The sequence below is a fragment of the Rhipicephalus microplus genome, chromosome 6, assembly GCF_043290135.1.
Source record: "Rhipicephalus microplus isolate Deutch F79 chromosome 6, USDA_Rmic, whole genome shotgun sequence".
NCBI lineage: Eukaryota > Metazoa > Arthropoda > Arachnida > Ixodida > Ixodidae > Rhipicephalus > Rhipicephalus microplus.
Genome location: NC_134705.1, coordinates 116083369 through 116150053, shown reverse-complemented (window position 1 = coordinate 116150053; position 66685 = coordinate 116083369). Strand labels below are relative to the sequence as shown.

Here is a 66685-nt window from a genome sequence, read left to right as displayed (position 1 = left end):
ATGTATTATAGCTGACCATGCCTGCTGTGGTCCACGTACCGACTTTTGTGGGCTGTTACAGCTGGCTATTGGTAAACCTAAAACTGATTTGTCCGTTTTTCATTGTATAGTGTGTGATCCAATATGAAGCGAGATGCACGTTTTCTGGTTGGTGCGGTTCTTGGCGTTTATGCTTATAAGTTCTGTCTTATGTGGAGCCAGCTGCAGGCCTACTCTCTTAAGAGTGAACTCTAAACTAAGGAGGCCTGCCTGCAGCTTGGCCTATATTGATCCTTTTTCAGAATAATCTATTGCCTCTGTTCATATAGTACTATCATCGGCTGTCACAGAACGAGCGCTCAAAAAGGGCGCGCCGCCAAATTCTCGCAACGAAACGCGAGAGATACGCCGCAAGGTCAACAAAAAAAGAGAAAACAAGCATTCAAGGGCTCCCCGGGCGCGCGACCCTCCCCTCTCGGAAGCGTAGGTTCACCCATGAACCTCCTCACCTCACATGGGCGGCCGAGCAAGCACTCGAATGTTCTAGATGGAAAGGGGCGTGGTGATGCCGGGTTGAGTCATCCGTCACGGACAGCATCCGAACCGTCTCGCCCTCTCGCCAGTCTTCGCTGCGTATCGCGCCGACGAAACGACGAGAACTTTCTGGAATCTCGCGCGGAAGGTATTTATTGGAGCAGCCGAGGTGAGAGATGAGGAGAAGACGAAAGTTAGCGCCAGAGCGCGTAGGGATTCCGCCGCGTAGTCGGCGACGGTTTTGTCCGTAGGGACAAAGCAGGAGAAGACGAGGATTTCCACCTGAGGGGTGAAGGCTCGAGCTACAGGCTAGAGCGTGTGTTTACCGCTATCGAGCGAAGACGCGTGGCAACAGCTGTGTGTGCGAAGCCGGCGTGTTTCCGACAAAGAAGTTTGAAGCTTGGAGAGTGGCCAATTGAAGACGCGAGGTTTTCTGGAAGAGAAACTTCGGCGAGGTTTCCTGGAAGAGAAAATTCGGTGCAGCGGAACGACAACAACGCTGGACTTTGAGTGAGTGATTCTCGGAAGAGTATCATCCAGACCTTTTTTCCAAGAACTTCGAACTGTATAGGTTTTCTATCTCTTTAGTCTTCAAGTGTCTTGGTTGTTCAATGCATGCGACTGCATTGTAGTGCGTATTGTTGTCTGTGTCCGTTGTTTCGAGTGTGGCTGATTGTACTGTGTAGTACGTTGTTTGACTGGTGACATATTGTATGCAACTATTGTGGAGTGTGCATACTTGTGTATTGTTTTTTTATCTGTCTATATTGAGAATATAATTTTGTGTTGTTTATCAACTCTCCGCTCTGACTTGTTCTTTGGGCCACAGCCGGCGTCCGCTGGCGCGCCAAAAAGCACCACTTCTAAATTGTCCACGCTTTCGTGGTGCGGTTCGGGGGGCCGATACTTCGACCCCTGGAATTAGCCCAGCGATCACCTCCCAAATTAATGGGACCTGTGTGACATCGGCATAGATCGCGAATCTAGCCATGGTGTCCCGTTCAAGGTTTTCTTCTACACTTCTCATGGCCAGAATAAACAGCGTCGGTCCGAAAATAGATCCCTGTTGAACACCTCTCTCCATGTACTAAGTCTTCGGGCTCCATTCAGGTGATGCACCGCTTAAGCGAATGGGCCGAGTTGCAAGGAAATTTCGAATCCATGTCTGCGCATGCTGACTTGAGTAGCGCCTAGCTAGTTCTTCAAGAATGGCGTTATGGTGAACATTATCGAACGCTTTCTGCATGTCGACAGCCAGGAAGTAGTCAGGCAACATCTTTTTTGAGGTACCATTGATAACGCGCCGTAGCAGTCAAAGGCAGTCAAATGTGCGTAAGTTAGGGCGAAAACCCGCCTGGGCTGGATGATATCCAGGCCAGGTTATCTCAAGATGATGGGACATGCGCGCGTGAATCATGCATTCAATGAGCTTACATAACGTAGATGGTAAAGATATTGGCCGGAGGTTCTTGCAGAAGGTCTTCTCTTTGCCAGGTTTAAGAATAGGATAATTCAGAGACAGCTTAAGGTTCTCCGGAACATTTCCTTAGGCCTAGAGGTCATTATATACCGCCAAAAGTGCATCCTGGGCTTCATATTTGAAGTGGCAGAGTTCTTGCCATGTGATTTGGTCGTGGCCAGGCACCGATGGAGGACGCTCGTGTTTGTTAACTGCTAGCATTTCTCCCATGCTAAAAGGCTGATCGAGATTCAGATTAAGTTGCGTTATGATGCAGGCTTTAGGAGGTGCAGGCGGAGTGAGTGAAGCATGAGGAAAGAAAGTGGTAATAACTTTGTTTTCTACAACTGGCGGATCTGCTTTGAGGAACAGTTCGGCTAGGGGAAGGTTGCCCTTTCCTTTCCCGCTGAGGCTACAAAAAAATGCGCCCAAGTCCTTGGAGCCCCGGTACACAGCCAAGGCGCTCGTAGGTGGATTGCCAAGCTTCATTTTCAAGTTGGAGGGTATATTCTTTCATAAGCTTAAATTGGCGCTTAATTTTCATAATGTCCGAGTGTCGTTTGCCGTGCGAGTGGTATCTTCTGACTAAATTTTCTGTTGTTTTCCATGAATTGTCTAAATTGTTATCTATCTGTTGAGTTTGATCTTCGTATGGCACTGTTTCGCGTGCCACTTCACGGGCCTGTTGAAAAATGTCCAGAAGGCCCTCAACTCTCGAGAAGGATCCAGAAACACTACTAAAAATGTATTCCAATTAGTCATCGTTGTTGTTGTTTTGATCCGGAGGCATTTTCGGTGAAGGGCCACGAATATCGGGAGATGATCACTGCCCCATGGCTGGCTGGAGACTTTCCAGTGCCGTACAAGTTGGGGGCTGGCAAGGGTAAGATCTGGGGTTGTGTCATTCTGCGCTCTATGCAGTCCTATTCTTGTAGGGAAGTCGGGGGCGTTACAAATGTCTGCGGAAGAGAGTTAAATGGCGTCGTAAAGATATTTTCCGCGTTTATACGGCTTTTGGGCACCCCAAGGAAAGTGATAAGCATTAAAATCACCTCCAATGAGCAGAGAGAGGTTTTTAGATGCTTCATCGAGTGTCTCCAGTCTTATGTATTTTCCGACTGAAATATTTCCTGGGCGAAAATACGCAGACGCGGCCACGGAGAGCTTTTGGCCAGGAGGGCAAATTTTAACTGCTACTACTTCGCGAGCATTACAACTGAGATCAAGAATGTCCAATTGAGTGGCTGGGAAGTCTTTACGCACCAGAAGCACTGCCTGGTCTTTGGGAAGCTGCCGCTTATGTTTGATGGTTGTTGTCTGAAAAGCATGGTAACCAGGAAGCGAGCACGTGACGCGCGTCTCCTGGAGAAGGAGGGAAAAGGGGCGATGCCTTTGAACATAATTACGGATAGTGGAGCGCGTTTGGTTAAAAATACGACCATTCCACTGCACCCCCTGAGCAAAAGAACTCAAGAGGAAGGCCCTGTTTTGCGGCGCCTATTGTCATCGGCAAGGACATTGCGCTGCAGTTCATCAAACATATTTTGAAACCGAGTTTGCATGGTATTAATGGCTGTGTTACAGTGGTAACCATCTCTGACCGAATCACATTCTCCAGCTTACTAGACTCTTAAGCCCATTTTTTGTCGCAGGAGTCCAATATTGTGGCAGTAGGTGGAGGCCTTGTCCATGACCGGTTTAGAACGACGTGTCGGAGAACGGCTGTTTCTTTTATTTCGAGACTAACTGCGGCTTAGCATTGGGGAGCGATTCCCTTTCGGTTGGTCCAGCATGTGGTCGCGAAGTCTGTTATTTTCCTGCCGGAATTCCTGTACTCTTTCGCGAAGGCTGTTGATAAGCTGAGTCAGATCGAAAGAAGCGGCTGTTTGAGCCCAGGTTACTTTCTGAGGCGTCAGAGGAGTACACTGTGTGGCAGATGTCGTATATGATGAACCATTAGTATTGCGAGGAAGGGCTAATTCAGATATATTTTGTTCAGGATAATGAGGGCTGAGTGAGGCGTATGTGGACGCTCCACAAGACACGCAATGAGGAAACTGCTTACAGTTTGGGTCGACCTCATGCGGAGCGTTGCCACAGTCCCGGCGTACCGGCGGGAAGGAACAGTATTTGGCAACATGGCTCAAATGATGACAGTTGGAGCATGTCACTGGGCGAGGCCAATATTCTTGAACACGGATGACTTCATATTCAAACACAAAGCGTTTCGGTATGGAGTCTGTGTCAAATGTCAAAAGCAGCAGCTGCGTTTCACCAATAATGCTTACATCGGTGATTGTTGCCTGTTCACAGCGCAGGTATGTTTTGATGTACTCAATTGTTAGGCTGGGTCTGATTTTGATTACCCCACGAGAGCTGCCGACTACGTATGGCTGAAAAGGCAATGTGTTGACATCAATTACTCGCACGCTACCATTGACTGTTGCCACTAAGTGCGAAACTGTGCATAGTTTGCGAAAATTACCTTCGTCACGAAGTGTGATCCGTTCGCAGTTACAGGTTATGTCAAAGCGGACAATTGACATTTCTGCAATAAAAGTTCGCGGAGTGCTTTGATCTATGGCGTCTGTAAGTGCTTGTTTCGCAATGTATGTCACATGCACTCTGTTTAGCGGCCTGATCAAAACAGTATAGCGGGGCCGACTCACCCGTTCGGCATGCAGCCTGTTCGGTGACACTTGGCGTAGGTAGTACAAGGCGTTATTCTTTTGTACCCCGTTGTAGAGAAGTTCGTTGGTGTCGGTAGAAGAACCCGCTGCCATGTCGTTTACACGAGGTCCGGTAGACGATTGTGATGACAACGTAGACTGCGTTGCATCCATTGTCTCGTTTTCGTCAGATAGCGTTGTGAAATGGCTTGAGTTCACTGAAACGCTTGTGCATGCTGTGGTCGTTTTCATTGTAGGAGTCTTGAGATTCGGATTGAAACGCGCCGGGCGTAACAGGTTCACCAGCCACGGCATGGTCGCGCGGACGCACGGTGAACGCGGCCGCCGGCGCCTGTGCCATAGGCCAGTCCATGGTGTTAGAGTAGGTTAGGTGGAGCGACGCTCGGCCTCCACCGCGCCGCCTCCCCGCCGAACACGGAGGCGCGTTTCGCATTTTTTCCGAAAGGCAGCGCTGGGTGTATCAAGGCTTCAGGTCAGCCGCTTAAATGGGGGCCGCGTCACTTACAAAGCTGCATTTGCGAGAATTCTTCAACTGCTGGCCGTTCGTTTTTTATCAGGGTAACCACACATATCACTCTGATTTGAAAGTAAATTCACAACATCAAGAAAATTCAGTGGCGGTAGCCAACAGATGGAAACACATAGGAAATATAGATTCTGTGAACAGTGAATATGAGAGTGCAGGTGAACACGAATTTGAAAAATATTTTAGCTCGTGCACAAATAATTCCACCGTGGCAAATGGAGTGAGGCCGCCATGACGAACTGGCTTAGTAATCACTGGGTTAGCAGCCGAGCACCTTAGCTCACGACTCTAGAAGAGCATCTGCTCCTCTAGAGTCACGTCTGGAGGGACTGAAACAGAAACTAGACGGCTTAGTGGAAGAAGAAGCTGAGTGTGAGAATGTCTTTTCGGATATACCCTCGTCAGATAATGTGACCGAGTGTATAATTTATTATGTGGTAGGATTTTTGTGCAGGAAGATATTGAAGAACACGACTTGTCAACAATGCCGCAATGGCTTGGCAGCTACAAGTAAAGCAGTGTCGAAGCCTGAAGCTGCATTAGTAGCCTGCAAGATGCGAGGGGGACTGGTACACCCGAGCACTTGCCTGTTTATGTTCTTAAAGGAAGTTGAAGCAATATTTTGCAAAATGCTGGAGAAAAGCACGCACATGACAATAGACTATGTAGTAGAAAATTCCATGTTATCATTTTCCTGTCATGAGCACAAGGTGGATATTATGTCGAAAGTGCTTCATGATTATGTTAGAGTCAGGATGAGGCAATACTGTAAGAAACTGCGGAAGGTTGAAGCAGACAAGACGCAGAAGCTACGAAAGCTTTCGAAGCTTGTCCAGTGTGTTGTGACTTTTATCCTGTCAGTGCATGTTGTGCTGGTACAGATGATGCACTGTCGAATGACTAAAGTGTTTTTTTCTTTTTACTATCACCTTGTGTACTATCCTACATTCTTTCGTATCATTTAGCCGCACCACAGAGTACTCGAGCTAAAGCCGCTTTTTCAGGCAAAAATATGTAAATTTTGTAGATCGTGCCAATACTGTGATAAAATTCTTGGCGCACCAAAACGTATATATCTTGCAGTCTGTTTATTTTGAATATATTAAAGAGCGGCCATCGGTCACAAGCTGTCACCCACTTTATTGCATTCGCTTTCAATCCTGCATTTTCGACCTGGGAGCGGCGCGTCCCTTGCTACTGCACGCCTTGAAAGACCTAAATAGAGTTATTATATTCCATTGAAATAAAGAGTTCGTTTTCTCGCAGATGTTTACGGAATTTTCAAATTATCGGTTCGTAATAAAAGATTCTGTAGCGTCACTTTATCTCATATGCGAAATGCCCCTTACGCATGATACCTGCTTTTTATATGATCTGACCGCAAATACACCAATTATTCTGTCGAGGGCAAATGAAGGGTGAATTCAACACGTGCTACACAACTGCATATTTACTTTTGTAGACAAATGCGGGAACGATCGCCTAGCCCACGTTGTTTCCGAGGCCGAATGGGGTGTTTATGAGCTTCACGCTGCATGCCGAACCGTCAGGCGTCAAACACTACAAAGTCTTTATATTTAACATATGACATTACACTACCACATAATCCTCACAGGGCCTTGCGACATCGCTAAACACGCTAAAACAACGAATGTTAGAAGCGTCAGGTATGCGCTGGGTATAGCCAGGCGGCCTCCGTCCCGCGTGCGCCTCCTTCCGGCAAGATAGGAAAAGAGGTCCCCGATTTCTCCTCACTCCTATGCGCCGTCCTTCCACCTAAACTATTCTAACACCGTGGGCCAGTCCGAAGCTGCTCACCAGGCTTAGGGGTGTCAGTTCAAAAAACGCAGAAAAAAAGAAAAAAAAGGTTCTCAAAAAACACTGTCTGTGCGCAAGGGCTCACAGTGTAACTGGGATTCACTCCTGCAGCAACAAACCGGGGTGTATCAGCAGAAAAAAACTAGTCAAACTGACCAGAAAACAAGGAGCCGAGGTCAGGCATGTCTTCCATCGTTGGGCGCTCAGCATCGCCCCCGTCTCTCTATTACGGTAAAAAAAAATTTCTAGGTCTGTAACAGAAAAACACTATTTATTGCACGTATCAGTGTGTTGCATACACATAAGACAAATGTTTGTGCAGCGAAAACTATTCATTCACTTTTACGACAAAACATCTCATCTGTAAGGTCTTTGCTGCAGACTGAATCTTTTTTGCTGAGCGGACAGTCCTTCCTGAAAACCGCTTGAGAGCATGCTTTGAGGCATTCAGGATCAGAAGGAACATTGTATAATATTACATATTCTTGCAACGTTGAATAATGTGACCGGGAACCAATGACGAAGCACCTTCTTCCCATATTCACTCACTACGTGAACGAAATCTTTCCGAGGATTTCATTCATGGCTCCTCACCAGATCACAAGTTAATTTCGCAGACTGGAGTAATAAAACGCCACTTATTACTTCATAAAACGCGCCAAAAACACGCTAGCAACTGAAATGGCCAAATGACTCGTTTTTTTTTCTGTGAATTGAAAACGCTACGCTTTCAGAATGCCGGCTTTGCCACCAGCCTCACCGGTTGCTATAGCAACAGTGCGTGAACATTTTTTACTGTTTTCAAGCTGCACTGACTTGCGGATAGGTGCGCTGCCTGTAGCGGTTCGACGGACGCGCGTCTGTGTTACTTCATTTGGCCGATCGCGTATAATCAGAAAGCCCAGAAGCATAAAGTTTCATGCAATAGACGGATGGATGGAAGGATCGATACGGCTGTACCCTTTAAAACGGGTGGCGGCTAACGCCACCTAGTCGCAATGCTTAGTGAACGAAAACTAGATTTATCTTTTTTTTTCTTTAAATAGTGAAGTTGAGGACTGATACTCGTGCCTTGACTTTAGCCATCAATAAGATAACCTCCTTCTAGGTAACTCTAGCCGCTTAAAGTCAATTTTGCTTTCTCTGTCTCTAAACCGCAGTGCTTTGAAAAACTATGTGCCACCATCCTGAACTATAGGGTGAAGCCCTTTACAGAACATTATCAAGTGTACGACAGTTTTCTCTTTCTCTCCACATGCACTGCATACCGTGTCTACCCCTTTGTATTTAGTCTGATTTTCTTTGTTCGCAATAATCCCGTCCTGGCTTAAAACAGTAAAGAACTACCCCGAGTATTATCATAGATCCATTCCTTGGCAATTTCTTGCTTAAACGTTCAATAGATCTCTTGTGCGGACTTCCTAATCATGCCAATTCTCCACATATCGGTCTCCGTTTCCTTCACCTTCTTCTTAAGTGATAGTTCTTTTTGGTTTGGCCTTCTGCTGTTTATTTAGTATTTACCTGTATATTTCTGGTTCATTTCCACCATTTTGTATCGACATTCTTCATGTACAAGTAGCTGAAAACCTTTTTTTTAATAAATGTATGTAAGGAGAGGTTGGTGCCAATGCGTGGCGCCGGAGCTGAATATCTTCCTAGCCCAACGCTCCTTCACCATTTCTCTTAATAGCTTCTCAAATTTTATCTTGCTGCTAGCTTCCCTGCCTTAAATGATGTCAATCCCTTATCACAATGTACTCCCTGATTTGGTGTATTCCCGTGAGCTCCTAAAGCAAGCCTACCTATTCCACGTTGATTAATTTCTAATCTTGCTTCAACTTCTGATCTCATGCACAAGACGGCATTGCCGAACGTCAGACGAGGAACCATGACCGCTTTCTATATACCTCTCACAACATCATACCTATTGTGATTCCACAGTGCCCTGTTTTTATCACTGCTGCATTCTTGTTACCTTTAGTCGTCACGTATATTTCGAATTCCCTTAAATACTCGGTTATATTGCTTACTCATACGTCCAGATATTTGTATTTATCTGTTATCTATAGCGTGACCGTCTGTATTCTATGCTCACTATCATCATTATCTATAAAAATCATGACTGCTAATTTTTCCTTACTGAATCATAAATCTAACCTATCTCTCTAATTACCGCACATGTACGTCAATCTCTGCAAATCTGATTTGTTGGCCGACATTAGCACTATATCATCTGCATACATCAATGCTGGTAGTGCCTGTTCAATGAACTTTCTTTGTTTGACGAAAGAGAGTTTGAATCCAAGTCCACTTACCTCTAATTTCGCCTCTAATTCCTGTAGGTTACATTATGAGTAACCAGGGTGACAGAAGACACCCGTGCTTAAGACCTGTTTTACCTCTGCGGGCTTGGGTACCTGTTTTTCCCACTTTGTAACTACCTTGTTACCTTTATAGATATTCTTTAAAAACTAGTGACTCCAACTTACACACTTAGTGTGTCCAGTATTCCCCACAAGTCCTCTTGAACCACGCTATTGTACGCTCCCTTGTTATCAAAAAATGCTGGAAACAGGGGCCTGTATTCCATTTCTGCTATTTCGATGCACTGCGTCAGTGAAAACAGACAGTTTCCAACCTCCCGTGTTTTAGAAACCCCTTCTGTAGTTCCCCCAAATGCCGACGCGCTTCGCCGCTTGTCAGTTTAACGACTACCGATGCTCCGATCACTGCTATCAGTGCAAGCTTGCAACTGTGATCCGACTTTCCGTTTACCGGGCACAGGTCCGCCCAAATAAACAGTATATTCTTCAACGTACTCTTTGCTTCTTCGTCGAAGTCACGACCCCCTGGTATCTGGTTCAGGCGCTGCTTCTTTGATGTTCCGCCCGCCCTCTTGAAGCCGTGAGCCTAGCCCAAGCGGCAAAGAAGACACGGGCGCCAAACCTGAACAGCGAACAAGCCACAGGCAGAGGGGACTACAACCAGAGTATGGGCCCCTCTCTGAAGCAACCAGGCAGACCCGGATCCCGACATCAACTACAGCAACCATGACCGCAATCGTGTAGCCTGCCCCAGTCATTCTCCGGCAGCCCAAGGAACCCCCAACGTTCCATGGATTGTCAGGCGAGGACCCGGAAAGCTGGAACGAATATACGACCAAGTCGCACCTTGAACAGCTGGGACCGCTAGGAAAACCTACGCCGCGTCCATTTCTACTTAGAAGATGCCGGGAAGACATGGTATGAAAACCACGAATCCACACTACGAACAAGGGAACACTTTCAGGCGACGTTCCTGCGCACATTCAAGAGCGTCGCCCACAAGGAAAGGGCTGTAACTTTGCTGCAGACAAGGGTGCAACTTCCTAATGAAAGCATAACCCTCTCCGTCGAAGAGATGACCCGGCTCTTTCGACACGCCGACTCCAACATGGCTGAGGAAAAGAAGCTCTGGTTCCTCATGCGCGGAGTCAAGCAGGAGCTGTTTGCGGGACTTGTTCGGAACCCGCCCAAGACTGTCAGCGAATTTCTTGCCGAGGTCACAACTATAAAAAAGGCGCTTGAGATGCGCACAACGCAATACAACCGCCACGCCTTATTGAACTGCGCTGATGCCCTCAGTACCGACATCCTGCGCGAGACGATTCGAGCGATCGCACGAGAGAAGCTGCGGAAGTTGCCTTCAACGCAGCCTAAAGCTAATTCAATCACTGACATTGTGCGCGAAGAAGTTCGGCAGTCGCTTGGAATCGCAGAAGCACCACAGCCTGAACTGGAAGCACTAAGCTACGCCACTGCAGTGTGCCGCAGCGCCCCTCCACGCATCGTCAGGATACAGCCCCGCCGCAGTTCTTCCGCCAGGCAACACCGCCACCACCACCGACGCCATACCACCCGCCGGCTGGCCAACGCTACACTTCAAAGAAGACTGACGTCTGGCGCACCCCTGACCACCGCCCACTATGCTACCAATGTGGTGAGGCCGCGCACACTTACCGCCGTTGCCAGTTTTGACAGATGGGACTGCGTGGCTTCACCGTGAATGCACCACGTCCGCAGCCAGGGGAACGGCCACGTGACATCGCCGACTGCCTGACAGAAACTCAATGGACACCACGAAGTCCTTCCCGTTCGCCGTCACCCAGCCGCCGCATGTCACCGCACCACCGGCAGTACTCTGGCCCAACGCGGCGTTGGTCTCCTAGCCCGTATCCCAGAAATTAAGGACAGTAACCGATGGAGGTGCGGTTGCTGTGCGACGAACTGCCGAAACTGCTCCTCCGACGACGACGCCACGACGGAGCTTTCTGAACACGATGCCAACCAGGCAAAGTCCTAACGGCAAAACCTCATTTACCGAAGGTGACCTGAAAACGCAACATTAAAGCAGCAGAACAAGCCGACGCAGCCGTGACCCTATGCCACGCCTTAACTGTAAAGCGAGACGGCGAACTAGCGACATCGACGTTCTTATTGACGGCCACAGTGTGACTGCTATCGTCGATCCTGGAGGCGACTATTCCGTCATCAGTGGGATGTTCGCCACGAAACTGAAGAAGGTTTGAACAGCTTCGGAAGGCCCCGAAATCCGCACAGCCGCATGTCATCTCGTAACGCCTGCAGAAATCTGCAAAGCGAGAGTCACCATTAACGGTCGTATTTATCCTGCAGACTTCGTAGTCCTACAGCGTTGTTCGAAAGATGTCAACCTTGGCATGATCTTCATATGCCTACATGGTGCTGTCATCAACCTAAATACAAAGCCAATAATATTATCCACAGAAGAAGCACTACCGCCGTGCACGCCATCAGGAAACCATGCCTTGAGTGTGCTGGAAGAACAAATCACCATTCCGCCTTGCTCCAGCGTCATTATTTCAGTCGGCACTCCTAAATCACCTGACTTGGAAGGCGTCGTTGAAGGCTGTCAGCATGTGTTGGTCACTCGCAATATTTGCGTCGCAAGAGGAATTGCAGAGCTGCGGGGAGGCAAAGCAACGGATATGGAATGGAATGAAAAAACTTTATTTCAGTCCTGCAGGACGCGCTTAGCGCGTAGCGGGCGTCTCCCACGTAAGAACCGACAGAGAGTACCTGGCGGCCGCTTCGTGGGCCTGCTTGACGGCCCATTGCTGGTCGGCGAGAAGTGAGCTCCTGAGGGACCTCTCCCACTTGCTTGAAGTAGAGTCGGGAGGAGTTGTTCTACACTCCCAGAGCATGTGTGCGAGTGTCGCTGTGTGTCCACATGATCGGCATGTGTCGCTTGGGTATGCATGAGGATAAAAACGTGAAGCGTGGCAAGGTTTGGGCACGTGTGTGTCTGTAGTATGCGTAAGGATAACGTCTGCGGTCGGTCAAGTTTCGTATGTGGAGGTGGAAAAATGCAGCGTTCCAGGTAAAAGTGCTTTGTTATATCATTGTACGTACCTGGTGCATCCCGATTGGTATCTAACCCCGCAAGATGGGGTTTCCTTGTGGCAGTGCGGTCGGTAAGTGCGCGCGCTGCATCATGCGCGATCTCGTTGAGGTTGGATAGGGCACCCGGCACCTGGCCGAGATGGGCGGGGAACCAGATGACAGTGTGGTGCTTCGGGGCACTCAGGTCCGCTTTGCGAAGAATACGTAACGCCTGGTCGGAGATGAATCCGCGTTCGAAGGCTTTGATGGCCGGCCTGGAGTCGCTGTAGATAAATTCCCGTTTGCTGACGAGCATAGCTATAGCTATAGCTATTTGCTTCGCTACTTCGGGGTTTAGGTGAGGATTGTGCCAGAGTTACGAGTTTGCTGAGCGGATGATACCGCGACCGCGGCGAAGGCTCGGTTGTTGTGGTAGGAGGCGGCGTCCACGAACGAGACGTTGTCCGCTTCCATGTCTATGCGCTTGAGAATGGCGGTCACCCGCGCAAGGCGCCTGCCTCTGTTGTATTCGGGGTGTATATTTCGTGGAATGGGAGCGATCATGATAAGGTCACGGATTTCACGGGGAATTAGAGTCAACTCAGGGGGGTTCCTGGCCCTCGACGAGAAGAATCCGAGCTCGCGCAGAATATGGCGGCCCGCCTCGGTGGTGGTGAGTCGGGTCAATGGCGCGCATTCCTGAGCTTCAGCGATCTCTGCTAGCGTGTTATGTACGCCAAGCTTGAGGAGTTTGTACGTTGGAGTGGTTATAGGGAGGCCAAGGGCTCGTTTGACCCCCTTGTGAATAAGCGCATTGAGTTGATCGCGCTCAGCTCGTAGCCATTTGTGTATAGCGGCAACGTAGGTAAAATGGCACAAAACAAACGCGTGTACGAGACGCAGCAGGTAGTCTTGTTTGAGCCCATGGTGCCTATTGGCTACTCTACGTACGAGTCGTATGGCATTCACAGTCTTCGTCCTGAGCTTGTGTACTGTTTGGGTGTTGGTCCCGCGGGACTCGATTATCATGCCGAGGACCTTGATGACTTCTACCGTAGGTACAGTACGACCATCTCTGGTGTCGAGGGTGATATTGCGTTCCGCCGAAGCTTTCCACCCTTTGGGCTTGGCACCCCGGCGTTTGGGCAAATATATCAACAGCCCCGACTTCGTGGGTGAGCACTTGAGACCGGTGTGCTCGAGGTAGGACTCGGCGGTGTCGATAGCCTCTTGCAGGGCGGACTCAATGAAGCCATCCGACCCTGAGGAGCACCATATGGTTACATCATCCACTTAGATAGTGTGATTTAGCGTGTGATAGCATAAATAGTGTGAATTGTGGTGGAAGAAATTACCCGATAGTACTCGCGAATTATTGTTGACAGATTTTGTAGACGCACTGTAATAATTATTCATTGCTTTTTTGTTTTCTTTGCTACGATTTCAATTTGTCAACATTGTATTTCATTGATGTAAATCTATCCCACTCCTTCAATAGCCCTGTATAAGGGTGCGGTATTTGAAAATAAATGAACAAATACATTTGTTCATGTTGGAAGACTTACAGACTTACCACGAATAAAAAAATATTTTATCAGAACTTTGCATGTTTAGTCTACACACTTTTCTGGTCGTTTTTAGCAACGTATTGCTTGACTAATTCAATTATTGCTCTAATTTTGCGTTACTTATGTAAAAGTCTGCGCATTACATCTTGATCATACTTAAATAGAGAACAGTTGGCAAATTATTTTCTAAAATAGCCTAATGTGTATGGTATTGTGCTTCGGTGGTCAGTGTTGTCTTTATTGCAATTTAATTAGACTTTTTTCATCTGCTTGCAGAGTGCGTTATATAGCCACTGCCTTTTCTACTTTCGCGGCTACCCTATTCATGTACATCCATGACGTTCTGACGAGTGCCCCTATAAGAGAACTTGTGTAGGGTCTTTTCCAGTGATGGTCACGTATCTATACAGGCCAGTGACTACTTCTCCTCGGAGTTTACGGACTGCGATGTCACTGCGAGTGACTTAACAAATAGATAGCGGTTACCATTGTTTAGTTATGCATGACGTAGATTAGTCGGCAGAAAAACGAATATTGTGGATTGAAGATGTGGCTTAGCACACATGCTATCTTGTGCAGCGGGCTCTTCTTGTGTCACTCGGAGAGGGGGGTTTTGAAGAAAGAGCTTTCAAGAATTTATAAGAGGTAAACTGCAGCGAAATTGAATGTGGTAGTACATACAAGAAATTGCAATATTCAATCCGTAGATATGTCGGCCAATGCTCATTGTGCAGTCTCGAGATGCACAGTCGCAGAGGTGCTAAATTGTGACAAGAAATAGATCAGCATGACTACTTTTTGCATTCATTGATCAAACTTTATAACTGTTTTGGCGTTGAATCAGCCAGTGGAGTATATTCAAGCATTCTCTGGCAGTCCGGCGAATAAACAAGGCGTCTCCGGTACAGTATATTCTCGAATTCTCGCACGCACTCTTTGCGAGGCCCTGTGGCTAGGGAAGAATTTCGCACTCGAAGTTCGTACCAACGAATGGGAGCTAGAAAAAAACAATAAAAAACAGCTGGAGTTCAGAATCAGGAACTATTATATATACATAGCAAATAAAGTGAAATTAACGTTAACTGAAGCTAAATTGTTGTGGCAGCATGAACTGGTCTTTTTTCACCTCCTGCAAGAATGTCACTTGGTGGATGAGATTTTTGTCCTGCTGCGTGAATTGCATATAAAGATCTCAATTTCATCTGTCTGCAAACAATATGCTGTAATAAAAGCACTTATAGTCGGACATCAATGAACCGGAAAAGTAGCCGAATACCGCAATACGAGAAGCGTGATGATAGCTATCATCAAATGACCATTCCATGATTACACTTTCACTTTCTTGATTACGTCAATCCTCAAATTATTCTGCATAACACCCATGAGAGAGCTACTTAACTCATCATTCGCGACTTCGTTCTCAATGTCACTACGGCGACAAAGGGCCATAAAAACTAGCCAGAAACTTCATCTGCCAAGCCCTCTCATTACGTATACGCGCACCTGACGTGATTTTTTTTTGGCTGGTGAAATGACCGGCAAACAAGTTTTATGCCACCATACTGACCACGTCGTATCCCAGTCGTGCCCTTAACAGCTTCCCTCGCATGCGAGTTGTGTGCCCATCGTGGCTAAAAGCTTTTGACAGCTTCCGTGACGTTCGAGGTTTGTAATACCGTGCGCATCGCATCGAGTCAAAATGAGCTTCCTCCGTCTGGGATCTGCGAATTACCAACAATATGGCAATAACTGATTAGGACTGTGATACGGACTAAGCCGCCTTGCTTCGTTTGTCTGGGATAGCGGTCTTCGGTCTTTTTCCTCACAAGTTTGCAGCGTTTAGCGCTCGGCACTCTCCATAAATCGATCGAATGAGCCGGATTGCTTCAAAATGGGACCCAGGTAACGCGAGCTTGGTAGCATTAAGCAATGTGTATGCAGCCCTGGACAAGGGTACATGTCATGTTTAGTTCAGCATGGGATCTCAGAAAACTGCGCTAATTAAGATGTCGCAAATAAGTAGAGGTAATTAGGAGCCGTGCAAAATTATTAGGAACTATGCAAATAATATTGTTTGCTATAAAATCCATTGACTGCGTCCAATTCACGACAACAAAAGTTGGCGGCGTTATTTTCTTCGTTTATTTTTTTTCCACAGTGAGCATAACTTAGAATTCTTTATGTGTACGAGCCACAAGTGCACAATGACAGTAAATACTCAGTGACATATTTGCTTAATAATATGAAGAGAAGAATACCTACCAATAATCACATGTGTACCTATCAACGTCGTCATAACCACTGCACAGCTGTGGTCGCGAGATACGAAGGGCACCTGCTCAATTTGGTAAAAAGTAGGCCCTGAAATGTAAAAAAAAACACACTTAGTTCACTTGTAATCCACTGAACCTTTTATCAGTTTTATTAGGGACGTATCGATACAGCACCCAAGAACGCGCTAAAACTGTTTACGTAACTTTAAACTATGACGGATATATTTGACCAGGTGTGGGTTCGAAATAGTTTGTACTGTACTTGCTTACTTCTTGCGCCAAAAAATTTTAGGACAATGGACGATACAGTCATGGACAAGGAATAAACGTCCAACTTAGTATGTTTGATCGCATGTACGTTTCATATGAGTCTTCAAGCCAAAATATACGTCTTTGTAATACTGTAAAAATGACAAAATGCTGTTCAAATCATTGTTAGTGTCCTGCTGTAAAAACTTAACACTTTATATTATCAATTCATAACAATGTGCTGTCGCATAGCCATCAAGAATTAATAGTAAGGCTCCCTTACATTGTCAGTACGGGAGCCTTTCTCGGGAGGCACAACACGTCTTAGGCCTCTAACGTTGTAAATGTGGACACAATGAAGGTTTTCGTCATATGCAAACAATTTTTCGACTAAACCGTGTGCGACCTGTATTTTCTACAGGAAACTAAAACCGAGGACATTGTTTAAAATCGCTCAAATGCACCGATGCTTGAACCTAACCATGTGATTGCCACTTCACTCTTTTACAGCGAAAGTTCTTATGAGAACACCAACCATTCTGGCACCATAGTTGACTGCTGCCACTGCCACTGGTGTCCGTAGTTGTGGCAGCAGTCAAATAAAAAGAAAAGAGTGAATGATGATAAAGGAGCCCGCTTCAGAGGTTAAATCTGGTTAACCGAGAATTATCCGTACATTCACTCGACCACCATACAAAAACGTGTGCTATCAGGGCCAGTGAAGGTTTTAGGCGGAGGAACAATGCATAATAGAACAAAGGGGCTGGTGGATATGAAAAGCCACAAAACGGAATGTTTCAGGTCGTATATCATATTTTCTTGCTTTTTGAGGAGGGGAAATAGTTTGAGGATCCTAAACCCCAAACAAATAATATTCTTATTATTATTATTATTATTATTGAAGCTAAGGTTCTTTGCAGCGCATCCCCCATATTGAGCGAAAATTGGTGGATTAGACCGGAAGTAGCAAGAACCCAGTGCCTTGTAGAGGTGCCAACTTTATTGCCTATTATAACCTAGGCCAATTTTTGGGTGCGCCAACGGACACAGGCCACGTCGGTAGCGTGTCGCGTCCAAGCTCGCGTTTTGCTAGCAGAGCGTCCCTTGCCCGCCCCGCCACGGTGGTCAAGTAACTAAGGTACTCGGCTGCTGACACGCAGATCGCTTGATCGAATACCTGCTGTGGCAGCTGAATTTTCAATGAAGGCGAAAATGCTGTAGGCCCGTGTACTGAGATTCGGGTGCACGTTAAAGAATATCAGGTGGTCGAAACTTCCGGAGCCCTCCACTACAGCGTCTCCCATTTTTGGGATGTTAAACGCCACATATCCATCCATCGCCGCTTGCCCAGCGTGCTCGCTCATGCAAGAACAGAGAGCGGCGCATCGCCTTCTATTCTCACCCTGTTATGTGTTTCAGACGGAGCGTGGCTGCTACGGCGAGAGAGATGGACAAGACTTGAGCGTAAGAAGCAAGCTTCTAAAGCTCCTAAAGATTGATAGAAAAGAAAAAAAATCCCAGCATATCTACGGAGTGAATGATGAGTGGGGCAAAGCATCCATACGTACGTCCATGTGTTGATCCGTGCGTCTATTCAAGTGTCCATTCGTGCATCTGACCGTCTGTCTCTGTCTGTCTGTCTGTCTGTCTGTCTGTCTGTCTGTGCGTTCGCCTGTTCATATATTTGTCTGTCTGCCTGTCTTCTGTCTATCGGTTTGTTTGTCTGCCTGTCTGTCAGTCCGTTCATCCATCTTTCCGTCCGTTCATTCGTGCATGCAAGCAAGCGTCCGATCTCGATGGAGAATGCAGATGGCACGCGGGTAACACCAACGAGACGCGAGCCAAGGAAGCCGAGCGAAAGGGTCTTAAACGTGCCCGCCACTCGTCTTCGTCAATGTCCCACGAATTAGGCGCCGTGTACGACGACCATCCATAGACCGAGAGAGGCACTCGTTCCCCGCGCACTCAGACAAATTACGCACAGCAGCCGATCGGCGAGCAGTGGCAATTCAGAGCCCTTTGCACCCGGTTCTTCATTTTATCCGTGCCTCACCAACAATCCGACACGTGCGGCGACGATCCAGAGACTGAGATAGGCACTTGTACCCCACGCACCCAGGCAGAGTGCGCGGAGCAGCCAATCGGAGAGTAGCGGCAGAGTAAAGCCTTCTGGTAAATGAGGCGAGAAGAGAAACGAGAGTGCTTGGGAGATTCTGCCGGTTACGCGTGACGCATGACAAGGTTAGGCTAAGAGAAGCTTCACCCCTACTATTTTGGATGAAACCAACCTTGACCTTACGCTCTAAGAGTGGCACTCAAGTGTTCGACCAAAGTGCCACGTCGATGCTTAGAACTCCTTCGGAAAAAGCCATTATACGCGCTTTGTATCGGAAAGCATACACGTTACTATGCGTAATATACTGCAGTAGAAGAGCGATACAACAAGCAGGCATCAAACGAGGCAGATTGCGTGACATGGCGTCACACATCGCTATTTACGTAATTAGTGGGTCGTTTAAAAGTTCCAGCTTATTAAAAAGGGCTCAACTGAATTTCTTCATCGCCATCGGCTACAACATTAGGAAATCGCTAATAATACTTTACAAGTAGGTAGCAGGTACCACGCTTTTGCGCAGATTGACGAATAGCAGCATGGTTGTCTACACCTAAATATATGTGATGATTTAGGACCGAGATGGTACCGTGCAAGTCTGCCTGCGTCAGTTACGAGGCCATTCTGCTAAAATGTGTAATTAGGCATAGTATGGGAGCGAAATGGCAACTGATTCTAACACAATGAGTTACACCACTGCGGGTAGTTTAGAGCTTCCAAATTGTTCAAAGGGCTCAGCCACAACTCTTTATCGGTAACGGCCATCGCACATACTAAGCGCTTAAAATGCCTTACAGATGTTTAGCTGGTGTCTTGCTGTTTTCGAAAACACAAAGAATGTCATGGTGAGGGCATACCAACTTCACAGCAATCTCATTTTCTGACGTGATGGATATCTTGCAATGGTAACTTGTATTAGCAGCGTCAAAAAAGCTTACAGCGCGCTCTAGAAAGACACTCTTACAGCTTTCCCTGTGACTAGGCTTCGCTTTCGCACAGGTCTGGTGTTTTATATGCGAAGTATCTCTTTGACTAGCCTGTCTAATCTTGTGTCTCTGTGCTTCCATGCGAACGCGCCGCCACACGCTTCCCTTGCAGAAGGTGTTGGAGCAGTGTCAAGTAGGTCACGCCGCAGCTGCGCGTTTACTTGACACTCCCCTCGCAGAGCGCTCCCTCTCTTGGCCGCAAATCGCACGCTTGCCATAGCACTTACTGCTGTCTCCTCCTCCGTTCTGCTGCAACACCTGCCACTTCCGCTACTCGCGAATATTCCAGCACTCACCGCAAGACCCGCGTTAGCGGCATTCAAATCGTGACGCTACCTATTCTCAACGCTGCTGCTTCGCATCCCGTCCGGATTCTCCTTGGAAAGATGGTTAAATTTTTATTGTGTATCACTGTGTGTCGATGTTCACTATACCACATCAGTGCACAGCTGGGCCTGTTTCTATTCGGCTTGGCAGAGAAAGCCAGCACAAGGAAGATAGCCGCACTGGTAATAGATGAGAAGGCAGAAATGCCTGATATTTTTTAGCTGGTGGCTGTGTACGTAAACAGGAGGCATGGCTAAAGACAGCGGGGGAGAGATGGAAGCAGCGATGGTAGCAGCGCCGGCAGGCTCATTTTGTGACATGCTGCCAGAAAATGGGGGCAATCGGCGGCCTGAACGCAGCTCCAGGGAGTCGAGCGAAGTGGGAGAGGACCGAGGACCGAAAATACACCTCCACCACGTATGACGTCTGGGTTGAGACAGCGTTTATTCAGCCCAAGGGCTCAGCAACGAACGGGCAGTCTCAGACCGAGCGTGCACACACACGATGATGATTGTGGTGACAGCCAGTGAAGATGAGGACAGAGACCCAGACGGATGAGTATGATTATGATATTGCAATATGAAAAGAAGCGCATGACGAATGCCTACAATATTATAAAATTGCTGCAGTATTACGCCCCTAAAACAACGATATTATAATGAGACGTGACATACTGGCATACTGGAGGTGGCTCTGAAATCTTTGAGGACCTGGGTTTCTTTTGTGTGTACTGAAATCCAAGGAAAGCAAAATCTCATTTTGGATTTCACAGGACTGGAAAATACACCCGCATTAACTGAATACTGAATAATTGAAAGTGTCAAGAAAACAAAAAAAGTGTTTTTTATGTGTTCGCAGTTCATATTTTTATATCAATGCGTGAATTCTCCACTTACTTTACATGCGAGCGCTTTAAAAGACGCGATTTTCTTCCTGTACTGTCAAGAAGCAGGGAACACATGAGAATTATTGGATTTTCCGAATTGAGGAGGCTTGAATCAACAAGCTTCTAAATGCGAAGCGTTTCTCAGTGAACTTCGGTGACATTGAGCGTATCTATCTATCTATCTATCTATCTATCTATCTATCTATCTATCTATCTATCTATCTATCTATCTATCTATCTATCTATCTATCTATCTATCTATCTATCCGCGTACGACGTTTAGCTCTCCTGCCCGTTTCAATAATGGTATCGACACCAAACTTGGTATGGCATAACGTGACTGTATGATGAGTGTAAGTGACAAGTCATAACATGAAAATCATGACATGTATGTCATAAAAGTCATGATTTACATTTCATGGTTTAGCTGCTCTCGCAGTGGTTTTGTTCACAGGACATGTTGAAACTATTGTGGTATAATATGACTGCATGGTGAACGCAAGCGACAGACCCTAACGGAGAAATCATGACATGCATGTCATGTAAGTCACAAGTCATGACTGCACATTACGCTAATGGGGCACTCGCGGTTGTTTCGCTAGCTTCACATGTACCAAATTTGGTATTACGGGACGTGAATGCATGACGAAGGTGTATGACTGTTGCAAACATGATCGTCATGAGATGCGTGTGGTATCAGAACATGACTGCATGCCATGCCACGCACATAATGCAGTCACGGCCATTTCACTAGCTTGACATACGCCAAATTTGGTATTGCGTAACGTCAATGGATGACGAAGGTATGTGACTGGTGCAAACATGATAATCATGAGATGCATAACATGTAAGAACATGACTACAGTTCACACTCAAAACACCAACGCACTTCGACGCGACCCGGCACGCGTGCGCACCGGCGGGCGTTTCGTCGCGTCAGGACGGCGATTCCACGTCAGGCGCCGATCTGCCTGCCTCAAGGTGCGCGTCACACTGCGTTACGTATACGCCTGCGCGTTTGAGTGCGGCTGGCGTCCCTCCTTCACAAAGAGAGGCAGACGCAATGCTGTCTGAGTAACGTCATCGGCGCGAAATGCACCATGTCGCATTTTGCGACGGTTGCCGCCGGGCTGCGCCGACGGACGCTGGTCGCGTCAGTCGCGCCTGGCGTCAGACTCTAGAGTAGTGCTCGCGTTCCGCTAGCGCAGCGTCACTGTGCCCAGCGTGCACCAGCGTCAGCGTTACGTCGGAGTGTATTAGACCATTCATGATGCGCTCGTGGAAATTTCGCTAGCTCCACATCTACCGAATTTGGAACCAGCTGACGTGAATGAAAGACGAAGGTAAAATGACAGGCTCAAACATGATAAACATGACAAGAAAGTGACGGCATAATTGGCATGACAAGGAATTGACGGCATGACGGCATAATTTACCTTCACCTTGTAACGCTGTGCTGATTTTAAAATGACATATCAACCCTCCTCACTCGTGCTTCGCATATTATAGATTTTTACTATGCGTGGGATCTGCCAATTTTTTTTGTACTAGGTAGTCCTACGCTGTTCAGCTAAAGAAATTCCGGCCGCCGTGGCAGTGAATAGTACCAGCGTACGTGGGCTTACCAAGGCAACACCTTTCATGCTCAGATGTCATGGCGGGTCAGGGGGCTGAAATGCCAGTGTTAGCCAGTAACTTGAATGCACTCAAAAGTGTAATTCCACAGTAGCTGTGATCATATTAGCACCGTTATTAAGAATAAGCACTCCTAGGCACTTAGGCAAAAACGCCAAAAGCTGGCATTTATAGCCGCCATCACAACTTCATAAAATTTCTCCATAAGCTTCAATTCAAGTTTATCTATGAACATGGCATAATAGAAACGCAAGGAACAAAATGAGAATTAGCATAAAACATGGCCATAATTATCACGTACCATCAGGCCAAATACGCATCCTCTCTTTGTAGACGTTGTCAAGAAGTCCCCAATAATTTTCAACATACCTGCGAAAGAAGGACGGTTTAGTACTCAACTACAGAGGTGCCAGTCGAACAGTTCATAAATCTTACTTTTTTCCTCCATAGATGTACAATCTTCTGAATAACACTGCTCTTTCATTCATAGTGATCATCACGTCCACCTTGCATGAAACTCGACTGCTTCCTGTCTCGAAGAATGTCCATATTGGTTCTTTTGTGCGTATCAACTGAAAAAAAATTACGTGTGTCATCGCTGTGGTAGCATGGATGCTGCAAACCAAGAGGCAAAATTTTTGCTTTTGTTTCAGACGAATTACTGATTATAAGAGGAAGTCTTGGCCAGTATTATGATACAAAACTATTATGATTGAAGAGGAGATACTTTTGAGAATCTGTGTCTCTATATCGAGATACATTTCAAGAATATGTTGTAGCGTTGGCGAACTGGCAGAGGTTAGGAAGTTTTGCGTGGGTTATTGAAAGCCATGCTGCGCATGCCTGAGAAGCAGCGACGTCAGATGGCGTACCACGTGGGCGCCGCAGAAGAACTGAAGGTCCCTGGAGTGTGGTGTCAATAATTGGTTGGCACTTGAATCGTGCGAGGTCTCTCACTAGACCTTTCGTGCATCTGCCTGCCTGCCTTCCTGCCTGCCTGCCTGCCTGCCTGCCTGCCCCTGCCTGCCTGCCTGCCTGCCTGCCTGCCTGCCTGCCGGCCTGCCTGTCTGCCTGCCTGTATGCCTGCCTGCCTGCCTGCCTGCCTGTTCGTCTGTCTGTCTGTCTGTCTGTCTGTCTTTCTGTCTGTCTGTCTGTCTGTCTGTCTGTCTGTCTGTCTGTCTGTCTGTCTGTCTGTCTGTCTGTCAATTCATCCGTCCAACCATTTGTAGTTCATGATACGTATATCCTGGAGTAGCTGAGTTAAACCACTGCCTATTGTTTGTATTACACTCACGATAAGCAGAATATATCACCATACTTCGTACGACCGGGTTATCCCGTACTTTTTTTGTCGGACATGAACTGGTGTGTTTGCGAAATGAAAATAACGATTTGTTTCTCCTGAGTAAGCTATACATCACGCCACCGATTGCTGACACAGAGAGGCAGCTAAGCTATTCCCGATTCTGCAAGATGGCCCCCATGTTGAAGCACCCGATGCCGTAATGGCATAACCCTGGAGGCAGTAGTGTCAGTTTCTGCAATTAAAAGTAGCACTATTTGGTACAAATTCATCTTCTTACTTTTGTAAAATCTGTGTTGCTTAATCTTGCGCTTCCTACGAAAATGAAAAGCATATGTGTCTCAAGGCTGGCGCAGCCACTTTTAAATACTTTCAGATGGCCAGACATTTCGCAAGTTCGCAAATCTTGTGTTCAGCCTGAACAGACGCTATCTAAAAGACGGCCTATTTGAGATATTACTGTTGCCTAAATACACTTAACACAGGAATTTTTATTAAAACACGTGTAAACTAAATACATACAATGGTATCCGTTAGTTACTCGAGCCACACGATTCACTTTCAAGATTCAATACGCTGCCTCATAATTCACAATAATATATTGCACAAAATAAATGGAGCTGTGAAACATGTCGCCCGCTAAAATTAAAAAAAACACCAGCCCTGCGCTGAACACGCAGCACTGTCACAGCGAAAGCTAGAAGAGCGGGCTTTAAGAGTATTTTTCCATAGTCTTTGCGTCCTGCTGCAAGCACACTTGCAGCGTACCCACTACGCTTATAATCATTGTGTAATAGGCAGGCGTTCACTATGCCTTCTTTCGTCATCCTTCGGAGAAGCGTGGTATCCGCTAAACACTTGAAACGCATGTTGTGCTAATTTGTTTTTGAAGCAGTGGTTGGCGCCGAGGAAGAAATATGCCTGAAGTGGGTATGTGCCACAGTTATTAGATGGTGAAGAACAAGCCTTTGTAAAGGGTTTGAGCATTGGACGACCAACTCGCTAAGCAATTCTCATTGTGTTATTCTTCTGCTGTTCTAAAACTCTTCATTGGTCACAATACTGCGATTTCTTTCCCGACATCAAGCCTGACTAAGTCAAAATTATGAACAAGTCGAAAGGACCGCCGTCGCTTGGCGGTAGAATACTGAATTGGCACACAGTGCACCCGGGTTCAAATGCCACAACGTTTTAGTGCTTTTCAGTTGAATTTTTTTATCATTTTGTGCGAATGTAGTTATGGACACCGGCAGCGGCGGCGGGCCATTACGGTGCAATGCGTGACCCGTGTTGCGATGTCATCACAGCTTTTGGTGTAACGAAAAAAAAAGTCTAACCAGTTCCACTTCTTGGTCACTGTAGAAACAGGGAAGCTGATGCCAGTCCTTCATCAGGCTATACCTTACTGTGATATAACAGCCATAGGTGTTACGAGATCACAACGCGGGTCATGCGTGGTGCGTAGTTGTCCGCCACCGCCGGTGTCCGTAAGCAATATCGCACGAATCAATAAAAAAACAACTAAGACACACCAACGACATCAGGTGACGTTGTAGGATTCTAACTCGGGTCCACTGCGTGCAAGCCCGATAATCTACAACTAAGCCACGATGGTGCTTGAAAATTATGTGCAAACTTGCCTTAGCCAGGCTTGATGTTTGGACAACAATCGCGTTGATATGAGTAATTAAGCGTTTTAGAACAGCGAAGGAACAACCAGGCGTCACACTATGCGAATCGCGTAATGAGGGGGGTCGTCTAATGATGATGATGATGATGATGATAATTCTTGACACTCTGGCGCACACCCACAAAGGGGGATCGACTGGTCGGCAGGATTTTAACTAAAAGGCTAATGGTTTTCAAACAAAACGTAATTTTGGGCTGAAAAAAATATAGAAAGAAAAGCCGAAAATTGAAAAAGGAGTATATCTGAGCAGGGACCGATGCAGGCTATCAGATGCGATTTGAGACAGAGGTAATGGTGGGTCTAAAATGATATATATATATATATATATATATATATATAACATGGCAATTGCTTTGTTTCAATTATGTATTCAAATACCGCAGAGCAGACGTCCCTGTGGCTATAACCGAATTTAATGCTGCCAAACGACAAAATTACTGCCACTTTTAATTCTAATCCCAATTTTTCAAGTGGAGCTACCAGGTATTTTTGCCGCTGATGAGAATATCGGTGACAGAACAAAAAGAAGTAATCTATCGTTTCCATTTCTTCGCAAGTCTGACATAAAGGTGAAGCCTTTAGACCAACTTTATGCAAATAATATTCAGTTGCGGAATTCTGCAACGCAATCTTGTAAAAGTAACTTCCAAGTGCCGTGTTGCACACCACTGTCTATTCCAGCGGCATCTTAGATGTGCGAAATCTTGATATTTATCCAATGAGTAGCAGTCGTATTCATGCAGACAGAGGTTTCTAAACCTTATTGCTGTCGCGTAAGCCGTATCAGGCAAAATCGGGATAAGAGGACCGCTAAGAAATACTCCTCTAATGCTCCAACGCAATCCAAAATCTTCTTATTCATCACCCTACTGTGGCGCATACCCACTTTAGGCGTAATTCTTCGTCGTCGTCAGTGACTAAATGCAACAAAGAATTCGCAAATAATTCGTAACTAGTATTTAGTGGGTACCACGCTTCTCCGAAGAAGGACGAAGGATAGCATAGTGAATGTCAGCCTAATATGAACAAATTATTTTTATGGCGAATGCAAATCACAAGTAGTTACAGGAAAGTAATTGAATACATTTCAGGTTCCTGCCATTCTAATGGCACGCCTTCTGGCAAAATTCCAAGAAATATATATACATATATATATATATATATGTAAACAAGTGTATACTTAAGAGCCAGTTTTTCGTGTTTACACAATAATAATGAGACCTAACAGATAATATAGCCAAGGAAGGTATATGGAAAGTTATTATGCCAATTGTAATGTGAATGAGAGGAAAGAAAAGTTGGGGAAAAGATAACTTGCCATGGGCAGGTTCCTCCTGCGACCTTCGAATAACGCGTTCGATGCTCTACCACTGAACTACAACAACAGCTATCCTCCGAGCCACTTCATTGGGTATCTATGTCAATTTAAACGTGGGAGTGTCAGTTAGCGCACTAGTAGCCACGGCGGCGAGTGTGGCACACTCTTTATGAGCCTGTTTGGCGTGACTACTAGTGGCGCTGAATGACACTCCCACGTTTAAATTGAACTCGATACCTTATAAAGTGGCTGTTGTGATAGCTGCCGTGGTAGCTCAGTGGTAGAGCATTGAACGCGTTATTCGAAGATCGCAGGTTCGGATCCTGCCCATGGCAAATTGTCTTTTTACCCACTTTTCTTTGTTCTCATTTAAATTATAATTGGCTTAATAACTTTCGCTATACCTTCCTTGGCTATACTGTGTGTTAGATGTCATTATTATTGTGTAAACACGAAAGACGAGCCCTTAAGTATACACTTGTTTCCCTTCTTCATTTACGAGGGTCTCGTACTGGCAGACTTGGTGCCTTTAGGTTGTATACGGGAGACTATTGGTCAGCTGCGAGTTAGTAATAAGTTCACGTGCTACGTGACGCCAAACCGGCTCATAAAGAGTGTGCCATACTCACCGCCGTGGCTACTGGTGGCGCTGACTGACACTTCCACGTTTGAATTGACATAGATACCTAATGAAGTGGCTGGGGGGATAGCTGTTGTGCTAGCTCAGTGGTAGAGCATCGAACGCGTTATTCGAAGGTCGCAGGTTCGGATCCTGCCCACGGCTAGTTATCTTATCACCCACCTTTTTACATTACAATTGGCCTAATAACTTCTCCTATACCTTTCTTGGCATTATTGTCTGTTAGATCTCATAAATAAATAAATAAATAAATATATATATATATATATATATATATATATATATATATATATATATATCCTCCTGACTTCCGGGTTGGATTTTGGTCCACGGAATTTCCTGAAACTTTCACAACTGGGTGTGTAGATGACGAAGATAAAAAGTGAAGCTGATTATTTCCGTGATGCCTGTGCTTTTGGTATGGCGTGATGTCCAACTAATTGGACGCTGAAACTTAATTAAAGCGTTAAGTAGTGGGCCTGAAGCAACACAAAGCAAGGTTACTGAAGAAAATTGTGACAAATTCTGGAATAACTGCTAGCCATTATTCAAAATTTAACAAATAATAAAAAACCAACAAAAAAGTGGACCTTAACTTTCGCCGTTTAACTTCTAGAAGATTGCTCTGTTGAACGCCACCATGCTTTCTTCTTTGTTTCGCGATCTCCTGACGCAATTACGACAAAACTTCATGGAGGGCGCCAGTAGATGTCCAAAATTTTGGACAAGTGGTTTTTGAGGAAGAAAACGGGCTGAGATCTTTGTGGTGATGGGGTATTTGATGTCCAATATTTTGGACAAATCGCCATAGCTGGAACTCAGGAGGATATATATATATATATATATATATATATATACTTGCAGAGAATAAATTGTTGGACGCCGGTAAATAGTATGAATAAAAAGAAGACACGCATCGAAAAACAGAGAAGCTTTTCTCCGTTTAGGCCGCGGGACCGGCCTTCATTACCTGCATAGGTGCCAAACATGGCATGAATGGCGGCAAAACATAAAAGACTGGCCATGTATTGTATTGTGTATACCGCAATAGACGTCACAGTACCCCATGCTATATACTAACGACGAGGGCGGGTCGCACGGCCGAAACCTAAAGAAACTTTTCTGTTTTTCGACGTGTGTCTTTTTATTCATAAATATATATATATATATATATATATATATATATATATATATATATATATATATATATATATATACATACATATATATATAAATATATATATATATATATATATATATATATATATATATATATATATATATATATATATATGTGACGTATGAAGCGACGATTGGTAGAAGCCGAGAAGGAAGAAGTGCAGAACAGAATAAACATGGCGTATGAGCCACGCCACGTCGCTCATTCATCGTAGCGTCACACAAGTCGACAGGATGAAGACCTCGCAACCACTTCATCGCCCGGCCATCATCATCGAAGACCTCAGCAAGACGCAGTGACCGAACGCGGACCACCAAGACCACCAAGCGTCATGACAGCAGCATCAGAAGACCTTGACATCCCTAAGTACACCGGATCAGCGGACGACGGACCCGTACAGGACTGGTTCAACCTGTTCGAGCTCCATGCCACCGCTGCATCATGGTCGGAACGGGAGATGGTCATCAACTTCACTGACTACATCTCAGGTGAGGCATTCAAATTTTACCTCACCCACATCTTCGAGAACGATGAGTCTTGGAAAAAGATCAAAGAAGAAATGATCACCCGTTTCAAAGAGTACGATGAAGACCTGTACATACCTCATCAGCTGAAGTCTCTTCAACTCAACCATCACAGTTACGCGAAGTCTTCCCGCAGTAAGCGTATTTCCCAAACAAGACGTCAGAGTAAATATTCCACCATTGTACCATCGTATGACTCGTACAAATACACTTCACGCATTACAACACCAACTAGGGACTTGCACGTCGCAGCACAGAAGGTAATGCCACCGTATGCCGATAGGAATGTAGACCATTTTGCCAAAAGACCGGACTTACGGTTGGATTTTTCGCGGGCAAACAAATCCGCATTTCCAATGTATTTACGGCACCATATTACTTCAGGTATTACTGAACCCGAATCACTTGATGCTTCGTGTCGCACACATGGCCCACACAGCTGCGGACGCGTGACGGCATTTACGCATGACGAGTTAGTAAATCCACATGAAACCAAACCAGACAACGAATGTTCACAGAAACATCATTCGTTGAAAGTATTCAGCTCAGCAGTTCCATCTCCTGTCATCAACTTTACTGATAAACCTGATGAAGCACCTCACAAGATCGTAGCATTTACGCATGACGAGTTAGTAAATCCGCACGAAACCAACCCAGACAACGAATGTTCACAGGAATCTCATTTGTTCAAAGTATTCAGTTCAGCAGTTCCACAGAGACAGAAGCACTCACAATCAGCATCTTGTGAAGAAAAGTGTTCTGCAGAAGCGTCGAGTGTTCATCAATCACAAGATCGAAGCGACATGAATCCAGTATACAACCTCACTGCATATAATGAAAACAAAACCGCAGGTGCGACTTCTGATGACATAAGTACGCTTCAGGCAACGACCAACAATGAACGGTTTATAAATACAGAAGATTCAAGTGCATCAAACCCACCACATTATCTTGCGCCGGAAACAGTTGCATTGGTTGGCGTCGCAGAAGCCTGCGGAGGACTCGCTAAGAATCCTGGCGCAACACGATCAATGTCACACCACAAGCAAGTTGACGAAACGAAGAAATTACAACGTCAACGCATACTTCAACATTGTCAACGGCAAAACAAAACTTCATCGAGTGCACTCTTAAGGCTTGAAGAACACTGCAAAAAGGCCCATCGTGGTGGATACATTCTCCACCAAAGATCAAAAATCTGCCTTCCATCAAACCATCTGCGACATCGCCATAGAAAAATTTCCAAAAGCCACAAAAGCACCCCTTGTACTCGGCAGAAACACAGGCAGTGTCCAATAAACTTCGATCAACGCGTACGCAAGCTGCCTGCACGACCTGTGCCACGACGAAGAATTCGATGCCTACGATATCTGAACTGTCCATTCTGCAAGGTGTTCGAACCTCGTTTGTTCTTCACAAGAATGCCGGCTGCGATTTCCGCTATCTCCACGTCCAAAGCATTCTTGTGTTATCCAGGACGCAACCATCAGCCTCGCCCACCAGAACTCCTGCGTTAACCGGACTGCTGCACTCTTTCCTGAAGTTTTGCGAGTTTACGGAACACCACGCGGCCATGAAACCTATTGTGACTTTTGACAGTTGTGACTTCTCAACCTCTCCTTGCGTACTTTTCCTTGTTCGTAATCCATGCCTTCTTTCGGGGGGAGGGGGAATCGTGTGACGTATGAAGCGACGATTGGTAGAAGCCGAGAAGGAAGAAGTGCAGAACAGAATAAACATGGCGTATGAGCCACGCCACGTCGCTCATTCATCGTAGCGTCACATATATATATATATATATATATATATATATATATATATATATCAAGATTGATGTGTGGATTGACATTTCAACAAAGTTAGGTGTTAACTTGAAAATCATGATACGCATGTCATTCAAGACAGAATCTGCATGTCATAATAATAATTTAGTCACAACACTTGTACGCTAGGTCTGGTATCAGGTGACGTGGTTGCTTGACGCCCGCGCAAGGATTTTTTGACATGCATGAAATGTCTGGCATTATTCACATTGCACGGCTCTTCTACGCTTCCGGCCATTACATTACCTGCATAAGTGCCAAACATGGCATGACAGGCTATGAATTGCGGCCAAACGCAAATGGCTGGTCATGCATTGTGTATACCGCAATATACGTCACAGTATACCATGCTATATATCAAATTCTGTACTGTTGCTTGCTAGACAAACATGCGATATATAGTGACATATATATGTCCTAGCCCTAATTACTTTATGGCAGAGATTGCTGCGCCGCACGGCGCATGAGCCACCCCCCACACAGAAACGGCGGCTGCGCCACACGGAAGTGCCGTCATGCATTTTCCGGTTAAGCGCTTTGTTTGAATAGTCGGGAGTGCCTAGCGGTACGTCTAGACGTTACGATAAAAGCCGTTAAAGTTACGTACAAACGTAGAAGTAAACATAAAATGTTAGTTAGGTCCAGCTGACAACAATACGAAACCGGCTTGTTTGCTACCTGAAATCGATCGGCAGCTGGGGCGTAGCTGGTAAGAGCAGCACATTTAATAGCTGGTGAGGTCGATGGTTCATGTCCCAATGCAGTCGTCGTTACTTTTTTTCTTTTTTTTTTTGTTCACGCGTGCATTGTATTAACATTTGCGCTTCCTCATCAGCCTTATTTGCTGCTGCTGGTGGTCCCATTCACAGACCCTTTAATATTGGATCTTTGATGACTCTCACAGGATTAACTATATTTATTATGATAAAGTGTTTTGCGAATTACTGCTCTTAATCGGCGTGGCGCAAAAAGACACGAAAAACACAAATGCAGCTGGCTGCATTGGTTTCTTCGACACAGGTGCCAGGAATGTTGATTTCCACGGTTTATCAAAATTTTGATGACAGAAAGTTTCACTGCAACGTAGTCTCGGGCAACTTTTCTTTTATGTTGCGGAGTGTATCATCACCTGGCGAGGTAACCGGCAGGCCGCTTCAAAATACTGACGTGCCACGGCAATGTTCTAAGCGATCAACACTTGATAAACGATGCCCAAGAGCAAGTGCCGACGGCGTTAGCCCATCTAACTACAAAACAGCTTGTCGGTCTTGCTGGATAACATGCATGGCCTGTGGCAGCACGGGAGCATTTACGTAGCAACGGAAGATAACGGCCGTATGTGTTCGCACTTGACAAAACAGCCGGTAATACAGTAGATCGGGCCTTCGGAGATCGCAGGCTTCGTAGGAACACTACAATAAAGTTGTTTCCATCCATCGTATGAACGCTTCGCCGGCGCACTGGAGTTTCATGCATGTGCGTCCGGTCAGTCCCAGGTGAACTGTGCGAACGCATTTATTTCATCGTCGACCTTGCCCTCTGCGACAAGCAAAACTCGGCAGCAAGAACACTTTTACCTTTGACAGCACCACGGTTGGCATAGCAATCTAGAAAATGCAGTACGTCCAACAACAAGAATACGCACTTCATACTGAGAAACTTTATGGTGAACACACTCAGACGAAGCTGCGGCGCGCTGGACAGCCGCGCTAGCTCCAACCACCAAGTTCAACTGGGCATCGAGCAATCACATGAAGCAGCGATGACACAGGACCTCCGGTCCTACTTGGGGGCGGCCTAGGCTATGGCCACGATTTTATCGGTGTTTTCACCACGTACACACAGAACGACGTACACACATCGCAGGCAGCTACCATCTCGCAGTGTTTGCCTTTCGCGAGCCGCAGCGCCCATGGCGCCCCGTGTATTTAAAGTACTTATATTATGTGTTTAGTTAACAAACCTATGCTTATGGACTCGTTAAACACCCGCTTAGTACAATTTTTCTCGGTTTAACGCATTACACATGAATAATTTACACATTTACCTAGCTTTAGGTACTTATTTTTAAAGTGACGTCACTTCCGTGCAGCGCAGGAGGCACTTCTGTGTGGGGCTGCTTGCGGCGCCACGCAGCGCAGGAGACGCTGCCTTACTTTATTTGCTTCAGGGAGAAGTGAGGTGGTCTATGCATCCATTTTCTGGCTGTTTTGCATTACACAGCTTCCCACTGTTTTGAGGGCGTGGCGGATTTTTTCTTCATGTGATATTTCAAAATATTTACTAGTGAAACTTCTTGGAGAGTGCGCAAAATTTGCCCATGTGTTTGTTTGTGGCTTGCCCTGCGGCTGTTGTCTAGTGGCTAAGGTACTCGGCTGCTGAACTGCAGGTCGCGGGATAATATACCGGCTGCGGTGGCTGCATTTCCGATGAAGGCGGAAATATTTTAAGCCCGTGTGCTGAGATTTGACTGCACGGTAAAGAACCCCAGGTGGTCGAAATATTCGGAGCCCTCCACAACGGCGTCTCTCATAATCATATGGTTGTTTTGGGACGTTAAACTCCACATATAAATAAATAAATCAATTGGTTGTGGCTTACTATTTAAGGTGCACTTGGGGAACACATAAGAAAAATAAACTTGTAAAACTAATCATTGCTAGCATCCCAGCCAGTGGCAAAATATCTTTCCACGTGATAAGGCATGACACTTGTCGAGTGTAATTGAAATTTTATTAGGAAGTCATTATAGGGGTCAACCCGAATAAGCAACGCATGCCACATTGCGGGTATTGATGAACAAATCCTGTAAGTTAGCTGTTAGGAAGTTTTTTCCTATTTGCGCGCAAATGTAGAACGTCCTACAGCTACCATAAGATGCAATCTGTCCGGTTATACAGGAACAAAAAAGGGTATGCTTGCACTACTTGGGGCATGTCAGTGAATTCGGTGTGTTCATGAGTTGAGTTGATGTCTCTTACACATAACTATATTCATGGAGACTATTTCACGGCTGTTAAAATAATGTGATCATGCACCATGTCTCTCCAAGAGAACTATTTCTATCGGCTGGCGCACCTTGTTCTCCTCAGCTGCTGACTCATCGATATCTGCAGTGCTCTGTCATACACACCTATCTAGTCGAGTGCTCTCTATTGGTGAGCCACTGTGTTCCTTCGTTTTTCGTTATTCGTAATTAGTCGGAGCTCACCTAGCCTCTCTTTGATCCCTTTGTGGTCCATAGTACAGTATGTTGGTGCCGCTGGCAATAGGGTCTCAACCACGTTTCGACCAAAACTTTACCACCGATTTCGATCGGCCTTCCACCAGGGGCGCAAAGGCAACGCAGCACCGTCAAATCGTAAGCTAAAGAAGCGGCTTCCCTAGGAGCCCGTTAAAAATTCGTTGGGACAACTACTGCGTGTGCTCTCGCAAAATAACCCCTATGATGTATGTTATCACAGCTTTGTGAAATGGAGAAGTACTCACTATGCCACTATCATTCACTTTGTGGAAAACCTAGGTACCCAATACACGTTTGTAAAGCATTTGTCTTCAGCTTAATAATGCTGCTGCTGATAATGACGAATCATTATTCAAACCATTGCAATGCGTGGGAGGCTTTCAAGGGCCCCTCATTCAAAAATGTTTTTGTATTTAAAGTAAACGCGCATCGAGTTCAGTGTGCCATCACAAGAAACTGTGTCAAAGGCGAGAGTGGTATACGCACCACAGGTGCACTACAAAATAAATAAAGAAATAAAACCTTCACACTCTTCGCCACTGCTTTTGAAATCTCCCGTGTTGGTTCTGACGTCTCCTGAAATACCTAGTAATGCCAACAGCATTAGGAACTTGTTTTTTTTTCTGCCTGGAGGCATAAAAAGTCACTGCTCATCTTCCTCTCCAAGCAGGATGTATCCTGGACCAGCAACAAAGCTGATCTAAGAGAAGATAGAAACAAGAGATTGTGAATTCTGTCATAAAACGCGCGTGCCTTCTTAATACAGCGCCATGTGAAAATTTCTTCCTGTTCATTGTGGACTCGTACACATCTTCAACGCCACAGCCAAACACCGAACTTTGGGTGCATTTTGAACCATTTGAACGCAGACTTGATTGTAGAAGTGTGCGTTCTTGTTACGCACACTTCATTGTAGAACCGCTGGTGTGATCTTCCTTTTCTGCCACACTATATCACATGTGTTAACATTACTCTTTGCTCATCATAATACCTGTGTAGCTGCGTTTGCGAGGAATTTTGAAGCCCGGACATGGCTGAAAATTAGAGTATTTGTTTGCCCCATGCAGTAACTCAGTTCGGTCGCATTTTTTTAAGGGTGGAGCATCTTAAGGGACCAAATCGTCATATTTTTAAGTTTAGTTTTACTTGTGCGTGCACATAGAGCCGTCCTCAATAATAATTGCAACACGCTGGCTGTAGTTAAATTGACCCCAAACAAGAAGAATGGCGTCGGCAAACGTTGAATTGTTTAACAAAGTGCCCCTAACTAAGACGTTTATTCACCGAGTTTTAAAATGTAGGTACTGATATGCAGTGTTATTGTGACTTTAAGGTTACACAGCGTGTTGCAACTAATTTTCAGTGCGACTTTGCTTTGATATGCCAATCAAGCTATAAATATGTGAAGAAGCATCGAATGAGCAATAATTAAGTATATAATGATCGCAAGGCATTGTCACTCACAGGAGTATCGAATCGCCTGACAACTTGCTAGTATATTTATTTTCTAGAAGTTTCCAGCGCCTCATAACTATTGGTAACAATGTGAATATTTAGTGTATGGTTGGGTATGCAAGATGAACAACAGCGCATCTGCCAATGCCAAGACAAAATAAAGAGAGAGAGAACTCTTTATCGAAATGTAGAGAATTTAGCCGGCATAAAAATTCGCTGACTTGCTACTCTGCGTGGGGAATGAGATTGCGGATTGAAAGTAAGAATAGCAAAAGAGAGAGAAACAAAAATCACAAAAAGTATATATAGATGATAAAAAGAAATGATAAGAAAGGAAAAGGCCACCTCTTTTACAATTGAATGAGGACGCGCGTTAATAGTTTTTTCGTGGTGTCAAGTTGCAGCTACAGCTTGTCTACCTGACCAATGCTGTTGAAGTGCGCCAACAAAAGTTTCATAGCACGCCTCTGTAAAAAGGGGCAGCCTAAAGCTCCCAATACACAGTCAAGGTAGAAAGTTCTCTTGGTTATAGAATGCATGCAATGTTCATAAAGCGCATGCTCCTCAGCATACGCTCTACACTCAAACATTATTTGTTCCACAGATTCGATGGAGCCACAGTTGTTTTAGTATGGACTCACCAATTGACCCAAGCAGTACCGTTCGCTGTTATCAAAGGCACTGTTTAGACGTACACGATGGTATAGCGTTTACAGATGGCGAGAAGTTTCGAATGAGAGTCTTGTTCTCAGGTAGGGGTCGATTGAGCGAAGGAAGGCATAGTGATGCGTTGGAAGGTTCCTGCATCTCTTATTTTTTTCAAGCGCAGGTCTTTTGGCTATCTGAGCTACATATAATTTAGTGGAATAAGTTCGTCTTTATTTGTGGTGTTGAAGATCTTTGCGTGCTGTTTCATCTGATTTTCCGTTGGCGGAAATGCCACAAGGAGCCGGTATCCACTGAAATGTGATAGAGTTCTGTGCGGTCACAGCCAGGTGAAGTAGATATGCTATGTCGAATGAAACAGGGTCAGAATTTGTTTTTTAGAAGTTTGAACAATATCTGTAGTGCTTCCTTGGAGTCGGTGAAAATTACCCATAGGGCCGGCGTGTGGCGCAAGATGTAAAGAACACCTTCTTTTTATGCCACCAAGTTCTGCTGCTGTTGAGGATGTCTTCGGTTGCAGTCGACAGGATAGCATTTGTCTGTGATATAAAGTCCATAAGTGGAAGTCGCCTGAATGGTTGAGGAGTCAGTGTAAATAAGCGAGTGCTGAGCATAGTTCTTGGCTAAAAAGGGAAAGGAGTGCCCAGGGAGGAAACGTTGCAAGCATTAATTTTCTGGCTGGTAAACAGAGAAGAGTTGAAGCATTCGCACAGCTTGGCCGAACGAATAATTGCTGTGTGTTAAGTGAACTCGATACAGGAAATGCTTGTTACCTTGTAATACATGTCGAAGATGACTAAGTATGCTTTCTTGGATAGAGATGGCATCCAGTGGGAGACATCTTGCTTCTGCTACAGTTCGCAACGCTGATGAGCTCTTTGGGAGCCCTATACATATTCGTTGGGAGCTGTAGCGTGGGGCTTCAAAAATTCTCTTATTTGCTGTAGATAATCGATGAAGCACCGGTAGACAAGAGCGTAATGTTCCTTGAATGTATGCTTTCTGAAGAAGTACCAATGAGCAGCAACTACATCACCATCGTGTTCCAGCCAAGAAATTGAAGAGTTCAGTTGCTGCTACTATTCTAGTTCGAAGTTTCTTCACGTGAGGAGACCAGAAAAGATTTCTGTCGATGATGAATCCCAAAAATCTTTGAGACCATACATAGGTCAGCGGCTGTTCAGGAGGAGCTGTGCATACTTGCTCGTTTTCTTTATCGTGAAAGCAATGGCTGGACTCTTTTCTGGTGAAAGGTGCATACCTCAGGGCGCTAGATATGTGGAGATGTTCTGTAAAGCTTTCTGAAGTCGCTGTTTAGTGATATAACGTGACCCTGAAGCGCTGCAGATGCAGATGTAATGAACGCAAATTGTTATGTGTACTTTTCAAGGAAGTTACTTTGTTGTGTGTCTCAGGGTAAGATTGAAATGGAGCGGGCTGAGCACGGCACCCTGGGGTACACGCTTCTCTACTGTATAGTACTGTGTGGGACCATTTGGAGATCTCACATGTATTTTCCGGTCTTCTAGATAGTTCTCAATCCATTTGTATAGATTCCCTTTTAGGCCAAGATCTTTCATGGTTCGCGAATCACATGGTGAAAGACTGAGCCGAAAGGTGCTTTGTTGTCAAGGAATACGGCTGTCGGGATTCGACTGGCGGAGAGGTTCTTTTCAAGGGAAGAGACAAGTGCGATGGCATTGTCGATAGCCGAACTGCCTTGGGGGAACCCATTCATTTCTTGCGAAAATTCATTGCGGCTTTCTAGGAACCATGTCAATCGTTTGGGAATTATTCGCTTCATGAGTTTGCCAACGCAACTAAGTAGGGCGACAGGCCAGAAAGAAGAGTAGCTTGTGGCTGCTTACCAGGTTTCAAAATGGGCACTATTTTTGCCAGCTACCACTCTGTGGGGACCATTCTAGACGTTCACGATGAATTATAATATTCTAGAAGTCGTAGGTGGGAGGCGTGAAATAACTTTGCAATGGCTTCATAGGTTACTTCGTCATGGCCAGTTGATGTGTGCCTGTTTGACTCACTGATAGCAGTGTTCAGTTCCTCAATTGTAAAAGGTATCTCTAGCGCTGGCACTGCAGCCCGTGAGTTGCCGGGCTGGTTACCTGCAGATGAGGTCTAAAGCGTTGCATTTGCTTACAGTACTGCGTAATATCCTTCTGAGAGTTCTTTGAGGGATTTTTGTTCGTGCAGGGAGAGCGTGGCAAAAGGGTGAAGCTGCTGGAGTGGTATGCGCTTGCATCTAAAACCCGCCAGGTTTTGGACACCTGGTATTGAACATCTAATATTGAGCAAACGTCACGCCATCTTTCCCAGCTACGTTTATCCAGGTAGCACTGAATACTACGCTGTGTCTGTCGGCAGGCCGGGAGGTCTTCTACCGTGTGCTCTGATTTGGGTGCACGTTAAAGAACCCCAGGTGGTCGAAATTTCTGGGGCCCTCCACTACGGCGTCTCTCATAATCAAATAGTGGTTTTGGGACGTTAAACTCCTCATATCAATCAAATGGGAGGTCTTCTAAAATTTTTGTGCGCAGAACTTTTCGTTCAGCTCGACTGCGAATAGCACACAGTCTTTCGAACTCCTCATAGTTTGACGGAAGTTTGTCATTTTTAGTTAAAACGGGTGTGCATTCTTTTAGGCAATGAGCCATCGTGGTGAGTAATTCATTCCCCTTTGTAGCGGCAGTGATTCCCTTTCCTGCTGCGTCTTTGTACGCATTCCATTCTGTGGATGCCATGATGGTTCTCTTGGATGCCTTACCTGCACCAGCAGCTGAAATCTTGATTGGGTATTGATCACTCCCACGTGTTTCCAAGTCGGTGCGCCAGTCAAACTTGCGAGCGACTGAACTTGTTGCGAAGGTGACGTTGACGCTGCTGGTAGTCGTGGTGTCTTCTGGGTAGGGGATGCTGCCGTCGTTTACAGGTTCAATTAAATGTTTTAAGAGCAACTCTGAAAGCCTAACTCCCCGAGAACAATTGTGTTAGCTGCCCCGAATTTCATTGTGCGCAATGAAGTCTCCACAAATGATGTGTGGGTAAGGTGTCCTTCAAATGAAGTTTTCAAGCCTTGAAGCGTCTAAAGGCCTGCCTGGTTCCAGGTATACTCCGATGAGAGTGCATTTCTGTTTATCTATTATTGCTGTGGCACACACATATTTGTTGTTGCAGGGGGGCGAGATGTCTATCGCGGAGGCTGAAATGACTTTACGAAAGGCGATGAGTAATCTGCCGATACCGCCAGGTCGCTTTGAGTCATGAAAATAGTATCCGTTCATTGTAAAATTTGGGTCTACGCGCGATTGAGAAATGACAACGAATAAGAATCGGTATTCTCGCACCAGTCACCGGAAATCTGACAGCTTCGAGCGAAGGCCGCGAGCGTTCCACTGGAATATAATGCATGCGCGGAAGATTCTGTGAATGGTCAGTTCAGGTGAAGATGACGTTGGGAAGCCATGATTACTACAGCGAGGGAGAACGCCCCTGCGGAGTTTAAGACGTCGACACCATCGGTTCCATTTGTAAGAACTGCTTCTACCTCTGGGATAATTCTGGACGAAGGATTTGCGCGGACAAGGGCTTTGAGAGCTGCGAACAGCATTGGAATCAGTATGCGTGCAAAATCTTGGTTTGTGTTTCCATGTTGTTGCCTTTCGCAGATCCCCGTCGTGTTGCGGTGGCTGAGACTGGTGACGACTGTACTCGACCGATAAATCTTGTGAGGCGCTTTGTGGTGGTTTTGAAAGATGCGATGTGCCAGTCGGCTTCCCACGTTTCTTTTTCGTCTCATCAGCGTACGTGTAACCAGGTGCCTTTCGGCTTTGTCATGATCTTTGCTTAGAGAAGTCTTTGATATTCAGGATTACAACTTCTGCATTAGGCGATGGATCATCGAGCCTTGGTAGTTTCCCTTGTGCTTGCTCCAATGAGCGTGCAAGTGTAGCAGCCTTATATTTAACGCAACCTCTACACGAAGCAGAGTGGGGACCACCGCAGTTAGCACTCTTAAGTTGGGCCCTTAAGGTACATTTTTTTGCGAATGAGGACCAGCACAGACTTCGCAACGCACGGGGCCATTGCAATGTCTCAATATATGACCATGCCTCTGGCATTTATAACAATATGTAGCTGCCCCGACGTACTCAGCCAATGGGTAGCTACAAAACCCAAGCTTAACTTGTTTAGGTAGTGGTGAATTCTCGGCGAATTGCAAAAGAACGGATCGACCACGTACCTCTTTCACCTTGCCGCCATCTCCTCGTGTGTAGGTGGTGAGTCTTCTTGCCGACACGATGCCCTGATCACGTAGATAGTCATGTAAGTCTTCGTTTGAGTAACTCAGAGGGACATCTTGTATTTTTCCATAGTTCGCTGTGTAAGAGTATGGGACCCGGGCTTCCACGGGTATGCCTGCTAATTCAGTCATCGTTAGTCGATAGTTGGCGGCCGGCAGTATCGACACTGTGACCATCAGGCTTCAGTCTTTGTTGAGGCGATGGTTAAGAACTTTACTTGAGCCGACGTTACAACGCCTGATACAGGACTTTCCATAAGCTTCCTACATCCGTGGTAGGCCTGAAGACAGCAGAGACTCTAGTACCGCTTTAATTCTTGCAGGATACAACTGTCACGAATGCCTGGTTTATATCCTCTGCATTTTCATCTGAAGGATTGAAGCCGTCTTGTTCTTCCCGCAGTCTCTTATTCGCAGGGCCATGGTCTGTAGTTCCTTCTACAGAGAATTCAGGAGTAGTGGTGTCCGGCGCTGCCATAGATGCGGCGTCAAGTGCATCTGGCGGCGATGTTCCATGCCATGGTGGGTAAGGCACGCGCCGTCTAGAAGTTCGTTTTACGTGCTTTTCCGGGTGGGCGGAGACCTCCAGGTCGTCACGGTGTGAGTAGGAAGCACAAACAAGTAATACAAACTATTACACTGAGAAAAATAGCGAAAAAATACGAACTGATCTAACACAGGCAGTTCTTCAGAACATCATCTTCTTCTTTCTCACGAAACGAAGAAAAACGAATAAGTTGCTCTTTTTGAGAACACGACACGTTTTTCCTAGCAATGACACCGATATGCATACAATCGTCATCCTGTCTTTTGTAGTTACCTTGGTAGTTATGTGGTCACTTATGTTCTGATAAATCACTCGAAAATCGATATTTTTAGCAGCATATCACTATTTGTAACTCAGGGGGTATTCCAACATGGCTAGCACAGCGATGCGTCAAGATCATCATAGCTTGTCCACCGAGTGCGTAAAATTAAGCGAGGCGAAGCGTCCATCAGTTAGTCTACACCTCCGTTCATCCATATGTGCGTCTGTTCATCTGTACATGCACCCATCCGTCAATCTCTGCCACCGTGCATCTGTCTGTCTGCCCGTCTGTTCATCTAGTGAAGAAATCGTCCAAGTACTGCCATCTCGCATCTTTTCCTCATATATTCGTCATATAGAAAAAGCGCCATTCAGCGAGCATTCCAAGGACTAAACGAGAGGTGGTACCTTTTAAACCTCCTTTGATGGTACGGCCGGGCTAGAGGAGCGGCACGCGCGCACTCTCTTACGGCCTGCGCTTCGTGTCTAGCTCCCACCTTTTAACGCCGCTAGCTCATGACACTGCGGCCCAACCTCGCTAAACCTAGCTAAAAACAAGGCGGTTACGTCTAGCAAGGTTAACGTGGTAACCTTTTCTGCGTGGTAAGACAGTGCTGAAAGTGCGTCCTTCTGTTACTAGGTTTTTTTTCAGTAAGTATCATATGCAAGACAAATATTATTGCATTTTAGGTCACCGGCGCTCATCTCTGTATGTTGTTTCATGAGAAACAACTATCTTTTGTTTATGATTAACGTGAGTGGGTTTTTTGCTCAACCGTGGAGGTGGCTACCTACTACTACTACTACTACTACTACTACTATGACGACAACAACGACAACAACAACCACTATTACTACTACTACTACTACTACTACTACTACTACTACTACTACTACTGCTACTACTACTACTACTACTACTACTACTACCACTGCAAACATCTTGGACGCACGACACACGGCTTAAGGTAAGGAGCATCACCTGTAAAAGAACAGGCCGGACCTTTTTGTGTGATTTACTAAGGCGATCAATGCAGAAATACAGTTTAAGCATTCGAAGATTGAATGTGCCAAGTATGGACGAAGTCATAGATCGCCTCTTCAAAAAGAGTGAATATTGAGGCAGGTTGAGAGCTCGCTAGCGGGCAGCATCTAGGCACAGGTTACTAAGGTAGAGAAATGTTTTACAGGCAGCCCGAAAAAACACGCCTGGCCGTGTTAAAAAATTCAACTTTACTCGGTCATACGAGCTTTCGAAAAAAAACGAATGACATAGGACTTATTTTCATTACAGACTAGGCCTTCCCCACTCGCACTGGTACGTCCACGCAAAGAGACACTACACAGGATCTCTGATTCACCAAGAATATCGCTGACGCTCGATAGTTCAACCTCGTGGTAGATCTCGGTAGCGACCACTTCATTTTGGCCGTACACCTCCCCACAATAAGCAGGAAAACAAAGTCGTACACGTGGGTAGACTGGGACCTCCTTCGTCAGACCCGCGCAGAACGACCTCCTCTCATTGACCCACCGAGCCTCGAGACGTGGACAGCCCAGATAAAAGCTGATGTAAACAAGGCGACCAAAACTATCAGTACAGAACTTCCAACCGAAAAGATGGACAGTCGTCTCGCCCGCCTACTTGAGGCCAAACAGTCTCTATTGGCCCAGAGGAAGGGCCAGCGCCTTAATCGGAGGTTACGCAAACGCATATCTCAGCTGAACAAGACCACGATGGATCACAGCCGCACCCTTTCAAAACAGCAGTGGGACGAAATTTGTAACTCGATTGATGGTCAGGTTCGTAATGGCATAACGTGGAACTTACTAAAACACGTCCTCAATGAAACCAACACCCGCACAAAGTAGCGTTATTCGATCGTGAAGATAATTCATCAAGCTAAACGGGCAGTGTCACCGGAAGATGTTGTCAAGAACCTTGTGGAAAAATATCTCCCGCTTTCCACGGGACCTGTGACCCCTCAACCCGATTACTCTGGCAGCGATATCACCAACTTAGACGCCAACTTTTCTATTGAAGATGTGCGCCGGGCTCTCCATGAGCTGAATGGCCGCTCAGCCCCTGGACCCGACGGCATCACCAACACGCTCCTACGCAACCTGGATAATTCCTCCGTCACCTACCTCACCGACACTATCTACGATATATGGAAAAAGGATGAGATACCCGATTCCTGGAAACTAGCTCACACAATTCTCATACGCAAACCGGGAAAGGCGCCGAGCCTAGATAACCTACGCCCCATATCTCTCACGTCGTGCGTGGGCAAAGGGGCTGAGCACGTTGCCCTAAACAGAGTTAGTCGATAACTCGAAGATAACGACTGCATCCCGCACCACATGATTGGCTTCCGACCTGGGTTATCCACTCAAGACGCAATGTTACTCCTAAAGCATCAAATTCTAGATGGCGGAAACACTCGGGATACTCGTGCGATACTCGGTCTCAATTTAGAAGAGGCCTTTGATACAATAACGCACTCGTCAATCTTGAAAGCAATAGCAGCCCTCGGCCTAGGTCTTCGATTTTAATGCTTCATCCGCTCTTTTCTCACTCGACGCAGAGCCGTCCTCCGCGTAGGAGTACTAGTGTCGGAAGAAGTGGAGCTCGAACAGCGGGGTACTCCTCAGAGATCCGTCGTCTCGCCCACGCTCTTTAACCTTGTGATGATCGGGCTTTCCGAACGACTTTTGAAAATCGAAGGGCAAAATCACCTTATATATATGCGGATGATGTAACCATATGGTGCTCAAAAGGGTCGGATGGCTTCATTGAGTCCGCCCTGCTAGAGACTATCGACACCGCCGAGTCATACCTCGAACACACCGGTCTCAGGTGCTCACCCGCGAAGTTGGAACTGTTGATATATTTGTCCAAACGAAGGGATTTCAAGCCCAAAGGGTGGAAACCTCCGGCGGAACGTAATATCACCCTCCACACCAGAGATGGTCGTACTGTACCCAGGATAGACACCATCAAGGTTCTCGGCATGATCATCGAGTCACGCGGAACCAACACCCAAAGAGAACACAAGCTCAGGACTAACACTGAGAATGCCATACGACAAGTACGTAGAGTAGCCAACAGGCACCATGGCTTCAAAGAAGAGAGCCTGCTGCGTCTCGTACACGCGTTTGTTTTGTGTCATTTCACCTACGTTGCCGCTATACACAAATGGCTACATGCTGAGTGCGATCAACTCAATGCACTTATTCGCAAGTTCGTCAAACGAACCCTAGGCCTCCCTATCACCACTCCAACGTACAAACTCCTCGAGCTTGGCGAACATAACACGCTAGAAGAGATCGCTGAAGCTCAAGAACGCGTGCAACTGACCTGACCCACCACCACCAAGGCAGGCTGCCATATTCTTCACGAGCTCGGCTTCTCCTCGAGGGCCAAGGACCTCCCATAGTTGACCATAATTCCTCGTGAAATCCGCAACATTATGAAAATCGCTCCCATTCCACGAAATGTACACCCCGAATACAACAGAGGCAGGCGCCTTGCGCGGGCGACCGCCATTCTCAAGCGCATACACATGGAAGCAGACAACGTCTCGTTCGTGGACGCCACTGCCTATCACAACAACCGAGCGTTCGCCGCGGTCGCGGTATCATCCGCTCAGCAAACTCTTAACTCTGGCACAATCCTCACCCAAACCCTAAAGTAGCGAAGCAAATTGCTATAGCTATAGCTATGCTCGACAGCAAACGGGAATTCATCTACAGCGACTCCAGGCCGGCCATCAAAGCCTTCGAACGAGGAGTCATCTAAGACCAGGCTCTACGTATCCTGCGCAAAGCAGACCCGAGTGCCCTGAAGCACCATATATTCATCTGGTTCCCCGCCCATCTAGGGCAGGTGCCGGGTGCCCTATCCAACCTCAACGAGATCGCCCATGATTCAGCGCGCGCACTTACCGACCACGCCACCACATAGCAACCCCATTTTGCTGTGTTAGGTACCAGTCGGGATGCACCAATTACGTATAATGAAATAACAAAGCACTTTACCTAGAACGCCGCATTTTTCCACCCCCACATCCAAAACTTAACTGAGCGCTGGCATTAACCGTACGCCTATTACAGACACACACGTACCCAAATCTTACAACGCTTCACGTTTATTATCCTCATGCATACCCCAGTATTACGTGCCCATCATGTGGACACACAGTGACACTCACACACATGCTCTGGGAGTGTAGAACAACTCCTCTCGACTCTACCTCAAGCAAATGGGAGAGGTCCCTCAGGAGCTCACTTCTCGCCAACCAGCAATGGGCCATCCAGCAGGCCCACGAAGCGGCCGACAGGTACTTCCTGTCGGTTTCTACGTGGGAGACACCCGCTACGCGCTAAACGCGTCCTACAGGACTGAAATAAGGTTGTTTCATTCCATTCTATTCGGTAATATACGACAGTTTGCTATTTCGTATCCGTACTGAACCGCTTGCGACTTGAAGCTATTTTGTCCGCTTGGTTTTCTGTTGATGGAGAGACCAAAAATAACGAAAAGTGTCATTTCATCTTATGTGGAGATCGATTCTTGAAACAATTGACATCGGACTTTCTCGATTCGTGGTGTCATATTGAGAATGGTCTCTGTATAAGCCTCATGACCAGAGTGGCTTCAGAAACTTCGTGTCACAGTGAACATCAAAGATGTTCACTGTGACACGAAGTTTATATAAGCGAAGTAGATTGCCCTAGATATTTTTAATTTTTGCATACAAAATTGTGAGGTGCTTTCGATTTCTGACACAGCTGATATCAAAACAAAGGCATAGCTACACGAAAACTAGTGATTACATCTCAATTTCAAGGATAAGCCAAAATGTTTAGCGCGCTTCTCGAAATTCTCAAGGCTTGCATCTCTTGCTTTGTCTCGGCGAAGAACGTTGAAATGTCTTCGCCAAAAAACTTTTAATATTCTCACAACGGTTATTGGAGAAGGAAGTTCACGGGAAGCCCCACTGCGGTGGTCTAGTGGCAAAGGTGCTCGGCTGCTGACCCGCAGGTCACAGGAGCGAATGCCGGCTGCGGCGGCCGCATTTTCGATGGGGGTTAAAATGCTGTAGGCCCATGTGCTCACATTTGGGTTCCCATTAAAGAACACCAGGTGGTCGAAATTCCTGGAGCTCTCTATTACGGTGAGTCTCATAATCATATGGTGGTTTCGGGTCGTTAAAGGCCAGCTTCGGTGATTTTTCGGGGTCAGTGGATCTCAATGTATTTCACTGGGTACGTTTTGTTTACAACAAATGAATTGTTGGCAACATTGTGTGTGTGACGTTGAGTTTTGCGTGACGAAAGTGACGAACTGATGTGCCACTGCTGCGTCTTCTTGTCTGCTATGGATTGTGTGGGTTTGGCCGGTGCTTCATTGGTTGAGCATGCACACGCGATTTTCTTTTCTGTGGTGATGGGCGTGCGATAGGTGCAAAGTGGTGTTGCGTTGTGAGCCAGGAACGGTTCACCATATAATCTCCATACCACCGTAATCCTTTTAGCCCATTGTCACGGACAGCCCGGACAGGTAGCGCCATTCGGCGGGCATTATGTGCAATCAGGCAGGTTCCGGCAGCGTGAGGTTAATCTTTACGTGAGGTTCCGTTTCGGTATTGTGGTTTTTCAGTAATTAAAAATAATTTTGAATTTTTTTGAGCATTTCAATGATCGAGAGCTTGACTGTCTTAGGGACATAAAATCACCATTATCCTGACATAGTCAAAAAATCGCAGAACTTGGCATTAAAGCATTACATATCAGTCAACTAATGATTTTGACGGGAAGGTGAGGGCTTCGTTGAAGAAATAGGATCATGGAAATGTAATGAGGCTGGAGCAGTTGCAATGTCGAAAACAGGTAATACCGCAAGCGCTAGCCGCATTCTTTTGTCAGTGATCTTTCGTTGTTCAACCCCCAATCTTCCACTTAACTCTAACCACAAAAGTTTAAACTATTATGCAAAGGAAACTGAATGGCCACTTTTCAATAAATAGTTATTTTGGATACACGTGACAATATTCGCAGATGCAGAAGCATGAATGAGATTACAAGACAGGCAATTGAGATACAAATATAATTACGAAACAGGGAAGTCAAGTTGTTCAAGCTTTGAAAACAGTGAATTATTTATGAAAATACTAATTTTGAAAATTTTGCCCCCCAACCTAATTTTTTAGGCAAATGGAGATAAAAATAGTTTTATTTTGAGTTCTCTACACTATAGAGTTTCATGTTTTCAATGTTTATTTTTCTTGAAACTTCCAAGCATGTGTCACACTTGGTGTTTTGGGCAACGATTTCGTGTTCGCCGGAGTATATTCCTCATAAATTCTGCATTATTGGAAATTTGTAACTTGATTTTGCATCACTCTCAAGAAGTGGATATTCCACATGACAGGATATACGATCACAAAAAGATCAAAACACACGAGGCACACTTTTCTAGTCTGGAAGGTTTCAACGCACCATCGCATATACAACAAGGCAAGTACTTGAATACGAACCACCTATGCTCTTGTGTACAAAAGCCTTGAAACTTGTTCTATTTGACACAAGCATAACCTTCAATATGCATGTATTTTATGCTGTGTAGCGCTCCTTATTTCCAGGGGACTGTATATCAAGACAATGCCTTACGAACGTTGACATCTCTCTCTACACACATGAAGAGCCCTTTGGTTAATGTGCGGTCAGTCTGTACTGCGAGATCTGTTGACGTGAGGTGGAGCTTACACCGGACATACCGGCCAGAAATCAATCGCAACTTGAAAAATTCCGTTTTGACTAAAAACAGGTCTTATTGGTGGTCAAAATCGAATGTCAGCGGAAAGATCTAAACATTAAAAAAATATTTGTGGCGAGGTCAGTTTTCTCACAGTTTATTCGAAAAGATGGAGCACTACGATTTTACGTAACTTTCATGAGGTGGTGTGAGCTAGTTTAGCTTGTTGTGCCACTGAGATAATTTGCATGCTGAAAAAAACAACTGTCGCAGGATTCTGCCACATGCCATGTTCAATGAAGGAAACTCAGTGTGCATTGGTTGTCATAATCGTAAACATCAGTTGTGCTCATGCGTTTGCGAAAGTGAGGTCGCTATCTGCGCACTAGGCACGCACTTATTTTCACGCACTTTGTTGTTTCTGGCTCATTGTCCACACCACTAGTGAATATTTCTCAATTAAACTCACCTGAAATTTCCTTCCAGCCTAATAAGCTGCTGACAAAACGTCACTTAAGAAATTTTATCCTCACTTGGCGTTCTTTTTCGCGTTTATCAATGAAAAGGCCATAATTTACCGAATGGCAAAATTATTGCCTGGTATATATTCAAAGCACATCGACAAAGCGGTGGTATGATAAAGAATATGTAGGCCTCAATTTGTTTTACTGAAAATTAAAGCGCTCGTATAATCGCAGGGGCAGTCTACTGAATACACAAAGTGGCTTACCTTTGTAATATCAGGTGTTCTGAAAACAGTGTCTGGGTATTCAACATATACGCATTTAAGAAGTGTCAGAAAAGCCGTCACTATAAGGGCAGTAGCAAGGCGCTTTTGTGGCATGACTGTTTCCGAAAAGCCTAAACCAAAGGTGTATGCATTGCTCGAGCTTTCATAGCTACCTGACTTCAAAAACCAACACTCGGCGCTCTACTTTCTTCATTGTTGCGCTATTCACCATGTTGCGCACCTGCGCATTAGATGATTAATAAGAAAATTGCAGCAGTTGTACAGCTTCTTAAGATATACAGAATATTCTTGCCTCAGCGTGACGTAAATCGAGAACTCTATATCGCTTCCATTGAAGCATCTTTTCGTAAATAGAATACTTCGTGCAAATAACCTCAAGCGAATCGTTTGATTTTTTATTGCGAAGTGTTTTTTGGTAAATAACAGAAGGTGTTTTGAGCGTATATAAATATATATTATATATATATATATATATATATATATATATATATATATATATATATATTGAAAAAGGGTTTATTGACGACTGTTGCGACGGTGGTCCTACGAAGAAACACGATCGTGCAAGAGCAACGGTCAAGGAGATGCCGGCGATGATCAGCACGAGCCGAGCGAGCGAAGCCCAGCACCCAGTACCCAAGCGGTGGCGATGTTGCTTGCCAACGACGCTCTTTCTTCTTCACAATTTGTCCCCGCCGAAAAAGAGCCATCCTGGCGACCTAAAAGTCTGGAGGCAGAGGGCTATAATATGGCTTAAGGCGGGCGACGTGGACGATGTCACGTCCACGCCGGCGCATGTCGTCAGATGGGGAAAGTGGCTCGATGAGAAAATTCACCAGCGAGGTTTGCTCCAAAACGCGGTATGGGCACTCGTACTTTGGAACGAGTTTTGAGGAAATGCCGGGGGTTTGGTAAGGAACAGCCAGCCATACAAGTGATCCCGGGGAATAGCTGGGGCTTTGTGAAGAGTCGACGTTGTTTTCTTTCTGGCGCTGTTGTTCTCGAGACGTAAAGGTGCGTGCGAGTTCACGGCACTCTTCCGCATTTCGGGCAGCTTCGGACACAGATGGGCATTCGGATGCGTCAGGACGGTATGGAAGGAGAGTATCGATGGTGTGGGATGGTTCGCGTCCATAAAGAAGAAAGAAAGGTGAAAATCCAGTGGTAGACTGTGCCGCGGTGTTATATGCGAACGTAATGAATGGAAGAATGCGATCCCAGTTAGTATGATCGGATGTCACATACATGGCGAGCATATCGCCAAGGGTGCGGTTAAATCTTTCCGTGAGCCCGTTAGTCTGCGGGTGGTATGCCGTGGTCTTGCGATGAACAACATGGCATTCAGAAAGCAGAGACGTGACGACTTCTGATGGGAAGGCTCGACCTCGATCGCTTAGTAGTTCTCGAGGTGCACCATGTCGTAATATGAAGCGATGAAGGATGAAGGATGCTACGTCCCGCGCAGTGGCACTTGGAAGGGCGGCGGTCTCAGCGTAGCGTGTTAAATGGTCCACAGCGACTATAATCCACCGATTTTCATCTGATGTTGTCGGTAGAGGGCCATACAGATCAATTCCGATCCGATCGAAAGGTTTGGCAGGGCACGGAAGCGGTTGAAGCGTACCGGACGAGTGGAAAGGCGGTGATTTGCGACGTTGACAGTCAGGACAGCCCGTAACGAATTTTCGAACGAAATTATACATTCCGCGCCAGTAGAAGCGATGGCGAATGCGTTCGTAAATTTTGAAAACTCCGGCATGACCACATTGGGGATCGTCGTGAAAGGAGGCGCAGATTTGTGATCGCAAGCTGCGCGGGACAACCAAGAGCCACTTACGACCTTCGGGGGCGTAGTTGCGTCGGTGTAGTAGCCGATCATGAATGGCGAAATCAGCAACTTGACGTCGGAGAGATCGTGGTACCGCAGTGGTTGACGATCCAGAAAGACAGTTAAAAAGAGAAGCGATCCATGGGTCCTTGTGTTGTTCACTGGTAAAGGAGTCGAGGTCGAGAGATGCGATGGAGATACCAGTGGTTCTGCAGGCCGAGTTGGGAGGTAAAGGCGAATGCGACAGGGCGTCGGCGTCAGAATGCTTGCGTCCGCTGCGATAGATGACACGAATGTCGTACTCCTGGATTTGCAGTGCCCACCGAGCTAGGCGGCCAGAAGGGTCTTTCAATGTGGCGAGCCAACAAAGTGCATGGTGGTCCGTTACCAGGTCGAATGGGCGACCGTACAAATAAGGGCGGAACTTGCGAAGCGCCCACACTAGCGCCAAGCACTCTTTTTCAGTGACGCTGTAATTGGCCTCAGCTTTAGTAAGTGTGCGACTCGCATAAGCGACGACGTATTCGGAGTAGCCCGGCTTGCGTTGGGCGAGGACGGCGCCTAGACCAACCCCACTAGCGTCTGTGTGAACTTCCGTTGCTGCTGTTGGGTCGAAATGCCGAAGAATTGGAGGAGATGTTAGCAGACTACGGAGCGTGGCAAACGCGACGTCGCAGTCAGAAGACCAGGATGAAAGGTCTGCATCACCGCGTAGGAGGTTGGTCAGTGGTGACATGATCGATGCAAAATTTCGCACAAAGCGCCGGAAGTACGAACATAGTCCGACAAAACTGCGTAATTCTTTCAGTGTAGTAGGTTTCGGGAACTCAGCGACTGCTTGCAGTTTTGCAGGGTCGGGTCGAACACCATGCTTGGAGACGATGTGCCCTAAGATGGACAGCTCTCGCGCGGCGAAGCGGCACTTTTTAAGGTTCAGTTGGAGCCCAGCGTTGGTTAAACACGTCAGAACCAGTTGGAGCCGAAGCAGATGCGTAGGAAAATCGGGAGAGAAAACGACAATGTCGTCGAGGTAGCATAGACACACAGACCACTTCAGTCCACGCAGTGTGTTGTCCATGAGCCGTTCAAACGTGGCAGGAGCATTACAAAGACCAAATGGCATTACGTTAAATTCGTACAGGCCATCTGGTGTAATGAACGCAGTTTTCTGGCGATCAGCTTCTGCCATAGGAACCTGCCAGTATCCAGATCGTAAGTCTAAGGAGGAGAAGAATTCGGCTCCTTGTAGGCTGTCAAGGGCGTCGTCTATGCGCGGTAATGGATAGACGTCTTTTCGCGTCACCTTGTTTAATCGCCGGTAGTCGACGCAAAATCGATTCGCTCCATCTTTTTTTCGAACTAGAACGACAGGAGATGCCCAAGGACTGTGCGATGGTCGAATAACGCGACGGCGTAGCATCTCTTCGACCTGGTCGTTGATGACGTGACGTTCTGCAGCAGAGCCACGGTACGGTCTTTGACGCAATGGCTGGTGCGAACCGGTGTCAATGTAGTGGTGCACTGCGGAAGTCCGACCCAATTGCGGCTGAGAAACGTCGAATGAATTCGTGAAGTGCTGGAGGAGATTAAGAAGCTCGCCGCGTTCATGGGCACTTAAGGTGTCGGCGATGGAACTCGAGAAGGTGTCACTCGATGAGCACTTCAGTGGGGAAAGGGCATGAAGTTCGGTCGAGGCGCTACTGCACGATTCGTCTGGCATGTTAAGGAATAAAGAGGAATCGAGGTACTCCACTCGACCGAGACATTCGCCGGCAAGTAGCGTAAGCGGTGCAGAAAGGGGGTTGTGGACGAAAATATTGCTTCGGCCCGCAGTGACGTCGAGTGTAGCGAAAGGCAAGGAAACGGCTCTGCGGCTCATGAAAATGTCGGAAGGTGTAAACATTACTGTAGCATCGTTATAGTCATCGCAGCAAATCGGGACAACGGCAAGAGAGGCTGGCGGAATTTCAGTGTCCTCACGCACGACAAGTTTTGGCGACCGCTCAAGGGTTTCGTGCAAAGGTTCGTCACACAGGTGCGAAAATTGAACTTCAGCGCGTGCGCAGTCGATGATGGCATGATGATTTGACAGAAAGTCCCACCCGAGGATAACGTCATGCGAGCACACCGAAAGGACGATGAACTCGACAACGTACATAGAGCCTTGGATGAATATGCGGGCCGTACAGGTGCCAAGAGGTCGAACTTGTTGTGCGCTAGCTGTACGAAGCGATAGTCCAGAGAGCGGCGTGGTCACTTTGCGTAGGGAGCGGCAGAGCTGGGCGGCTATAACAGAAACGGCAGCACCTGTGTCGACGAGGGCAAAGGTAGAAACACCATCGACAGATATAGCGACGACGTTAGGTGGTGAAGTGCGAGGACTTGAGCATTTCGACGACGGCGCAGTTCTTGCCTCTGGAACTGCGGCGTTCAGTTTTCCCGGTTGGAGGAAGCGGGTCTAGGACGCATTGGGGACAGTGATCGCCTGCGAGGAGATGGGGAGCGGGGAGAGTGAGTTTGAGGTTGGTGCGACCGAGACTCAGGAAAGTTAGTGTATCCATACTGCGGTGAGGGATAGGGAGCAGGTATGTGCATGGGCTGTGGGTCATGCGGTAACGGCCGAGTAGCGTCGTGGAGTGGTTGGAAGCGACGGCGACAATATCGTGCCACGTGTCCTGGTGTACCGCAGGCGTAGCAGATCGGTCGAATGTCAGGAGTGCGCCAGGAATTGCTGACTCGCGGTGCAGCCCAAGGTGTTGAAAGAGGGGTAGAGTGGGGAGCAACTGCAGGCATGGGTGGCAAAAGCTGCTGGCGGGGTCTGCTGCGTACCACCTGGGCATAAGTAAGAGGCGCGGCCACGGGCTGCATAGCCGGCGCATGGGGAACAGTCACGGCCACAGGCTGCTGGTGGGCAGCGACGGGAACAGCCTGAGCTACCTCTTCGGCAATAACGTCGCGGAGTGGTGAGGGCAGACGAGAGGACGGCGGCTGCTGCGTGAAGGGAATCAACGACAGCTGCCGAGCTACTTCTTCACGCACGAAGTCTTTAATCTCTTGCAGGGTTGGTGCGTGGTCGGGAACGGAAGTGAGACTGGAGAGCGAGTCGGCGTGTGAGGAAAATGGCCGAGTCAGGGCGCGCTGCTTGTTCAACTCGTCGAAACTTTGACACTAAGTAACAAGTTCCGCAACGGTGGCAGGATTACGGGCGAGGAGCAGCTGATATGCACCGTCATTTATCCCTTTGAGGATGTGTTGAATCTTCTCCGACTCGGGCATGGTGGTGTTCAGTCGGTTGCAAAGTCCAATGATGTCTTCAATGTAGCTGGTGAAAGATTCCGTTGGCTTTTGTGCGCGAGTCCGCAAGCGTTGTTCGGCTCTGGACTTGCGGATTTCGGGTCGGCCAAAAACGTCAGCAAACAAGGTTTTAAAGATGGACCACGTCATGATGTCGTTTTTGTGGTTGTTATACCACATTTCGGCCACGTCAGTGAGGTAAAAGATGACGTAAGTCAATTTGTCCGCGTCATCCCACTTGTTGTTTGCGCTCACCAGTTCATAGTTAGCGAACCAGTCTTCCACGTCGGTCTCATCAGCTCCGCTAAAGACCTTGGGCTCTCGCAAACGAAGAACGCCGGGGTTGCTGGGGGATGGAGTGGAAGAGGCAGGTTGCGCGTTGTTGGTAGCCATGATGGGAGGTAGCGTTCGGTTGCGCAGCTCCAGGTTCAGGCGACGGCGAATGGCAGCACCCAGGTTCAGGCGACGGGGAATGTCAGCACCTTCCACCAATTGAAAAAGGGTTTATTGACGACTGTTGCGACGGTGGTCCTACGAAGAAACACGATCGTGCAAGAGCAACGGTCAAGGAGATGCCGGCGATGATCAGCATGAGCCGAGCGAGCGAAGCCCAGCACCCAGTACCCAAGCGGTGGCGATGTTGCTTGCCAACGACGCTCTTTCTTCTTCACAATTTATATATATATATATATATATATATATATATATATATATATATATATATATATATATATATATATATATATATATATATATACATACATATAAATATATATATATATATATATATATATATATATATAAATCCTGCTCACGGCTGGTTATTTTTTTCATCCACTTTTATTTTTTCTTATTTACATTCCATTGCTTCTAATAACTTCCCCTGTACATTCCTTGCCATTACTGTCTGTTAGATCTCATTTATATTGTGTTAAAACACGGAAAAAACGAGCCCTTAGTTATACACTTCTCTCTCTTATTTCATTGAACGAGGGTCTCGTACTGGCAGACTTGGTGTGTTTAGGTTGTATAAGAGGGACAATTAATCAGCTGCCCGCTCATAATAAGTTCACGTGCTACAAGACTCCAAACATGCGCATAAGAGTGTTTTCACACTCGTGGTTTTGCTTATAGATGGCGCTGACTGTCACTCCTACTTCTAAATTCACATATAGACCCAAAAAGTGGATGGAGGGAAGGCCGCTGTGGTAGCTCAGTGGTTAGAGCATCGAACGCGTTATTCGAAGGTCGTAGGTTCGATTGCTGCTCACGGCTGGTTATTTTTTTCATCCACTTTCCTTTCTTCTTATTTACATTGCATTGGTTCTAATAACTTCCCCTGTACATTCCTTGGTATTACTGTCTGTTAGATCTCATTAATATTGTGTTAAAACACGGAAAAAACGAGCCCTTAGTTATACACTTCTTTCCTTTATGATATATATATATATATATATATATATATATATATATATATATATATATATATATATATATATATATATATATATATATATATGTATATATATATATATATATATATATGTAGTGAGCGCAGTCACCGACTCTTCTTTATCTATTTGACGTGCCATCATAATTTGTATAATTTCTTCATCTGTGGATATCATCAACAGTGTGTGCCAGCTCGTAATCGTCTCGAATAAAGCTCTTCCTCATAAGTGTGGACGGTGCTTCTCGATCCCCAAGTTTTTTAGGACGTTACCACTGGAGCTGCGCTCGGGTCGTCATCTACTACCACCTGCCATGGCAGTGCAAGACGATCCTGGTCCATCCAACGCCACCAGCCCAATGCAGCCTCCGCCGTCTACCCTGGCCATCCACAGCCACCAGCGTGATCCGCCAGTATTCTCGGGTCTCGAAGGGGATGACGTTGAAGAATGGTTACACACCTACTACCTCGTCAGCGAAATGGACAGGTGGGATACTCTTCACAAGTTACGTACGGTCCCTTTCTACATAACTGGTGTTCTCAAAACCTGGTTTTGGAACCACCTCCCTGGTTTTGGAACCCTACCACGACTCAAGATGTCATCACCATTTGCCAGAGACGAGAAGATCTTCAGTCTCTTCGTCTCTGCCATGATGCCTCGGACATTCGTCTTTCTGCGGCCCTCGATATACGTGCCATGGTCCACGACATCGTTCGTGAGGAGCTTCATGGGCGCTGCTCTTCCTGCGCTCCACAATTTACTTTAGCCTCAGCTCCAACCAACTTGCGGAACATTATTAGGCAAGAGACATCATTAGGCAAGAGATTGAATCTGCGCCATATCCACCTTGTTCCGCCGAATCCAGACATCGTCAGGTACCAGCCTACGCAGAAGTTGCGGCGCTCTAAGAACCGACCACTATCCTAGCGGCTACACCAGGTGGCAATGTACCTGTGGCGTCAGTGTCACCACCGATACATCCACAGCCATATTACACCATGCCGCGTCCTCCACGCACAATCTGCTATTATTGCGGCTATAGGGGTCATATATCTCGCTTTTGCCGAAGGCGTCAACAAGACGAGCAACGTGGCTACGCTCCAGAGGAACGTGGACGCTTCAGTCCACTCACGAACTACCAGTGCACGCCTTACCAGTCTTTTTTTCAGCGTTAGCCCTGTCAAACTCACAGTATGGGTCTGCCTGTGAACTTCTGTGAGTCTCGCCGCCGCTCACCATCTCTTAATCGCTGTTCCGTATCGCCTCTGCGACCCGCCTCCAATGTTCTGAATGCCCACTCGGAAAACTCCCCAATGCAGTTTTAGTAGGGAAAACTGCATCCACCGGGCAGCCAGCAATTCCTCTAGACAGACCATCGAACTTGTTAACAGTGTTAGTGGAAGGTATATGCGTTGAAGCTCTAGTGAATTGGCGCTGCTATTTCGATTATTCACTCCGACCTCTGCTCACGTATCCGCAAAGTCACAACACTTTACTGGGGCCTGTCTCTCCGTGCTGCGACGAACGCCATTACGGTACACGGCTTTACGGCCACACGGTACACCGACGAAGGCCATTACGGCCACACGGTACATCGAAGCATTCTGATCATTCCAGGCCTTGTTCGTTTTTCTGAAGGGTCTGCTTTTATTACTGCGTTAAATCACACCCCCGAACCCTTATCGTTGCCCTGTGGATCAACAGTCACATGCGCTATTGACCCGCATCCAGTTGCAATTGTTGCCCTTTCAAGTCAAGAAGACCTACCAGAGCCAAGCACGCCGCCACTCACCTCTCCCCATCCAATATCGCAGACGATAAGCCTTGATCTGACAGCAGCCTAGAGTCAAGAATTGCTGAATTTATTCAACAGCCATCTGTTCATTCTGCTGTCCTTGGTATGAAAACTTCGGCGACTCACCAAGTTCAGACTGACGGTTCCTGAATAATTCACTGGCACCCATACCGCATGTCTCTTGCAGAAAGGAAGATAATCGAGGAAAATGTCTCAGACATGCTCCGACTGAATATCATACGTCCTTCCTCGTGTCCACGGTCTTTGCCAGTTATTTTGGCGCAAAAGAAAGAAGGAACAGTATGTTTTTGCGTTCATTACCAGGCATGAACAAAATAACGCCAAAAATGTTTACCCTTTCCCACGAATCAATGACGCACTAGATGTTGCATGGCACAGAGTATTTTTTCAGCCTTGGCCTGCGATTGGGCTACTGGCAAATACGAGCGTTCGAATATGACAAAGAAAACATGATTTTTACCACTCCAGATGGGATATATGAATTTAACGTAATGCCTTTCGGACTTCGTAACGCACCTGCTACCTTCGAACGTATGATCGATAGCGTACTGCGTGGCCTGAAGTGGAAAACCTACTTATTGTACCTCGACGGCATCATAGTGTTTTCGTCTACCTTTTCGCGACATCTGCAACGTCTCGAAGAAGTCCTAGGCTGCCTTGCAAAAGCTGTTTTTCAGCTGAATACGAAAAACGCACTTTCGTAGCAAGACAATCACGGTTCTAGGGCACTTAGCAAAAACCTTATTCGACCGGATCCTGAAAAGCTTGCCCCCGTCCTCGAGTTTCCCCGTCCGTTGTGCCAAAAACCGCGCAGTTTTCTCGGCTTGGCATCCATCGTTCGGCGCTTCATACGCGATTTTGCAAAGCTTGCCTCTGCGCTCCATGAAGTGCTCGCAAGTAACACGGCATTCTTCTGGTCTGAAGACTGTGAAAAGGCTTTCTTGGCGTTGAAGCAAGCCCTGACATCCGACTCGGTACTATGTCACCTCAATCCAGGTGCACCCACCATTCTTCACACTTACGCCAGTGGTCATGGCCTCGGTGCCATTCTACTGCAGCGTGACAACACCACACGCGAACGTGTCATTGTTTACGCCTGTCGTGCTTTGAATGCTGCCGAGAAAAATTTCATAATAACCGAACAAGAGTGATTTACTGTTGTGTGGGCGGTACTAAAATTTCATCTACACCTCCACGGCCGCCACTTTACAGTCGTCCCTTATCACAACGCATTGTGCTGGCTTTTGTCGCTAAAGAATTTATCGGGCCGTCTTGGCAGCTGGGTGCTTCGTTTACAAGAGCACAACTTTGATGTCGTCTACAGGTCTGGTAAGAAGCACCAAGATGCTGATGCTCCCTCTCGCAGCCCTCTAACCAACCGTAATAGGCCAACATCACCAATTTCCACCGTAGCATTGCCCATCGCAGGTGTCAGTTGGCTTAAGATCCGGCCGCCCTTCTACACTTGTGTCGCATCAACACGTTGACCCTAACTGCCACTCCATAATAGCACGCTTAGAAGGCACATCCACTCCTCCGAACGCCTGACTATGCCGACAACTGAAACGACTCAACCTTCACGATAGTGTTTTACATCGCTATATTTACCACGTTGAAGGAAACAAATGGGTCTCCGTTTTACCACGTTGTCTACAACGTCGGCTTTTTGAGACATTCTACAATGATCCTGCTGCTGGGCATCTCGGCTATTACAAAACCTACGACAAAATACGCAGTCGGCTCACCTGGCCTGTCCTCTCATCCGCCATTGCTAAATATGTTTAATATGTTTCTTCGTCTGCAATATCTCAACGGCGGAAACGACCCCCTACTGCTCCTTTTGGCTTTCTCCAACCTCTCTCTTGTCCCGCTTTGCCATTCGAAGTCATCGGGATAGATTTGTACGGTCGCTTTCCCGTGACCTGCAATAGAAATCGAATTGTAACGGCTGTTGACCCCCTCACTCGTTAAGCGGAAACAGTCTCACTGCACGCTGGTACAGCCACTGAAGTAGCCGATTTTTTTTGCGTAACATATTTTTTCGCCATGGAGCTCCACGTGTTCTGCTCAGCGACCGCGGCAAGGTCTTTCTTTCCTCTATTGTTGCAGAGGTTCTACGCGCCACCAACACCATCCACAAGACAAGTTCTTCTTATCATCCACAAACAAATGGCTTGACAAAACATTTTCATTGCGCCCTCTCGGACATGATTGCCATGTACGTTAACCCTGACCCCACTAACTAGGACGTCATTTTGCCATTCGTAACGTTCGCCTACAATACGGCTACGCAGCGCGCCACCGGCTTTTCTCCCTATTTTTTGGTCCATGGCAGCTCTCCAAGTGTAACTCTGGACGTCTCATTCCTTTCGGCTCCTGCTACCTCCGCAGACCCTTTATCTGCACAATTTTTGTCTCGCATCGAGTACTGCCGTCATCTGACCCGAATAAACACCGGCACCTCTCAGGAAGCTCGCAAGTCTCGCTACGACTCAACTCACCTGGCGGTCACCATTTCAGCAGGAGACGAAGTTCCTCTCTGGACTAGCGTGTGTGTGCACGGCTTATGAGAAAAATTCCTCAGTCGTTTTAGAGGACCTTAAATGGTGATTGAACAAACTTCCCCCGTTAATTACCGTATCTCACCACTTAACGCTCCCTCCGACCACCATTCACGTGGGACGAAAATTGTGCACGTTTCTCGACTAAAACTGTATACCTGACGCCATCCCTAATATTGTCTCTCGAACGGCCAGGAGGCCGCTTCTAGCGTGACGGGAAATTAGTGTGAGCGCAGCCACCGACTCTTCTTTATCAATTGGACGTGTCATCATAATTTGTATAATTTTCTCATCTGCAGATATCATCATCAGTGTGTGCGAGCTTGATATATATATAAATATGTGTGTGTGTGTGTGTGTGTGTGTGACGCTATGATGACAGGGCGCGTGGCCTGTCTCATACGCCATGTTTATTTCAAAGCACTTCTTCCTTCTACCAACCATCGTCACATACGTCACACGATTACCCCTCCCCCTCAAAAAAAAGGCACGGATTACGAACAAAAAAAAGTAAACTAAGAGAGTCGTCACGAATGTCAAGTGAGAGAGCGAAAAAGAGAGAGAGAATATATTTACAGAAAGGTAGAGAGGTCGGCCTGAGCTATAGTTTGCTCTGGCCTGCTACTCAACACTGCGGAAGGGTGACTGGGGAGTGAAAGAGTGATGAATGACGATGGTAAGGTAGTGAGATGATATTTTCTTATTAGGCTGGGTAACTTTACGGACGTGCATCTAGTCCAGTGGCTTCTAAGAAAGTGATGACGACTTGTATAACCACATGTGTGCTGGTGGCGTCAGGCCAAGGACCTAACACAACCTCATCGGTTAATGGTCGACTAATATATCGACCAATCGAAGATATCAGTTGCTGACGTTCGCTTGCATATGCTGGACAGTCGCAAAATATATGTTCGAGTGTTTCTGGCAACCGAGAGTGACCACAATTGGGACCTGTGTCAATACAGCCAATCAATTTGGTGTAACGTCTCGTGTAAGCAACACCGAGGTGAATGCGGTGGATAATGCATGAGATGCTTTGCTTTAACTTGTTACGCATACGAAACTTCATTTCCGGGTCCCATTTGTGCAGCCGCTTGTGCTGGTGGTCTGGTTTCTGCCAGTGCTCTAAGATGAAGTTGCGCATTGCGCGTCGAAGTAGGATGTTGGTATCTTGTCGTGAAAATGCGATGCACACTTCCGGGGCACTATTTAAAGCTCTCTTAGCTTCAGGATCCGCCTCTTCATTGCCCGTTATGCCACAATCAGCAGGTATGCATTGAAATGTTACATGATGTTCAGAAGCTCTGCTATTTAAATCGATAAAGTGTGATATGAACCTTGTCTCATGAAGCCATTGATGGGTTGAAGAGCAGCTTTGGCATCGCACAGTATCGTCCACTTACGAGCGGGTTCTGTCGACATGAAACGTATTGCCTCCCGAATAGCAACAAGTTCCGCGGCTGTTGACGTGGTCTTGTTATCTATCTTGAAACGTCGAGCTATCTTCATCTGCGGGATGACAAAGGCTGCGGCGGAGGTACGCGACGTGGTATATCCATCAGTATATACGTGCGCCACACCGCCGTACATAGTATAAATGTGCAGCAGTGTAAGTTGCTTTAGGCTGATCGATGATACAAGGGACTTCTTCATAATCCCAGGCTTCTGAAGTATGACAAGTGGTCTAGGCAGGAGCCACGGAGGTGTCTCAGGAATACGTTGGGGAGAGAATCTTGGTGGTATTAAGTTCTTGAGCTGCGATATAGCTCTTGAATACCTGCAGTCTCGGTGGCTGGCAGTGAGCGCTGATAGGGGATGTTGCCTGTGTCGAGTCAACAGGTGAAGGTGGACTCAAAGAGGCTCGCAGAGCGCATTTACTTTGATTGGACAAGGCCGAGCTTTGGCGAGAGTTTCCTTGGTTGATGTGCATTGAGGTAAGCCCAAGCATTTGCGGAACCCTTCAGCTTGGATGCTTTCTAGCGTGCTCGCACAACTGGGCTTCATGCTTGAAAGCACGGGCATGCTGTATCGTAAGCACACTACAAATAAAGATTGGTACAGTTGCAGGAGAGCTGCCTCCGAAGGGCCCTATCTTGCTCCGGCCATGACCCGTAGAACGTGCACAAAACATTTGAGCTCTCACTTCAAGGCTGTGACGTGTTTTGACCACGATAGATTCCGGTCGAGGATAACGCCAAGGAATTTCTGTTGCACAACAGCACGAATGTTTGTTCCATTCACAGTTAGTGGGTATCTTGTCATTTGTTTTCGTGTAAATGCAAGCACTGCACATTCTTCTGTTGACAGGGTGAGACCCTGGTGACGTTGGTACCTTGCTGTGATTGTCACTGCACGTTGCAGTCGAGCACGCAGTTTGGGGTGCGTACCTCCAGAAGCCCAGATGCAGATGTCGTCCGCATATATATGCTCACCTTTTACCGTGTCAGGAAGTTCAGTAGCAAGTTCAATCAAGGTGATGTTGAAAAGTGTCGGACTGAGAACACTCGCTTGGGGAACACCATGGTGAATGTTATAATGGTCTGTATCTCCATCGCTTGTTGACATATACACGGTACGGTCGCTAAGGTAGCTCACGATACATGCATACAGTCGTCCGCCGATTTCTAGATCCTCAAGCGCATCAAGGATGGCATAATGTAAGACATTGTCGTAGGCGCCTTAAAGTCAAGAAAAGCAGTAGCCACTACACTGCCTTGACATTTTCCTGTTCAACATCGGAGACCAAGTTCTGATCGGCCTCTCCTAAAGCCATTCATGAACGCAGGAAAGTGAGTATTACTTTCTAAGAGCCACTGTAATCTCGACAATACCATCCTTTCCATGACTTTGCCAACACAGCTGCTTAAGGCGATCGGCCGGTAAGGCCGGTAAGACGAAAGCTCAATAGGGCACTTCCCTGGTTTAAGCTGTGCGATTATGCGGTGGCACTTCCACTTATCTGGAACATTTCCTGACTCCCAGGAGGTGTTTTAGTAAGATAACAGGATATGTCGTGCTTCTGTATCAAGATGGCGAAGTGCTGCGTACGTAATTCCGTACGGCCCGGGTGCCGATGAGCGTCGGGAAAGTGAAATTACAGCGTCCAGTTCCTACGTTGTAAAAGGCACTTCGAGGCATTCGTCGACGAGGGCACAGTGTCGGTAAGAGTTTGGGTCACAGTGTGAGTGGTGGAAACGACAAGGCTACAGTAGTACTTGGCTACCTCTAATTCACTCCGACCCTGATGTAGAGCCACCGCACTGAATGGCCGAATTTGTTGTGGAGAAGATTGTACACTTCGTACTATCCGCCATATTTTAGAGAGAGGCTGTCTTTGGTCCAAAGAACCGCAACACGACCTCCATCGTTGCCTGTCCAGCTTGTCAAGATGCCGAAGAACGTGTCGTTGAGTTTGACGACAGACTGAGAGGTCTGACGGTGATGTTGTTCTTCTGTATCGCTGTTCTGCGCGGCGACGGATAGCACGAAGGGCCTCGTATTGTAAGTCGATCGCTGATCATTGCAGCGGAATGGTAACTTGTTTTGTTGTGTCACGCAGGGACGAAGAAATGATGTCTTCTACTTCGGATAGTGTAGTAGTGCGCTGACAGCTGGTTTTCACAGATGACTTGAAGAGACGCCAGTCTGTCTGATGAACGCAGCATGTGGTTGAATGGTGAAACTGAACATATGTTAGCAAGTGATCACTACCATGAGTCTCTATATCCCTGGACCAAGCTGCAGAAGACAGGAGACTCCTGGATACAAATGCAATGTTGAAGCACCTGCTGTAAGAAGTACCCCGAATGAAAGAGGGCGAGCCGTCGTTCAGCACCCTTAGTCTTCTGCTAGTTTGTGTACGCCGTGATATGATGTACGTACGACAAGACATTCTGTCACGAATGTCAAAATTCCCAATTGGTTCTACGCTCCAGGAGAGTTCCGTAAACTTTCAAAGACTTTAAGGGAGAGTGCAGCAGTCCGGTTAACGGAGAAGTCCTGGTGGGTGAGGCTGGTGGTTGCGTCCTGGATAACACAAAAATGCTTTGGACATGGAGATTGGGGTACTCACAGCTGGCATTCTTGTGAAGAACGAACGAGGTTCGAACATCTTGCAGAATCAAGAGTTTCAATATTGTTGGCATCAAATCCCTCGGCATGGGTGATACACCGGCCGTTCAGGCAGCTTGCGTGCACATTTATCGAGGTTGATTGGGCGTTGCCTGGGTTCCTGCCGAGTACAAGGAGTGGTTTTGTGGCTTTTGGAGACTTTTCTATTGTGATGTCGCAGGTGTTTTCATCGAAGGTGAATTTTTCATCTCTGGTGGAGAATGTATTCACGACGATGGGCCTTTTCGCAATGTTCTCTGAGCCTGAAGAGTGGTTTTAATGAAGTTTTCTTTCATCGTTGACAATGTTGAAGTATACGTTGACAATGTCGTTTCTTGGTTTCGTCGACTTGCTTGTGGTGTAACATTGATTGTGGTGTGCCCGGATTCTCAGCAAGCCCTTCGCAAGCTTCTATGACGCCAACCAATGCAGCTGTTTCTGGCGCAAGATAATGTGGGGGTTTTGTGCACTTGATTTTTCTGTATTTATAAACCGCTCATTGTTGGTGGTTGTCTGAAGAGCACTTGTGTCATCAAAAGGTGCACCTACGCTTTTGTATTCAGTGTTGGCAGTGAGGTTGTACACTGGATTGACGTCGCTTTGATCTTGGGATTGATGAACCCTTGACGCTTCTGCAAAAGGCATTTCTTCACAAAAGGCTGATTGTGAATGCTTCCGTGTTTGGGGAATTGCTGAGCTAAATACCAAGTCAGTTTGAAAAATACGCATGTGGCACGAAGTAATAAATGCATCTGGGTCACCAACAGTAGAATAATTTTTTATACAGTGGAGAGTTAAGCATTGGCGATATTTGCGCGAATAAGGAACTAGGTGGAAGATTGGAAAAACGATCGTGTGGTCTTTCCATGAGCATGTGGCTAACTTCACCAGACGGGAAATGTATATTGCTCTGCGCTTGAATGCGTGAAGGCTGTTTATGACTGCGTGACTGAGTTCGAATGCACTGAGAGTGTGTTTTTCTAATTGAATCTTTATTGTAGTCTTGAAACCAGATGATCATTTCTTTTTTTATTTTTTGCCAAGACTCGTCGTTGTCGGATATGTGGGTGAGGTAAAATTTAAGTGCATCACCGAAGACGTAGTCACTGAATTTCGTAACCATTTCCCGTTCCAACCAAGATGCATCGGTAGCGTGGAGCTCGAGCAGGTCAAACCAGTCCTGTACAGGTCCATCGTCCGCTGCTCCGGTGCACTTGGGGATGAGAAGGTCGGTCGATGGTTCTGCCATAATGCCGGTAACTGCTTGCGCCTGAGATCACCCCTTCTGTGGTCGATATTCAGTTGAGGTGTATTGCCAGTGGCTTCGTGAATGATGTATGGCTGATAAGCTGTGGCCATGTCTTCATTCTGTGGACTCGTGTGACGGTATGATGACTGGGCGACGTGGCCTGACTCATACGCCATGTTTATTCCGAAGGACTTTTCCTTCGCGGCCTCTACCAACCATAGCTTCATACGTCACACACACACACACACACACACACACAAACACATATATATATATATATATATATATATATATATATATTGCCACCACCGAACTTCACACTGACGCAAGCAACATTGGTCTAGGTGCAGTACTCGTCCAGTGGCAAGACGGCGCTGAACGTCCCATCGCTTATGCTAGCCGCATTTTGTCATCTGCGGAAACTAACTACTCGACCACGGAGAAGGTATGTCTTGCTTTTATTTGGGCGATAACAAAGTTCCGACCGTATCTGTATGGCCGTCCATTCAGAGTAGTTACGGACCATCATGCCCTCTGTTGGCTGGCCAATCTCAAGGACCCTTCAGGGCGCCTCGCGAGGTGGAGCTTACGCCTTCAAGATTTTGAGGTTACAGTCGTCTACAAGTCGGGCCGCAGGCACACTGATGCTGATTGCCTTTCGCGCGCACCCCTCGCGACGACATCGAGGGACGATGATACCGATGGCCATTTTCTTTGTGCAGTCAGTGAATCTGACTTGGCCCAACAACAGTGGAATGATTCAGAGATACAACAACTTATCAAATACCTTCAAGGTCGCAGCTCGAGTCCACCATCGGCATTCGCACGTTCAGGGTCTTTTTGTCTCCGCAACGACATCGTCTACAAAAAGAACTTCGAACCTTATGCGACTGAGTACCTCCTCATCGTTCCACCAGGGCTACGTGCTGACATTCTATCTGCCTGCCACGACGAGCCTTCCTCCGGCCACCTAGGATTCGCACGTACCCTTACCCGGATTCGGACTCGCTACTACTGGCCAAAGCTCACCCAGAATGTCAAGCATTACGTTAAAACGTGCAGTCATTGCCAGTGCCGTAAAGCCCCACCTGTGCGCCCTGCTGGTTTATTGCAGCCTGTTGCACCCCCGTCACAACCGTTTGAACGAATCGGCAAGGACTTGCTTGGGCCCTTCCCGAAGTCACATGATGGCAACCGCTGGATCGTAGTCGCTACTGACTATTTAACGAGGTACTGCGAAACGAAAGCCCTACAACGAGGCACCGCCAATGAGGTTGCGTATTTTTTCATCAACAACATCGTCCTCCGCCATGGAGCGCCAACAGTTCTTATCACTGACCGTGTAGCAGCCTTTAGAGCCCAATTGATGCAAGACGTCACGAGACTTAGTGGAACAGCTCATCGCAAAACAACCGCATACCATCCACAAACCAACGGTCTGACGGAGAGAT

General features: G+C 46.6%; 1 protein-coding gene across 1 annotated transcript; it reads right to left on the bottom strand.

Moving 5' to 3' along the window:
- Positions 1-14771: 14771 nt before the first annotated feature.
- Positions 14772-49076, bottom strand: LOC119167397 (uncharacterized). Its single transcript, XM_075865437.1, has 5 exons — positions 48905-49076; positions 22881-23017; positions 22747-22814; positions 16239-16337; positions 14772-14973 (listed from the first exon to the last, which is right to left on the bottom strand). The coding sequence occupies exons 1-5, from the start codon at positions 49016-49018 to the stop codon at positions 14795-14797; spliced, it is 597 nt and encodes a 198-aa protein (XP_075721552.1). The 5' UTR covers positions 49019-49076; the 3' UTR covers positions 14772-14794.
- Positions 49077-66685: the final 17609 nt, after the last annotated feature.

Excerpts from the sequence above, each read along its gene's own strand:
- LOC119167397 (XM_075865437.1), bottom strand. The coding sequence starts at position 49,018 with ATGCCACAAAAGCGCCTTGCTACTGCCCTTATAGTGACGGCTTTTCTG. Across the intron at positions 23,018-48,904 it reads GAACACCTGATATTACAAAG|TTGATACGCACAAAAGAACC; the intron begins GTAAGCCACTTT and ends ATTTTTTTTCAG. Across the intron at positions 16,338-22,746 it reads GATGCGTATTTGGCCTGATG|GGCCTACTTTTTACCAAATT; the intron begins GTACGTGATAAT and ends TTTACATTTCAG.